This window comes from Akebia trifoliata, chromosome 6, assembly GCF_017979445.1.
Source record: "Akebia trifoliata isolate Shusen 1 chromosome 6, ASM1797944v1, whole genome shotgun sequence".
NCBI classification, from domain to species: Eukaryota; Viridiplantae; Streptophyta; class Magnoliopsida; order Ranunculales; family Lardizabalaceae; genus Akebia; species Akebia trifoliata.
The window spans coordinates 29,335,101-29,399,515 of record NC_141380.1 but is presented as its reverse complement, the minus strand read 5'-3'; the positions used below and the strand labels follow the sequence as shown (position 1 = coordinate 29,399,515).

Genomic DNA, 64,415 nt, shown 5'->3' with positions numbered 1-64,415 from the left:
TCTTGCTTATGTTGGTACTCCATAGTTGCAGCTTTAGATCAGAAGTAGACCAATGAAAAGGATAACATGATGATTCTATTATAAATAGAACCCCATTTAGTATGATCATAATTTGTCTCCTAATTGTGCTGTTTTATAAAGATGGTATAGAGGTTTGCTTTCCACCACTCTTGAGACAAAACTAAAGCACCTATAGACCTTAAAAGAATATTTTTTCTTGGACCAATGTTAGGTATCATGTGCATCACCCCTCTCATGATCATATCTCTCTCTCTTTATATATGCCTGTGGTGTTCTGTTAGTTATTTGAATTTTTTGTTGATGTTAATGTTAATTGTTTTCCAGACATGGGTTTTGTTTGATCCAAGTGTATACTACGTAGAGGGACAGATTGAACATTGATTTGGAGCCCTTCACCTAAGAATTCACCACGTCTTATGGCTATTGTGATTGATGTATTTCAGTAGTTGGAAACTATGTGCTGTGAAGCCATCTTAGTGTGATATCAAGAACCATTATTAGTTTCTTCTTCATCGTCTATTTTCTCTCTTCATCTCATTTTCTTTATCTTTTATTGTAGATCAAATACCCTGAACCTTTTCTTTATTTTCTATTGGAAGTTTATTACTGTTGAGTTGGTTGAATGTTCTAAATTAGAACAAACCTAAAATAAATAAAAGGTCGGCTCTCCTACATCACAAATCCACCTCACATTTACCCTCTCTCCATAAAAACTTCATGTCTACAACTGATAACAACAAAAGGAACGGAAAAAAAAAACATTCAAAAGCTCAATAATTTAGAAGGTGAAAGCATTACCTTCGAATACCCCTTCAGGATAATTTCATTACTGAGTGGAATCCGGTGTTGATCCTCTGGTTCATCATCCAAATCCTCATCAAAATCTGACTCCTCCAAATTCGAAGGCGGTGGCCGAGGAAGACCAATCATCAATCCATCATCCTCCCTATCTTCATCCGACGAATTCGAAGGCAGTGGCCAAGGAGGTCCAATTATCAAAAAAACATTTATTAGTTCAACAAAATGTATGTAAAAAAGTCTAAAGTGGAGAAACTAAATTAATCCTTCTTATTCCAAAAACCCAATAGAATGGCTAGTTGTGCATAAAAAATTGTAACACGAGTAGGTTTAGCATGTTAGCAGTGGCTTCCAGGTCACCCCCATTTGCAGCGTAAACATCAGCAAGGGACTGCTCTGATAGACCAGGAAACATGGCCACGAGATGTGCCAGCTCTACTTCAGATTCTTCATCCAAGTTTAGCTTTTCTATTATGTCAACTGAAGAAAGTGACTTTGAATCATGCGAACCAGGAATTGCCTGGCCCTTCACTGTCCAATCCTTAGAAATGAGTCCTCCTTCAGTGTGATGGATGCTAAAACTACGAACAGCTTCTCCTGCCTCTGGGAACTGGTTTTGTGTAGCTTTCCTATGGTTCTCGAATGAAGGTCTGGTCAAGGCAGTCTTATCTCCAGTTTTAGAATCTCGGCAAGTTATCTTGGAAGCTTCGATTTTATTCTCTATTCCTTGTTTGAAGAGCGGTCCGTAGGATGTTGCGTTTGGATTCAAATATGACTTTCCTCTCTCCATGTCTCAGTTTATGCAAGAAATCTGTCTATCTAAACACAACCAAAAAGCCCATGAACAGTTAAATTAGAATTGAGAACTCTAGGCCTTCTACTTGGATTTTTTATTTAAACATGATGCTAATTTTAAACTAGAGAAGATTAAAAATGAAAATAAAAAAGGAAGCCAAGGTAATCCTTAAAATAGATAAGATGAAAAAATATTGTCCCTTTTTAATGGGATTTTCACCAATCCTTCTTGGGAGAACACTCAGATTTCTGATTCTCACTTGCAGCAATTGATCGATGCGTTGCTGAAGTAGAGTTCTTGAAAAAAAAAATGAGTGCTTCTTTGTTGGCTATAGAGATGTAAGGATGAAAGGCGGAGGCCATGACAGAGTTGTTGCTCGTTCGGGTAGGTACACCAAAGAGAGAGAAGGAGAGAGAGACTTTGAAATTGAGAGGAGTGGTTTTAAGTAGTTTGGGTGATTTCAAGCAGTGTATCTTTTTTTAATAAAGAATTTCTTGAATCATGAATAGGCAACTGATACAAAAATTACTGAAGTAGTTGTACAAGTCAAACAGCAACTTAATCATGATCATACCATGATGAAGTTTCTAGTATTTTGACCATCAGCTCTGAAGTAGTTGAATTTGCTAATTATTATCCACTGGTGGCAAAGTAGTGGCCTTCTTGGAAGTAACATTATCTGCAACCTGTCCAAGATTCTGAGCAGTTGGCATGGAGGACTTTGGAGCCTAACTACTCTAAGAACAGATAGCCCAGTGAACTTTGTCCTCCTCTGTTGCTGACTCCATAGCCCATTCTGTCTAAGCTCTTTTTTTTTAGACAGGAAAACCCAAACCCTGCACACAGTGCCCAAAGAAAAAGGTCATTTAGGCCAGACTTACTTATATTAATGCCTATTGTAGAGATAAGTAGCAGTAGTTAGAATGACCACATCCTAACTGGCTTTAACTTCATTAAGAATCTCTTTACCTATTTGGAAAAAACTTCACATTCCATTTTCCCAACCTTTACAAGCCTTCTTTGGTAACGTGATCTTTTTGTACTTATTTTTCGGTTCAATGAATGGTTGATATGCACTCAAGCTACTCACTACAAAACACCTTAGGTAGTTTGGGTGGGCAATTAATGCAAAAAAGAGTGTGACCAGCCAATGCATCCTTTCTTTTCACATTGGGCAATATAAGGGTGAAGTTATGCATCGTCCCAATGAAAGCATGCCACGTCCTCTTGGGAAGGCCTTGGCTTCATGATAATGATGTCACCTATCAGGGCAAAGCCAACACCTATTTTTTCATGCATAATGGTGTCAAAGTGACCCTACACCCTTCATATGCCAAGCCCAAGGCTGCCTAACCAGCCAAAGAGAAAAGAACATTCTTATTTTTACCAACTTTAGTGAAGACATAAAGGAAACAGGCTAAGTGTTCGTGGTGGTAATGCAACCTTCCAACTGAAGCCCTCCTACTCAAGCTCCTCATCAAGTACAACCTCTCCTTCAAGAATTTTCTTGTGCGGAATTGTCAAACATTGCCTCACATGAGAAAGTGCTCATTGCAAGTCTCCCAAATCTGGCCCATTATTGGATGAGTCTGAAATAACATGACATATTGAAAGAAGAAGTTGAAGACTTACTTTCCAAGGGTCTCATTCAATCAAGCCTTAGTCCATGCAAGGTTCTGGCGATGTTAGTACCTAAGAAGGATGGTCCACGGAGAATATGTATTGATAGCCGAGCAGTGAACAAGATTACTACAAAATATCATTTTTAGACTCCAATGCTTGATGACAAGCTAACAATCTCAATCATCTTCTCCTAAATCGACTTGATAAGTGGCTACCATCAGATACGAATTGGTCACAAAGATAAATAGAAAACAACATTCAAGACCAAGGATGGCTTGTGCGAATGGTTAGTTATGTTGCTTGGTTTATCAAACACCCCTAACACTTTTATGTGCCCCCATAAACTAAGTGCTACAACCTTTCATTGGTAAGTTGGATGTGGTCTATTTTGATGAAATCTTAATCTACTCCAAATCTGATTTAGAGCACCATATGCATCTATGGACTGTTTTTTAAGCTCTCAAAGCCAACTCTCTTTACATCAACTTGAAGAAGTGGCACTTCTTCACATTCTGCGGTATTTTTTTGAGTTATATAGTCTCCAAAGAGGACATACAAGTAGATGAAACTGAAATTGGAGTCACAACCGATTGATCTACCAAAAAATCAGCCTTCAAACCTTGAAGTTTTCATGGGTTAGAATCCTTCTATAGGCGTTTCATCAAGGACTTTAGTTCCATCGCAGCCCATTCATGGAAGGACATGAATAACATTTTATATATCGAAGTGAAGAATATGGAAATAAAATTACCTGAGTAAGCAATTGAAGTCCATTAATAGGAGATTTCCGGTTAGATAGAAAATATTGATTGAGAACATCTCGTAATAGTTCAACAGTAGTAGTAGCCAAGTTAGCTCAGATTCAAAATTGACACCTTCCAATAATTTAGAAAATAAGCTTCCAGATTCACTCATTGATTCATTTTGAAGCATTCTATGAAGTTCAAAAAGCCCATTTCAATATTCAATCAGAATAATGTGAAGTTCTTTTCCCTTAAATGGTGAACTGACAAGGAACATCTCGTAACAGTTCAGCAGTAGCAGTAATAGCCAAGTCAGCTTCAGATTTAAAATTGATACCTTCCAATAATTTAGTAAATAAACTTCTAGATTCACTCATTGATTCATTTTGAAGCATTTTATGAAGTTCAAGAAGCCCATTTCTATATTCAGTCAGAATAATATGAGTTTTTTTTCCCTCAGATGGTGAATAGACCAGATTAGCCAAAGAACTATCTAAATCAAATTCTTTTTTAAATTGTCTGAGTTCCTCCGCAGTGTTGCCATATACCACCAAAGTAAGGCTACACTAGCTACCCCTTAAAATCTAAAAGTCACATATATATCCAAAAGCTAGATCTGAGATGTTTAACAAATCAAAGTAAGGCTACGCTAGCTACCCCTTAGGGACTTCATTTTACAAAACTCGAGAGTACTTAATCAGATATTAATGGCATATGATGAACCAAGTTCTGCTTGCCTACCAATAAATGCACACCATTTTACAAAAACAATTACAAACTAAAACATTTGTACTTGAGAAAAGCAGAGAAGTTACCAAATATAAACACAATCTTCTTAACTATCCAAAGAAAATGAAAAGCATTGATTTTTCTGAAGTACTACAATGGGATGTGAAGTTTTTTGTTTGTGACAATGATACAAAATATGTAAGACATGAGGTAGAGGATTTCTAAAAATTTACATACCCCATTATGCCTTGATGAATCTTCCTGGGCATAACTAAGGAAAGAAAAACACAAAATATAATTTAAAGAGAACAATTGCTAGATGTAATATGTATGATTTCATCTTCATCTTTCAGTCTAAAACCTGGGTACAATTTCATGCAAGCAAGTATGTTTCCAATTGTATTTGAAGCCAAATATAAAAACCTCAAGGCATAAAACTCCGTAAAGGAAAAAAAAACAAGTACATGACAAATATACATGACCATTCATTCATCACATTTGCTACTAAGATTGAACATAAGAACAAAAAATGATTAGTATCCTCCAAGAACTTCACCCATAAGCTAAATTAAATAGACTACACAAATTTTAAAAAAAAAGTCGCCTAGATAATCAAAATTTTAGGCTCTCCGGTATGCATTGTAAGATATGAGTTTTTCCATAAGCCTTGTGGTGCTCAAACTAGAGTCATTTTTTTTTCTTTTTTTGATGCGACAAGGTGTTCACAACCTCTTTGAAAGTGGGACTAATCCCTACGGATATACCATGCCACCACAACAGGCGTATCGAGTAAAATCGCAAGTGAGGAGACTCAGTGTCACGACCGTGGGGAGCAAACGCGAGCCGCTCAACCACTGCTCCACCACGCGGGTGGTTCCTTTTTATTTTATGGAGTAAAATCTTGAGTGGGGAGAATCAATGTAACAACCCCGGGGTGCAAACCCAAGCCGCTCAACCACTGCTTCACCACTCGGGTGGTTCTTTTTTATTTTATTGTGGGTGGGGAGACTCAATTTCACGACCCTGGGGAGCAAACCCAGGTCACTCAACCATTGCTCCACCACTCGGGTGATTCCTTTTTATTTTATCACGGGTTGGGAGTACCCCATAGAGATTATCTACCAGATATCGAGATAAATTCTCACAAGTTACTTATTCATTGAAAAGGCCCATGAAGAGTACATTCCAGCAAATTTTTCTCGGTATAGAACAGTTCGCTCAGTTGAAACAAATGGTAAAACTAATGAGCAGTTTTTATGCCCAAGAACTCTAAAAAATGTAAGAGATAAAAAGAAGAGACGAACCATACCCCATTAAACGTCAATATAGACATATATCATAGATCAAAATGGAATTTATAGCTATGTAATGAATAACATGAGAAAACAATAAATGGAGAAAGTAGAACACACCTGAACTAACATCTAATGCATGCATGCCTGGCTGCAAATTCTTCTCCAACAGTTCAAGGCACATGGCTACTCTCTTCGACATATTATTCCGTACTGCTGCAAATATGCCACCAGTTTTTTGTTCTGGTCAATTCCACCTCTAGTCCAGATTCACTATTAAATTCTCATAAAACAACTTCACAATAGTATAATAAGCTACAACAATTTCAGCAAAACATATGGGTTCCACAATGATCTCTTAACAACTCAATAGAATCAAATTCAACCAACCTCAGCAACAGCTGGAGCCATTACCAATATAATAATAAAAAAACAGCTGGATCCATTGAGCGTAGACACCATGCGATACAATCCTTGTTCAAGTTTAACATTCTAAGAATGTACCCCTTAGGAAAGTATGTGTTGGGTGTTCTCTTGTGTTTCTATACACCTAAATTAAGACAACTTCGGTTACATTAAGGGAATTTAAGCTAGATATGTGACATCATGTTGAGACAAATTTAATCACTTGACTTAATAGTTCATTATTACCACAATTTAACAGCCCAAGATTTTTTTTTTTTTTTTAAATACTAGGGGCTCGCATAAACTGCAACATTACCTTTGATAATATGAAAGAATGAATGTTACTCCATATGTATGCTGCCCAATGCCAAATATATTATTATAAATATAAAAAGAAAAACGAACTAATATAGAAGGATCTTCGGTGCTCTATCAACAGCACCTTTGAGCAGGACTTAAAGCTTCAATTGAAAAAACAATACTACCCCGCAGCACCATGTTGAATATTGGGAAACTTCCATGGGGCTTGACACATCCTTTACACAGAGATGAAGGCACAAACCGAGTAAATAATAACTACATATAACTTTTAATATACTTTGCCTACATCAGACTATAAAGGAAAAACCTTCAATGAAGCCACACAATCCACATAGGAACACCATGACATCAGGATCCCTCATAGAGGCAAATATCAAATGATGCAAAATAAAATAACCCAATATTAATAAATAAATCCAATACTACATTCCCTCGAGAGTCCAATCTAGCAAAGAAGCCTAGCTAACAATGCCTGGCAGAACACCTAGGTTGTTTCTACGAGTGTATGCCCTTCAGCCTCTTATTAAGTTAGTAAATAGAGATAATAGTAGAAGGGATTTTATATATATATATATATATATATTATATATATATATATATATATATATATGCTGAGGCCACATAGAATATTTCAACCAAATGATAGAAAACATGTATATGTGACGAGTGTGCTGAAAAGCATAAATTCTATGGTCGATATGTAGGATTAACCAAGTACTTCAAGGTTGAGGTAGTAACCATGAATATCATGGTCTACTAAACGTGTGAATTAAAATATTAAATTGTTCATATATATATATCTAAAAAATGTATAATTAAATGAATCTAAACCAGTTTTGTATGTACGTTCCTAGACGAGTCTTTACTTTTTTTATTTTTTTTTCCTTTTTATGAAACAAATTGTGTTTATCCTATATGTATATATGTACCATATATACACACCATGATGGCATGCTTCCCAGAAAAATGTCAAATAAGTTTAACACAAGAAAGACATTCAAACAATTGATAGCATGATCAAACAACGTTCTGTGGAGCAAAGTATTAGTTCCAAGTTCAGAACCACCTCATATTTGTAAGACAAGAAAATGTACATTATAAACAATAAACTAAAGTGGATTACAAGATGCTTTCACCAGATTATATATTTAAATAGTTAAAAACATATAAGAAAAAAAAACTAATTGACAAGATTCACAGGTGGTTTCACAAGAGTACAATTCTAATTTTCTAAGCAGTCCATCTTCCATTAGTCTTGCAAGGAAGCCCGAAGTTAAGGGGATTATAATATCAGTTTGAAAACTTGTTGTATTTCTAATTTTCACCAAATAATTGAGTTATTTCAAAGGAGTTCTTAATATCAGTGATGAAGAACTTGAGTGGAAAATATACCTGGCGCACAAGAAGTACTGTGGGAATAACAAATGTCAAAACTGTTGCTCCCAACTTTCCATAGTAAAGCCCCACACAGCATCACAAAAAAGGCCGGCAACACCTCCTAAACACAAGAAAAAAAGAATGAAGTTACAAATACAAGCAAAACTACAAAACAAAATGCCTTATACAATGAAAGGAACAAAAATCCGAACCACAAACACAATCCCTTTTGTTAAAATAAACAAATCCAATTGTCAAAATAAAACATGTATCGTAAGGATAAATCACACTCGATTGTTGGATTTTGAGTTTTAACTGTTGGGATTGCGTATTTGTTTCTGACGAAAATGATGGTGATGATAAAATTATATATAGAAGGTCAGGTTCGGGAGCCAAAGAAAGTTACCTCACAATAATACGCTCCCATCAATAATGTATCTTCTATGATTTCACCATCTAAAATGCAAGTTTGGAGATCCATCCTACATATTGAATATCAAGTGATCTTGGAAACAAATTAGCAAAAAAAAAATGTGATCCAAAAATGTCTAAAATGGGACACAAAATAGTTACAAATTAATAGAAAGAACCTAAGTAACGAGGATTCATACCTTTTGTTGGTGAACACACCGAGCATGACAACGTTGAGCAACAAGAAAATAGAGAAATCCAGGGAAAGTTGAGCAACAAGCAAGCACTCAAGCCAATCAAAAGAAGATTAGAGAAAATCAAAGAAACTTTGTTAGATCTTTGTTGTAAGCACAGCCCAAGCAAAATTTTACCCAGTCCTTGTTGTAAGCATGGCCTAGGAAAAATTTGTTGGAATTATTTTATTATTTATTTATTTTCATTATCAAAATTATTTTGTGGCCTTTTCACATATACAAATTTTATATAAATACTGGATTGTAATTTGTTCAAAATATTAAGGATATAATTGGAAACCATGCTAGTGGTCTGACATTGATTACCAGCATCAAATATGATGGGTTAGTGAACATCCTATCAAAACTTAAGTGGTATTCACCTAATACTAGAATTCTACAATGGGTAGAAAATCTAGTATCCTCTTTTATAAATAGGTGGTCGTCCCCCCCTCTCTACACACAGATTATTCTATTATTGAGATAGAAGGTTCCTATCACCAAAGTGTAAGCAGAGTTGGGGTAGTGCACCTATTCTTCACAGATCAAAATCAAAGTGTTCTTCACGGATTATTGAAAAACGAATCCAGGTATTTTACAATTATTGTTTGTTCGATTCAATTATTTTATTTTTGTTCAAGATCAAATCCTAGATCCATGTCTATTACGTTTGTAGAATTTATTTTTCCAACAAAATTTACTTGGTCCTTGTTATAAGCATGGCCCAATGAAAAACTTTTAAGGTCCTCCATGTAAGTATCAACCTAAAATGTCATTAGAAAAAACAAGGAGAGAAAGATCTGGCATGGGGGCAATGCCAAATCAAAAAATGCGAATGGAATATAAGCATTAGCAAAAGGTGCAGTGAAAGTAGAGCATTTAAGCAAAGGAGTTCCTCTCTGGTGGCAAATCATATTTAATTGTGCATAACTTTGATAATTGCCAGACGAAACACCATTTGAATGCTGGCTTGTGATCTGTAAAATGACATTATTGATCATTTTATCTGTGATTCTTTTAGATAGTTCAAATGGAACTAGATGTCTAGACAAGATGAAGGTAGGCCCGAATTGGATTGTTGGCTTGGATTGTTTACTTTTTCAAACTCAGATGTGGCCCAAATAATTTTGTTGCTAACCATGACTATAAGTCATGATAATCAATCACCATTAAACGTCCAAGCTAGTATATTGAGAACACAAAAAGCAATATAGCAAAATCCATTTTCCTTAACCATGGTTCCATAATCTAAAACCATTAACAGGTAAATTCAATTGGAGTCGGAACGTAGAGTAGGAATATTTTGGAGGAGGCTTGAATCATGTCCATCTATTTGGGATCTATATTGCGAGTACTTTTTTTCCTGTCAAAACCATCTTGAGCAATATACAACGCAAGTTATCTAAACTATTCATGATCATCATCATCATGGTTATCATCATCGTCATGATCATGATCACTTGATGTTCTTCATAAACATCATCATGGGCATTATCTGTCATTATCCTCATGATTGAAATTGCAGGCTTTATACCAGTCCTATAGGAGGGTGAATAGGAAAAATTAAAATTTTCTTTTAAAATGCCAAATTCTCTAGGTAGGTCAAATGACAAATTCAAGTCACCAAGAGCTACTTACCGAAACACCAAGGCAATCAAGGTCTAAAGATTAAGCTAAGTGATAGGCAACCCTTAGAAGATGAAACTTAAAGCATGACGATCGTGGAATGGAATTCAAGATATGGCATACATGGAATGAGACATTTGATTTATAGTGGTTTGGCAAATTGCCTACATCCACTTTACTCTAGGTTATTGGTGTTCAATCCAAAAAAGGTTTTAGGTTCACTTCAAACCTTACACGAAATTTTTTCCTAAGCTAAACTCCAAAACCTTCTTGACTTGAGAAAGGCAACATCTCACTCAACGAGTTGAGGTTTGTACTTAGGAAACTTAGAACCTTGACACTTGACAAGAGTCCTAGATTCAAACAAGTACTTGGCTTTTGACAAGGCCAAACCAAGAAAGTGTTCTCCCTCTCTTTGGGATACTCCTTCTCCAACCAAAGCAACCAAAACAACAAGAGAATCAAGGAAAGCAAAGAGAAAGAGGTGATTGTGATCCCATCTTATGAAGCATCAATGAAGAAAAAGTGGAAAGAAGGGTTGAATCCATTAATTTACAGAAGAAATAAGAAATGAAAGTAAATTACTCACCAAAATATAGCTTAGGCTATCTTAAAAAAAATATAGTAAAATCCAATAAGAGAAGCTCAAACTACACTTTGACATAATTTTCACTTTGTTTTTCTTCCAAAAAAGTTCTCTCTGAATATCTACAGAACTCCCCCTATTTATAGACTAATAGGGGAGTTTGCTACAAAAAGAAAAATGAAGTTACAAAAATATCCTAATAAAACATAGAAAAATTCTCTACCATTCGTTGTTTAAGCAAATGGTTGCTTTAAAAGCCGTTTCTTGTCTTATTTCTTCTAAATTCCTTCCATTGTGTGTTTTCTTCTTCAATTCTCTTGCTTGTACTACTCTTTTTGACTAAATTTTTGTCTATTTTAGACACCAAATGATTTGAGTCCTTGGTACCATACAACTTATACAAAATTGGTTCCCACTTGCACTTGGCACAATTACTTCAAAATCTTTGTCTTAAGCAATCTTGGTCAATAAATCAAACTCCTAACAAAATCTTGTTTGTCAAGAAACTTGACATGATAAATCTCCACTAAAACGTATAGCATAAAATGGGTTTGACATGACCTAAAATCTGAGTGATCCAAAATCCCAATTTAGAAGGTTTGGAACCTTCGAGTAGATCCAAACTTAAAAAAATGGATTGAATATGGTTTGATGTGCCTTGATCCGAGTTGAACGGTGTAAAGTACATAACAAGTACATAATACCACAAATCACAAGTAACTTAACTAAAATAGGCTAGTTTTTTAAAATTTTGAGTTTATGCATTCTTAAATACTTAAACAACACTTTTTATGAAAACTAACAATCACAATCCTAAGATTTTATTTGTTAACATATGAATTTATGCTTCACACAATTATAAAAAAGTTAGCAATTATCATGGGTGGATATGTCGATTTATTTACAAATGCACACACAATTTTTTCAAATTTTATTTCTTTTTACAGGCAACATTTATATTTTAATTTGTTACTAGATATTAATAAAATGACAAAAGAAAACTTGTATATATTGTAAGTTGTCTTCCATTTGTGTTGTATATTTTATAGTGCATAGCTCTGTTTTGTTTGCAACGTTTGTGAATTATTTTAGAAAAGTGTGAAATACAAAAATAATTTTCTTTACCTACAAAAAAACACTTTCCATTTAAAATAGTTGTTGCAAACCAAACAAAGCCTCTTTCAATCATTCATTCTCACATAACAACTCTCTCATAAATGACAATCCACACAAATGATATGCAACATTTAAATACCCTTAATGAATATAGATCATTCAATCACCATAATAAATATAGTGGACAAAGGCAAAAAAGACAGTAAAGCAAACAGTGAATGTTTTAGAGTCCATGAATAATTGAGACAGTCATTTTTACTAGTCATCCATTAAAAAAATATTCAACATTGGTTATCATTGGGTGAAATGGTGAACTGAACTATCCTAGAGAAGGTTTAGATTTTAGGCCAATATGCAAGCTAGATCACTATGGAAACTAAATGCAATCCAATGAACGATCAATCCTAGCTAGTATCTAGGGTAGATGCACTTTTTTTTCTTTTTCCTTTTTTTAAAGTGGGACTAATCCTTACAGATACACCCTACTACCACAAACAGGCATATCGAGTAAAATCACGGGTAGGGAGACTCAATCTCACGATTCTAGGGAGCAAACCTAGGTCCCTCAACCACTGCTCCACCACTCGGGTGGTTCCTTTTTATTTTATAGAGTAAAACTTCAAGTAGGGAGACTCAATTTCACGACTCTGAGGAGCAAACCCAGGTCGTTTAACCACTGCTCCATCACTCGGGTGATTCTTTTTTATTTTATCGAGTTAAATCACGAGTGGGGAAACTCAATCTCACGACTCTGGGGAGCAAACCCAAGTCGCTTAACCACTACTCCATCACTAGGGTGATTCTTTTTTATTTTATCGAGTTAAATCACAAGTAGGGAAACTCAATCTCACGAATCTGGGGAGCAAACCCAGGTCGCTCAACCACTGCTCCACTACTCGAGTGATTCTTTCTTATTTTATCAAGAAAAATCACGGGTGGGGAGATCAATGTCACGACTCTAGGGAGTATACCCATGTCGCTCAACCACTGCTCCACCACTTGGGTGATTCTTTTTTATTTATCACGTTAAATCACAGGGGGGAGACTCAATCTCACGACTCTGGGGAGTATACCCAAGTCGCTCAACCATTGCTCCACCACTCGCATGGTTTCTTTTTCTTACCCCCCCCCCTCATGATTTTGCAATAAAAATTTCGGAGGATGTGCTTTTTTAGCCCTTATGTTTTCACACTTTTGAACTTCAGGGTATCATCATTTTTCAACCCAGAGTTTACTATTAGGCAGCATTTTCCATTGGCACATACCAATGACAGCTTTCACACTAATGTATTACTTTTTTTTCTTTTCTTTTGGGCTTCTTTCCTTTTTCACTTTTTTTTCTCATCCTCTTTTTTAAGATTTTGCATTGAAATTTTTGGGGGATAAGCTTTTTCAGATGACTTTCACACTAACCCCTAAGAAAATAACTAAGGAAGTTCAGTCCAAGGATACATAGAGGGTCACATAGTGATAAAACCTGCAACATGGCCACAATCTAATCCTTACTAGCAATAGACAGGGGTGCACTGTGATCATCAAAGACAAACCTGTTGAATCACGTTTTAATTGAAGACTAGTAAAAAGGCTATCAATAGAGATTCAAAGAGATCTAACTCATACTATAGGCTCAACCATAGTGAAAAAAATCGAGGTTTGGAAATAATTTAGCAAGATAAAGTTTCGAAAAAACACGGCAAAAGTTGGTAAAGGCGTGAAAACATCGGATAAATTAAAAAGTAAAAAATAATTCTTTTTTTTTTTAAATGTACAACAAGATATGCATTTTGTATATTAAATATTTAATGAAAATGTAATACGTCAAAATGCTAAAAAAAAATAATATGACTTTTCAAAAAATCATCGATTAAATCGATTAATCCTAATTTTTTGAAAACTCATATTTTTTCAAAAACTTCGTGATTTTTGTCATTATGGGCTCAACTGCTCTAGATTCTTAGAATATAATTTGGATCAAGAGATGATCAATACATATAGGGATACTAGTAACTTACATAAATAAATAAAAAACTAATTTTTTTTATTGTTATAAAAAGAGTCTAGAAAACTATATTTCAAAAATTGTAGGTAAACAAAGAGTATGTATGATGAGAGAGCCATATGACGAATAAAATGAAAAAAATAATAATAATAATAACAATAGAAAATTGGAAAGGAATACTACAATATATAAAAGACGATGTGAAGAGTACCTCGCTAGTACTAAAAACCAATTATAATGAGCCAATGAATTGAAATTTTTTAAGTTTTAATTTGTAAATTGTATTTTTAAGTATATACAATTGAATATGCTAAATTTGTTGCACAAATCATGATTTTTTGTGTGAGTATTATTCGAATGATGATAATTAAGTTTAAACATTTCACAAGTGGGCTTATGTATGTGTTATATATTTACTATTGTACATATGGTCCCCTTCACTTTGAAAGTTAAAAGTTTTTAAGAAAAGTGTGAAATAGGTAAACAATTAAATTGTGAACCTACAAAAAAAAAAAACACTTTCCATTAAACACTAGTTGTTGTGCATGTGTTGTATATTATGTAATATATGGCTACATTCGGTTTGCAATATGTAGATTTCTTTAAGAACAGTGTGAAATAGAAAAACAATTTCGTTGTTCGCCCAAAAAAACAAAAACAAAAACAAAAAAACACTTTCCATGCAACCTAGATGTTACAAAGCATAAAATCACAATCACCCTCGCTCTCTTTTCTGATATTGAAAGTTGTCCATCGTAGCATAAGAAGGATTTTTACCTTCATCTACCATAGCTTCGACATGTTTCATTATCAATAACAGAAATGTTACATATTCTACAAATATAATGTGCATAAGAGTCACAATGGGCAAAAGAGGCCTTTACTTAATATATCACCTAATATCCTAGAGAAGCAAGTTAGTCAATTACTTAATATCCCACCTTCCATTTCTTCGTTATATTATTGTAATTAGTTCAAACAAATTACTAGTAGAACCCCACGCTTATCCCCAAATCACATTAATCAGGCCTTAGGCTAAAAACCTTCAATTCCAAACATCATTTCCCTAACCATTAAAAGTTTCCAAATTTAATACTACCTTTATACTCAAAAATTCAAGACGCACCTTATTTGTGTCTAATTTTTCATAATTTAGGTCTTGAACCAAATATAATCATAATGGTACCCTTTATCTTGACAACTATTTGTTTCCCAACATCAAATCCTAATCCTAGTGTCCATTAATTCAAGAAAAAGTGTTAATATGCTTGACCTTCATTTGTTTAAATTTTCCTACTCTCTTGAATTTTGGTCTTCTAGTACAAGAAGGTTTCATTGGAACCTTGACTTTTATCTCCAAAACAACATATTTGTCGTCTGCAACACTGACCTTAACAATCTAGGTCATGCGTAACAATGATCACCTACAATTATTGGGACAGACCAATCTCACACAAACAAAGCTCCCAAGACGAGAATTTATTCACACCATATCCTAAATACCATCAATATATAGAACAACCATAGTCACGCTTCACGTCGAAGATTAACCATATGTGTAGAAGTCCCTATAAATATTATTTTGAACATATTTATACATATTTCTTCTAAAATATAATCTTGTTATTCTTTGGCATAAATCTTAAACAAAAACAATAGAGATCATGTATTCCTCGATTAGGAGTTATTGCAGTAGTCAATTTGGAACCACTCTAATTTCAATTGGAAACTAAATAATGCTTTCATAATAGCAACAAATTGAATCAGAAACCTTGTCCCCTTACAATCTCTATCATTTCCAATAAAAACAAGTTAAGGATATACTTTCACTTTGAGCACCACAATTTAATCTTACCCTTATAGATTATAACCATACTCACTCCAAGTAACATAGGCCACAGAAATCTACTTACTCGAGACACCACAAATGATCTCATCATCATCAATGCAAGGATTACAATAGTATTCATTTAATTTATACAATCTAAACCATCAAGACACCACAATTTGATCTCATTCCATAATATCACTATCATCACATCAAGACATAGATAACAACCATAACTTATTCCATTTATCACAGAAATCCTTCTTCTAAAAGGCCACATGAAATTATTATTCACTATGCACAAAAATATTTCACTAAATTTTAATCCCAACAATCCTTTGGAATAATATTTTGACAAACAATATCGGTTGCATCATCCCACTTCAGCGAGATTTATTTAACTAGCAACTCGGAATCATTCCATTTCCAATCCTAGATCTCAATAATAGATTTATAAGAACATTAAACAAACAGAATCTGAAATATTTAGCCCTAAGGGTTGTCATCATGTTCATCAAATAACACTTAATTAGAACTATCAAAATATCACAATCGAATCTCGTTCTATGTACCTCACTATGTAATCTTCACTACCCATCAAAGTACAAATCAAAGATAACAATCTCACTACATATAATCCTTTCTTTAAAAGGTCCACAAAAAGTACTCTTCATCATAGTTAAAATATCTCTAGAAATCAACTCGTTTTAATCCTTTTGTCATATCAATGATAGATTAGGGTAAAGAAATGATAAAATTGCTATTACCAAAATCATAGTTACTTTTATATGAACATTAATGACTCAACATAGTAGGAACGAAATCGTTGGCCTCAAAAGTTTTCACATCATGTTCAATAAAAGATCACCCTTAAGATCATAGGACTTTTAAAAATATCAAAAACATATGAATCAATCAAAACACCTCAATATGATCTACGCCAATATCCCAACCCGATCTCACGTATCCCACCCCATAATCTCACTTTCATCAATGCATTGATCAAAAACTATAGCATGCTCCATGTAACAAATTAATCATCTATTTCAGAAGACCACATGATAATCTCAACACCTCTTCATCCTAGATTACGAATTAACTGAATAGTGAACCCAATCAAAGCTATAGGGACTTCCATAAAAAATATCAAACATGACAAACTTTGTAGAGATTAAATTCTAGGTGTGGAGTATCTTTATTTTGTTATGATTAAATTATCCCCTATGGGAGCAATAGAGCATTACCCAAAGGCTTTCTAGTAGATAGAGGTGTATAACTAACTTGACCTACACGCAAATCTAATGAACCCACTCAACAACATAGGTGACAAAAAGTACAGAGATGCATTATCCTTCGCTAAAACTCCTTAAGATGCTCAATTGAGTTGTATTAAAGGACCCCTATTAGGCTAGGCATCAAGGTCTTTCCTCAATCCTCTACTCAAGCTCATGCACTAAAGCAGTTGGATATAAATATTCAATAGAATAGATTTTTCATTATTTAACATTGTGAAAGTATTTGGCTATACCGTTGAACTACTTGCCGGAAACCCAGCACAAAGCGGCCAGGGAAAGTTGGCTTTGGATGTCTAATCTGAACACAACTCGTCTAACTCAAGGTTGGTTATCTCAGCCTAGCCGATTCAGTTCACAACTGGATATAACAGAAGTCTGCCCCTGTTTGTTGTTGTTGATTCTAAACGAACCAAACGCCATTTGGGTAGGTAGTAATCCCCTAAGAAGCTTAGATAGAGTGGTGTTGGGCATGAATCTTAATGCCACATAAGCTCGTTGTCACCAGTATAAAGATAACAAACCAAAATCTCACTCCATGTATTGTTACAAATGAATCCTATAATAAAGGGTCAAATTAAAGTTACTATTCAACATATTGTAAATAATTTTCCAAAATCTACTCACATAAATCTATTGGCAAAAGTTTTTTAACGAAAACAATATCAATCCCATCTATTGCAATAAGAGATTTATTGAAATGGTAAACTCGGAACAAATATGCAAGATAGGATAGGTTATGATACTAACCATCAGATCGATCTTGAACTGATACTGTTGAAATCCTGAGAAAATGATAAGGGAGAAGGGGAAAACATTCCTTTCTAATGCTCTCGGGACTTCCTCCTTGGTCCAAATCATATCTCCATGGAACTTCTGATGCCTCTGTCAAGGGCTTTGAATCCAACTCAGTATTTCCCTCTGGCTTTGCCCATATGATTCCACCAATTTGGGTGAAGAAATTTCCATCTTTGCAGGATGCCCTAATATCTGTGTCTTTCAAATTGACTTCCCCAAAATCATCAATTTTTTGTGCGATCCTCTTCCATTGTTGGAGGCTTGGAGCCCGATCATCAAAACTTTCTGCAACACAATGTTCAACCCCAACGCTGAGACACAACGATTGGGGGAAAAAAGCAGGACCCTTCACGATTGACACACAATGTAGAGAGAGAGAGACAGAGAGACAACGTTCTGTCACAAAATATTCAACTCCAACGCCCAGCCACAACGATTGGGGGAGAAGAGAGGGACCCTTCACGATTCGCACACAACGTTAAGAGAGAGAGACAATGTTCTGCAACACAATGTTCAACTCCAACACCCAGACACAACGATTGGGGGAGAAGAGAGAGACCCTCCACAATTCGCACACAATTGAGAGAGAGAGAGAGAGAACGTTCTCCTGGGGTGGGTGGGAGTATAGTTTTGTAGAATGTTGGGCGGGATTTCAAATTCCAAATCGGACAGCTCTATATTTGACGCTGTTAATTAACGTTCCTTAGTAACTAAAATCTTACCAACGTCCTTTAATTCAAATGAATTACCCAATAAAAGTGCTTTCCTTACAAATTTAGTAAGATTTAAAATCATATTAAGGGTCATTTTTGGCTCAAATCAATCACCATATTGACAATTCAGCAAAACAGCCTAGATTTCAATATCAAAAAATTATTTTTTTGGTGGCTTGATCCAAGGTTTTGAAAATTGACAGCTACCGAACTCACAAATTTAAAATTGAAATTCAATAGTGAAAAATAAATTCTCTTAAAAAAAAAATCAAAGCCCATAGAATTTTGACCTCTGCAACCTTGTAGCATCGGATCATTATTTTTGGATGCCATGAGGAGAGATCGATCACCCTTAGTAAGATTTCAAATCTTACTAAGTTAGTAAAGCTGGTCTTACTTATACCAAATTGACAATCCAACATCATATCCATCGAAAAATTCATTTAGTTTGGGCTTGATTCAAGGTTTTAAAATCCCACCAAACTCTAAAATTTAACAATGAAAAATAATATCAAATTTCTTTTTTTTAAAGTTCATAGAATTACCACCTCAACGTCTTTGTGGCGTTAGATACCATTTTCAAGATTTCTTATTACATACCTTGCATCGAAGCTTATATTTGCAATGTCAAAATTTACAAACCTAATGAACAAAAAGTCAGCAAATGATTGTCATCAGATAAAATAATAATCATATAATAAAGTAACCTGAAGATGGTATCATATCTAAATCATTCAAAAAATTTTAATTTACGAGGTGAGAGGAGTAACAATGCCAATATATAGTCACCAAGTTCTCCAAAAAAAATTCATTTTATGAGTGACAAGTCTCAAGTATTCCTTGCATTCATGCAGTCTACATGATAAATCCACACAAATTAAGATGGTACAAGTACAAAATTATTTTTTATCCCATATATATTGTTGTTTGAATTTTTTATTTTTGAAATTATCTCATCTATATGTACATTTTCCTTTTTTTAGTTACTGTAGTAAATATCACTCGATGATATACTATAAGAAGACATACGCAGGGCATATTAAGCCAATTGCTCCTAGCTGTGTTGAATGGTCAGATGTATGTATTGGACTTTTTCTATTTTAATCATGTGTAGTTAAAAATTTAAATATATATTGGGATTGCATTTACAGCCTTCATTTAAGGTACTTCCATCTCCATTAAGGTCACAAAGCCAACCAAAGATATCTAGGAAGAGGGATGAAGATGAAGAAGTCCATGAACAAAAAAGTTCTCAAAACAACAATGCTTCTTTGGTTGCACATAAAGCTCTTGGTTTTGTGATTTGGTAAGTTGGCACGGTTTTGAATGGTATGCTATGTTTGTGGATAGCATCATTCTATGTTTATACGGGAGGTATACCAACCTTTGTTTAGAATATTAGAGTATTCTTTTGACTTAATGAAAAACTGGAACGGTTAACAACTTTTTAATGTGGGGTATTTTTTATAATTTATTTGTTTACACAATGTCACATGTGAACATTCTTTATAATCTGGATTATCTTTATTTCACTCATGTCTAACGTGAGTGTGAGCTTAAAGTCAAGAAGCACGTATGGCACTATGTGAATTTGTGAAAAACCTTTAAAGGTGTTTATGAAAAGAAATATTCTATTTGAAAAAAAAGGGAAATTACTTAAAGGACCCTCGCAAAAGAGTTTATTTCTAAATAGTCCCTACGTTTTGCATGTTAGCTCGACAAGATATTTAGTAAACTTTTTCTTTCTTAATGGTCCCTCTTGCTGTCGAGTTCATAATTTTTACTGTCGAACTCGACATTTTTTTATTTAGTGTCGAGTTCACATTTTTTATTGTCGAACTTACCACTATTTATTGTCGAGTTCACCAATTTTTATTTGTTGTCGAATTCGATGCTTTTTAAATTACCGTTGAGTTCACTGGTTTTTTAAGTAAAAAGTGGTGAACTCGTCACTCGTAAAACCCATCCATTATCAATTTACAAGTTTTTCCGACCAAAATACATGGAAAAATTGGCTAAAAGCTTGAGATAACAACTTGTTTAAATGATTTCAACCCAAAAGAACCATTATTGATCGATTTTCATCTAAAAACTAAGAGAGAAAAAAAGTGAAAAAACCTTAGTGGTTGTTTGATACAGCTTTTAAACGTTGATTTTACTGCGTATGCGTTGAGAATCTGAGTTTTCCTCCCAAATCACTGTTTGATTGAAAAAATCGCGTTAAAAATTTGCATTTTTAAAAGCAAATCAAAGAAGCTACTGAAATACGCATTTTTTTTTTTTTTTTTTTGCGTTTACGGGAGACGCAATCACCGAAAAATGGTCGAAAGAAAAAGATAGAAATGCCCTTCTCTTCTTCTCCTCTGTCTACAGAACGCACAGATCTCTCTCTCTCTCTCGCACAATCGCACAGACTTTAGACAACTTCATTTCACTGGTTCGATCCGATCCGATCTGCTGGGCTTCAATATTTCTGCACTACTGCTAAAGATTCTTTGATTGTTGCAAGGTCTCGATTTGTTTCAATGCCACGACTGCTACACTCGATAGCTTCGTTTGGTGTATAAACTCTATCCCTCATTTCTCACTAAGTAAAGGTTCCACGGCTTCATCTCACCCTCCATTGTCTTTCTCTCTTCGCCTTCACTGTCAAAGAATCCTTTTATAGTATGAGTGCTACTATTTTACTGAATTCTCCAACGTGAATTACTATTGAATTTCTTTCCATTTCAATTTGGTTTGTTTCCCTTTTTTTTCCTTTTTCTTCTCTTCTCTTTTCTTTCTTTTTTGTTTCCCTTTTTTGTAATCAATAGAAAGAAAGAGAATGTGGAGGACGTGAGAGAGAGATTTTTTCTCCTTTTTTCTTTGTTTAGAATTTTCCTTTTGTTGGAGTGTGAGGTAATCTTAAGGATCTTCTTAGGTTATAAAAGATTTGAGAATTCTCGTGGGATCTCCATGTACAGCACGTATGGGTGGGTTGCAAGGACTTTGTTTTGGAATTTTTATTATTTTATTTTCATTTGTTATTTTTTCCAATTTGACTTGTGAGCTAGGCCGACTAAGAATCCTTATTGACTTAGAAAGACTCTATTGACACCCCAAATTTTACTTATGACATGCCAATATTTAAAAAGTAAAGAATTGCTTATATTGAATTGACAAGTTACAAGTAAAAGTTGGTATGTCAATATCAATTCTTTTGAGCAATTTTTGTTAAAACTTAATTATTTTCTATGGTTTGATTTTCAATCTTGCTTTGATCGGTCAATTGATTTTTTTAATTTTAATTTGGTTTTCTAAAAGTCAAGGTCTCTATGTACAAGTTGGACATCAAAGGGGTGTTTTGGTCATTTTGCGATTTTTCATAAATTTCTCCGTTTTCATCAATTTGGATCCCGTTAGACTCGAAATCATATTCTGAGTGCAATGGAGGTACTTTCGAGACTTTTTGGATGTCCAAAATTCATGAGGGGTATTTTTGTCATTTTATCGATTTTTGTCTATTTTGGTGAATTTTGGCGTGAAGTTTCTTTCGGTCCTAATGTGATTATTTCTTAGTCTCAAGGTCGCATTTTCCTAGCATAGTGAGGTCTCTAAGTTATCCAAATGTGTAGCGAACCTAAGCGTACGTGCTTGCTAAGTCACGAGTATGATGTAGCGATCCTAAGCGTACGTAATTCTATGTCGCGTGGCTAAGAGAAATAAGATAATAGAATTAGAAGATAGAGAATATTGGAAAGAAGTTTCTCATAAGCTTTCGAATTCTTTAAGCTCATCGTTAGGAATTCACAGTAACCGAGTAACAGATCACCAAGTCAGGCGTATGCAAAAATGGGGTGTCTACACGATGTCCTACATCGGAAAAAGGATACCTCATGAAAATCAATTTTTCAGAAAGGTTGCCGATCTCAGAAAGAAAATCTGAAAACATAAAGACGTAGCTAACGTCTAGACAGACAATTGGATAAGCATTTAAAAAACATAAAAATAAAAATAAATAAAAATAAAAAATTTATGAGAACGAGTGCTTGCGTAGAGTATCCCATTGTTTGTTGTTTTCTAGAAAGAAGGTAAATACGTGTAAAAAATCAATGGAAACGTAGATATTTTTTATACGAATGAATGGATGTAAGTTACGATTAAATACCACAGATGAATGATGAAAGATGACCATTTGAATGCATCAATGTTTTGCTTAAGAAAAGGGATACCTTCACGAAATTCACATTTTTTTTTTAAGTTGTCGATCTCAGAAAAAGAAAATCTGATAACATAGCGACATAGCTAACATCTCTACAGACAAGGAAATGAGATACGAGCGTTTAAAAAATGTAATTTTTTTTTTAGTTTTCGATGAGAATGGGTTCTCACGGGAAGTATTGCGTATTTTCCATTCGGACGAGTACACATAAGTTATGATTACATTCCATTGACGAGTAATGAGATATGACCATTTAAATGCATTGATATCTTGTCTCGAAAAAGGGATATCTTTGGAGAAATCACATTTTTCAAGAAGGTTGTCTGTCTTAAGAAGAAAATTTGAGAACGTGGAAACGTAGCTAACGCCCATACGAACGAGTGGATATATGCTATGAATCGGTTGGATGAATGCTATGAATCGGTTGCTATGTCTTAAGAAGAAAATTCGGGAACATGGAAATGTACCTAACGCCCGTATGAACGAGTAGATATATACTATGAATCGGTTGGATGAATGTGAAAAGAGATATGAGTATTTAAAAAAACATTTTTTTTTCGAGTTTTTCAATAGATTGGGTACTCGCAGGGAGTATCACATTGTTTGTTGTTTTCTTGAAGGAAGTTAAATCTGTATCAAAAATCTTTCTTCTTGGGAAACGTAGTTATTTTCAATACGGGAGTATCCTCGTATCTCCTTGACTATTCATTCAATCGATTCATAGCGTATATCCACCCATTTGTACAGACGTTAAATATGTACATTCATCCATATTCATTAACAAAACCCCTATATCATCACAATAGAAACTCTCTCATTTTTTTTCTTTTCTTTTCCTTAGATTCTTTTGTTTTTTATATGAATTTTTTTTTAATAGTAAAAAACTAGTAATATTATTTGAATGAGTATTATAATATTTTATTATGTTGAGATTGTAATTTGAGGTAATCCTTAGTAATAAATAAAAAAATAGGTGAATGGTTAAGAATAAGTAAAAGTTGAGGTGCCAATAGAAATTCTCTCATTTTTTTTTCTTTTTTTTTTGCTTAGATTCTTTTGTTTTTTATATGAATTTTATTTTAATAGTAAAAACTAGTAAAATTATTTGAATGAGTGTTATAATATTTTATTATGTTGAGATTGTAATTTGAGGCAAACCTTAGTAATTAATGAAGAAAATAGGTGAATGATTGATAATAAGTAAAAGTTGGGGTACCAATAGAGACTCTCTCATTTTTTTTCTTTTCTTTTGCTTAGATTCTTTTATTTTTTTTATATGAACCTTTTTTTAATAGTAAAAAACTAGTAAAATTATTTAAATAAGTGTTGTAATATTTTATTATGTTGAGATTGTAATTTGAGGTAATCCTTAATAATAAATAAAGAAAATAGGTGAATGGTTGAGAATAAGTAAATGTTGGGGTGCCAATAGAAACTCTCTCATTTTTTTTCTTTTCTTTTACTTATATTCTTTTATTTTTTATATGAACATTTTTTTAATAGTAAAAAACTAGTAAATTATTTCAATGCGTGTTATAATATTTTATTATGTTGAGATTGTAATTTAAGACAAACCTTGGTAATAAATAAAGAAAATAAGTAAATGGTTGAGAATAAGTAAAAGTTGGGGTGCCAATAGAAATTCTGTCATTTTTTTTCTTTTCTTTTGCTTAGATTCTTTTTTTTTTATATGAACATTTTTTAATAGTAAAAAACTAATAAAATTATTTGAATGAGTATTATAATATTTTATTATGTTGAGATTGTAATTTGAGGTAACCCTTAGTAATAAATGAAGAAACTAAGTGAATGGTTGAGAATAAGTAAAAGTTGGGGTGCCAATAAAAACTCTCACTATTTTTCCTTAGATTATTTTATTTTAGGTTTAAGATTTTATATGAATCTTTTATGTTTAATTGTAAAAAACTATTGAAATTATTTGAATGTATGCTATAATATTTTATTATGTTGAGATTATAATTAGAGACAAACCTTAGTAATAAATAAAGGACTTGATACTTAAATAATACTATTGAGTTACAATAGTTTTTTAATTAGAGTGCTTGGTGACATGTCTACAAGTAAGTTGAACAAGACCTTAGTCAAGTTGATGAATAAACAAATTTGTGTGTGGATTAATTTATTACCTTTTTTTTATTTTTTTTTTAATTTAAATTTTGCTTTTGTAGTTTTTTTTATCTAGATAATGTCTAATCAACCATTAGTAAAGGCATATTGGGATTTAGCAATACATAAAATTTGGGTGGAATGTTATGTTGAAGTAGTTCAAAAGTATGGTAAACGAGGAGGGGTCTAACCTCAAAAGGACATGATTATTTTATAACATCTTTGAAGAAAAATCAAAAAAATATTACACCAAAGTTCAAATGTACACAAAATGTTTTGGCTATTTGTTTATTTGACATACAATTCACTTTTATTTTTGCTGGATGGGAAGGTCCGCCTCGGAACACAACACTCCCCTCTCTCCACTCCGGCATCCGCTTACTTTCTCTATATACGCGTTCTACTCAATATAAGACACATACTACAACATATATAATTTACTACGACTTGTAATATGTATTTTTCCTTATTTTTATTTCAGAGAAAAAGATTTGATTTAAATAAATCTAGAACATTAACCCATATGATGATAATGCCCACCAATGTACACTTGGAGAGGTTTTATTACCGCACCAACTTTCTTATGTAGCAACCCAATCAACATAAATGCATTGAGTGTTGTGTGCAGATAGTAATTATACATTTCTAATCCCCACATAACCATGTGGTTTATTTAATCATGTATGTAATGTTCTCGTTCTTTGATATTATTTTTAGTGATAGCATATAAAGATAGACTATCTATTTTCAGTATTTATGCAACTTTCTTTTAAGAACTTTTGAAGTTTAATTGATCTTGGAGATGTAAGTTGAAATGAAATGCATCCTAATTCATTTGATTTGTTTTAAATTGTCAGATATCGAGACAAAAAGTAACAGAACCAAAAGAAACAGAGTCAAAAATTGATTCCGCAAAATAGACACCATATCTTCATAAGATTTGGGTTGATATCTGCGTGGAATTGGTTAAAAAGGGAAAAAGACTTGATACTTCATTGAATGTATTAAGGTATTCATCTCTAATGAAACAATCCAGATAATGACGTGGCTCAGTTACACTAAAAAGCAACATAAGAATCATTAGGATAAAAGTAAAGCTATGTGAGCTAGATGGATTAAGCTAAAAGCATGTAGTGGTGTGGAGGTAATTTTTTATTAGATTATCAAATAGGAAAGTCACATTTACTTATTCAAACATATTGAACAGGTTTATTTATTTTGTAGAAAAATAAAATTGATGCACAATTGCGTTATGAGGGACTGGAACATGTTGAAGAGTTTGACATACTATTTGGAAGAACCTGTGCTAGTAGAGAATATATTGTAAGCTCTTCTAATCCTGGTGCCCATCCATCCACTAGGTCATATAGAGTTGGAGAGCATGAGCTTCAGAATGATAATGATGATGATGGTGGTGATAATGATGATTTTGCATTTTTTCAAGGAACGCAAGTACCAGAATCCCAACCATTAGGTCCCCAGCCACCTGTTGATATTTTTCCTGATATTGATGGTGATGGTATCCCTACATTTACTACACCATCACGTATGAGATCTGGAGATTTCTAATCTCATTTCAAATAACAAAAAATGACGAATGCAACTATGTTGGGACAACAGATTGAGCGTTTGATCGAAGTAGTTTCATCGAGGACGAGCGCGAGTAGTACACCATCTCCACCACCACCTACACAACCTGGTAGCATTAAAGAGTATATTGATTTGTTAGACGCAATAACAGAAATTATCCCTAATAGTGATCGTTATTGATTTGCACTAAAATTATTTAGTATGAAGAAGGAGTACAGGCAAATTTGGTGCATGTTGCGAATCAATGAACTTCATATTGAGTGGTTGGATGGCGAGATAGAGGATGCTCAAATTAATCGTTCTAAGTAGTATTTGTGTGATTTTTTTTATATGTATGTTTATTGCCATCTTTCATTAATGGTTATGACTATATCCCACCATTATGATAGTATGTTATTGACAATGTATGTTTATTTTTTATATTTTATATGAATTGGGTAATATGCCCGTTATGTAGTGAATGTTAAACATGTCTATTGTGTTATCTATGTTATTTGAGTGTTATGATTTGGATTTATATAATTTGTAGTTGTGTATTTATACAGATTTATGGATTCTGATGATGATATTTCCACATACGATGATATGTCCAGTAACGATGAAGTTCATGATGTGACTACCGTAGATGATGATTTATCATTAGATATTTTTATAACAGGTGATGTTGTTGTAATACAACAATACGCTGACACCTTTATTTATAGGGAACCACATAGGAATTCTGATTATACTGGAGCAGATTATGTGCGTCACATCATTGATGGACAAAGTAACACATGCAATGATTTATTTACGATGGAACGACATGTTTTCCTAAATTTGTGCGACATTTTAAAAAGGAGGGATTTGTTAAGAGACGAAAAGATCTCAGTTCAAGAGCAAATTGCAATGTTTATTTATACCGTGGGTCACAATGAAAGGCATAGGGTACTGATGGTCAGTTTTAAGCATTCATTAGATACCATTAACAAATATTTTCACATAGTTCTAAGAGGCTTAATTGAAATTTCAAAGTTTTTTATTATTCCTCCTAATCTCAATGAAGTCTCGATGCATATACGAACCAATAAAATATATTGGCTATATTTCAAGGTATTTTCTCAGTGATTTTTCTTTATTTACCATTATTTTTAATAACATAAAATATCGTTATTTATATGAAATATGTAAATATAAAGACTGTGTTGAGGCGATTAATGGGACACACATTAGCGCACATATCTCATTCGTGCATCAAAATAGATTTTGAGGACACAAAGGCATAGCACAAAATGTTATGGCTACTTATATTTTTGATATGACATTTATACATGTCGTAGCTGGATGGGAGGGATCAGCTAATGATTCTCGCGTGTTCCTCGACACTGTTACAAAATCATCGTTACAATGTAATTTCCACATCTTCGTTCTTAATAGATTTTTTTTTTCAAGACAAATATTATTTGGTCGACTCTAGATATCCATTGATAGAAGGCTACATTGCACCTTATCAGGGTGTAACATATCATTTACAAGATTTTAGAAAAGAGTCAAGGCTAAGAACAGATAATGAATTTTTTAACTATATGCATTCTTCACTTAGAAATATTATCGAACGATGTTTTTGAGTTTTAAAGGCAAAATGGTCAATTTTGAAGCAAATGCCACGTTACAAATTCGAAATACAATGAGATATTACATTGGCTTACATGACACTCCATAACTTCATAAGGAAGCATGCAATTGCAGATGAAGAATTCTTATGTTTTAAAGAAAAATAAATTGTAGAAGATGAAGGGGTGCACGTAAACATGATAATAATGGTGAGCCTATAAATCGTCGATTTCGTATTACCATGGAAAAGACAAGGACTAGAATAACTAATGCATTATATGTTATTTATAATAGAGCTTAAGAACTTCTTAATGAAAATTATATTTTTCTTTTTGTATGACATTGTAATACTTTTTATTTGATAAAATGTGATTTGTGTATCGAATGTTATGTGGATGTTGGAATGTATATGGGATGTTATATGGATGTTGGATTGTGTGTGATATTATGTGAATATTGGATTGTGTATTATGCAGGTATTTTCTTTTTTAGGAAAATTTCATATGTCTATTTTTAAGAGGAGATGTTGTCGAAATTTCAATAGAATTATATATATAGTGTAATTATATATTTATTAAGGCATTCTGGTCATTTTTTATTACAATGTTAATAGCAACATTTCTCTTTCAACAATGATGAAGTATAATGGTTTAAAACATGTTAATATACGTATTATGTGTTTTTTTTAATGTTAATATGTATGAGATATTACGTGGCTGATAGATTATATATTATTTTTAAGAGGAGATGCTACCGAAATTTCGATAGAATTATAAACTTTATAAATTTATTTAAATTAAAAATAATTTTATATATATATATATATATATATATATATATATATATGTGTGTGTGTGTGTGTGTGTGTGTGTGTGTGTAATTATATATTTATTAAGGTATTCTGATAATTTTTATGCATTTTGGGTGTATTATCAATATTAAATGTATTTTAGTCATTTTACCAGAATCCAACAACAAAAAATTGTCGAACGAACAGGTTTTTCTAGCTTCTATGCTTCTGTAACGAACAAACCTCTGCTAGATGTAGCTTTTCAGGTTCTAGGCTTCTACTTCTTTTAAAAACTAACTTCTGAAACAGGAATTGACTTCTGTAAAAAATAGTCCCTAAGTAATCTTTTCAAAATTTAAGCCATGCGATCCATTGTGGCTAGTGAATTAGTCAACTCAGTAAACCAACGGATAGGATGACCGGATTGGACCCAGTCCAGACACGCATAGGCAACAGCTAGTACGGATTCAAGAAAGTCTCGAAGCAAGTCGTGAAAATCGCAATGGTTATTGCCTATCGGTTCCCCTACACACTATATAAGACAGTTACGGACCTATACAGACTTCAAATACAAAGGAGAGAGAGAGAGAGATGATTCCGTGGTTTGCCCTAAAAGTAATCTTTATTCTTCTTTCCGTGGTTTCGGGCGATCAGCTTAGCTCCAAATTGTGCGAGAATTTAGGGTTTACAGGTCTCGCTCTCTGCTCCGACTGCAACACATTCGCAGAATATGTCAAGAATGAAGGTATCAATTACATCTCTCTCTCTCATGAATTACACTCTGTACGAATGAAGATCTGTGCTGTATATTTTAAGGATTCATGTAATATACATATGATTGAATTTTTAAATATTGATTATATGCCTGTCTATTTATGCCCAATTCAGTGTTTTTAACTCCAAACATCTATGATTTCTGCAAAATTTAAGAGAAATTGAAAAGTCTTATTATGTGAAAATTTCATATTTCAGCTTTTTTGGATGGATTTTATTACCACTTTTTCTGTTTATGATTATAGCGTCTAACAATTAATTGCGTAGATCAATCCCACTTATCCAAAAAGAACAATTAATTGCAAAGATCAATCCCACTTATCCAAAAAGAAGAAGATCAAATCATTTAAATTGTTCCAGTGGAATGATTAGATTTCAGCTTATCCTTAAAACAACCTTCTAATCATAAAAAGTAAGATTACAAAATGGTTGCTGACGTTGAATAATTCCTTGTATGGTAACAAAGAGAAATTAACATTCTGCTTGGATGCCCTTATTAATGTGGGCATCCCCTTCATTCATGCTTATTAAAGAGTCTTGACAAATAAAAGGGGGGAAAGAAAAAGAGAGAAAGAAAAACTTGTCATGTTTTAAGTAATTCTGATGGTGCGCATGTGATAGAATTTTATTTTTTAGATCAGTAGGCCTATTTTTAATGAGATCAATAACTCGATGATGGTGGGAATTGAATCAAGGTCTATGGCATCATCACCCGTAGACTTTACCGACCAAGCTAGCTGGCACCTTCAAAATATGTTGCTAACTATTATTTTCTATCATTACAAGATTGACATCTATGCTCTAGACTTGGTGATTGTCTCATTGCATGAGAAGCCTAGTGGCTTTATATATCATAAGTTCATGATGCAAAAAAGTTCTAGCCAACTTTGAGCATTTCGATGGGAAATATATTGTTTTCGATAGAAATACATTATTTGACATATATGCTCTAGACTTGGTGATTGTTGCATTGCATGAGAAGCCTAGTGGCTTTATATATCATTAGTTCATGATGCAAAAAATTATAGCCAACTTTGAGCATTTCTATGGGAAATATATTGTTTTCGATATAAATACATTATTTGACATCTATGCTCTAGACTTGGTGATTGTTGCATTTCATGAGAAGCCTAGTGGCTTTATATATCATAAGTTCATGATGCAAAAAAGTTAAGCCAACTTTGAGCATATCTATGGGAAATATATTGTTTTCGATAGAAATACATTATGACAGTTACAAGTGGATAATCATTTTGCTCAATTCAATAGATTAGTTTAGGAGGAACAAAATGAATAGTGGCACCTTTTTTTTTTTTTTTTTTTTTGTCTCAACAAAAAGTGCACCCACATGATGGTAAACTATCCCTTGACCTACTTGTGGAAACCTTTGGTTCTTCTCTAATAATTATGAGATTGTGTATCATTTCATAGGTGACTAACCACATGCTCGTACTTTATCCAATCTCATTGAATAAAAAAAAATGAGATCATGTGATTGTATTGTTTTTTAGATTAGCCATCTCCTAAAGTCACATATTCGATAGGACTTCCATTAGTACCACACAAATCTCATGGAAATTTGATGATGGGTGCAATATTAACTAGCACTAAATTTAACCATGATCTATAAGAGCTTAGTTGATTTTTGCTTCTATTTGGAAATTTTGAAATTTATCCTACTGCTATGATATATGATTCTATCTGGAAATTCTGAAAATTGTCCTAATGCTACGATATACTTCTTATTTATACTTCATGATTTGCAAACAAGTGAATTGGGGTCCAACTTAAGATGGATAGTCAATGCCTTTTATAGTTTTGGGGGGCAAATTGACACACTAGGAAATTAGCGTAAGGAGGTTTGTAATTATGTTATTATCTTGCAAGGGTTGAAACTTGAACATCAAAAGCTTGAAATTGTGGTCTTGTAGGAATTCAACCTTGAGATCGTTGTTGTTTATGAACTTTGGGGTTTGAAGAATAAAGGGTGGAATTGTTTTCATGCCTTGGGTACTGCAAGAAGGAATTTGAATTACATCAAGTGGATGATGTCTTGATAGGTGCTTTTTCGATTTCCATCTTATGTTTGAAGGTGGGAGAAGCTTTTACATAGGTCTTTTTAGGGATTTATGGGCCAAACCCCATTAGTGAAATGGGTCAATTCTAGGAGGAGCTCAAGTCCACTAGATCATATTGTGATTGCTCGTGGTGTTTGGGCGGTGATGTAGATAGGCTTGCCGATAGTTATCTTAATGCCTATGATGGAGTTAAGATGCATCGAAGAAAGAAATTAGCAACATAAAGAGTCCTAAGAGAAGTTGGACTAGGTCTTGTGGACTGGTCAAAGCTTAGGTCGAGTTGACTTGTCCAAACAGAGTTGACTCGATCAATGCTATTGATTTCTTTCTTCGATGCATCCTAACTCGATCATAGGCGTTGAGATAAGTGTCGACAAGCCTATCTACATCAGTTTTGCTTGACATAGAAATTCTTCATTACTCTTAGTTTCTGGGATTCCACTCAAGAACTAGATTTTTAATATTAACTTTAAGATTGTGTGTTCTACCCTACATCAGGCAGTGATTTTAATATGATCCATTTTCCTTTTTAGAAAAAAGGGGATCTAGAATGTAGGCGTGCATGAGGAAGTTTTCCGGTTTTTTTAGCCTTAATGGTTCAATGGGTATTCCTATGAGTTGTAATGTTTTTACTTGGTCTAATCATCAGGAGAACCTATCTTAAATTGGTCCATGGTCTTAGTATAATATTTAGGGGGAGTTTAGTAATTTTATTTTATCTTTTATTTAAGTTTATTAGGGTTTGAAAATTATGAGAGAAAGTTACGAAAATTAGGTATTTTAGTTTTATTAGGACTCTTTGTTGATTTTCCTTATTTATAGATTGTATTAAGGTTTTATTTATGGAGAATGAATGAAATAAAAAAGAAGTTTTTGTTTTCTTTTGAATGTTGAATTCAGCATGGTTGATGCCATGGAAATCATTAGGGTGATTCCAAGATAAATATCATTTTTTTTTCAAAAGAAAACAGAAACTTCTTGTTTATTCCATTCATTCTCTATATATAAACCCTAATACAATCTATTAGTAAGGAAAATCAACCAAGAGTCCTAATAAAGCTAAAATACCTAATTTTCATAATTTTCTCTCCTAATTTTCAAACCCTAATAAATTTAAATAAAAGATAAACTAAAATTACTAAACTCCCCCTAAATATTATACTAAGACCATGGGCCAAGATGAAAATAAGCCGAAAAAACATAAAAATAAAATAATCCCTTCAACGGGATTTGCTAATGTGTGTCGCCTTAACCTAAGCTCTAATACCATACCAATTTGATGCAAGACGATGAGGGGAGATAAGAAAATAGAATTTGATTTTGGAAAAATAGGGTATTTGGGTATAAGGTAGACTTGGTTTAGGATTGAGTAAGGATTTAAAATTGGGTTAGGATAGGAGAGATAAGAAAATAGAATTTGATTTTGGAAAAATAGGGGATTTAGGAAAATCTGGTTGGGAATTGGGTTAAGGATTTGGTTAAAGATTAAGAAAAAAGATAGAGGGTTAAGAATTGAAGAAAGATGGTATTAGAAGTCAAAACTACATTTTGGAAGTCATTCAAGGCATTGTATAGTGATATTATGAAGAGAACCTGATTTCAACAAGTTTCGTTGAGATCTTACAAAATGCTGAAGATAAGAGATTTTGTGGATATTATGATGGAGATTTCGTTGTTCAGTTTTGTCTAGGAAAGTTCATCAATAGTGCCAACTGTAAGGTGGTTCCTTTAGAGGAATGTCATATCGTGCTGGGATGCGGTTGGATCTCACATGAACGGGTTACTTTTGATGTGAAGCAGGGTATTCTACATATTGCTTTGTACAAACGATATATACTCAAGATATCGCCGTGGAAGTCAACACTTACGATACCATCAGTCCAAGAGCAAGTTGAAAAGTGGAAGATACGTCAAAAGAGTGTAAAGAAGATCTTTTGGAGATAACATCTACAATTTTTGTTCATGATGCAGTTGTTCAATCACTAGCTCAAACTGACTTAATCATCTCAAATGAGTACTCTAAAGATTTTACCAAGATAAAATATCGTAATTTGAAGTTAATGGTTCAATACAACATCAAGACATGAGGACAAATCTTCGCCAAAAGGGATGAACCACAAATTTCCATTATCATTTTAAAGCACTTTAAAACTCGAGGACGACTTTTCTCAAACTAGAGAAGAATAATGTGGAACACAAATTGAGTCAACAGTCAAGGATTTTAACGAAAATCTATAATTATTTAGGTTTTCACTTAATTATCGTTGAGATTATTTTAGATTATTATTATTATTATTTTTTGAGTTATTTTAGGACTTTAATTTTTATGTTTTTTAGGCTTATTTTCATGTTTTATTGGACCATGGTCTTAGTATAATATTTAGGGGGAGTTTAGTAATTTTAGTTTATATTTTATTTAAATTTATTAAGATTTGAAAATTAAGAGAGAGAAAGTTACAAAAATTAGGTATTTTAGTTTTATTAGGATTCTTGGTTGATTTTCCTTATTTATAGATTGTATTAGAGTTTATTTATAGAGAATGAATGGAATACAAGAAGTTTTTGTTTTCTTTTGAATGTTGGTGCATTCAACATGGTTGATGTCATGGAAATCATTGGTGGTGATTCTAAGGTAAATATCATTTTTTTCTTCTTTTCTTTAATCTTATTTTTTTTATCATCAATTTTTTTTTTTTTTTTGTAAGAAATCAAGAACCCTTTAATCATTTCAAGAACCCAACCCATAAAGTTTGTTTTCTTGATTTTTTTTTCAAGAAATCTTGAATCCTTGATTTTTGATTTATTGAAGTCTTGGATTCTTGAATCTTGATTCTTGAAACCCCTTTCTTGATTCTTGATTCTTGATTCTTGGAACCTACAAATCCCATTTTATTTTACCCTTAATCCTTTTCCACTTTTTTTAACCCTTACTTCATTAATCTCCTAAACTAAATCTACCATATACCTAAATCCCCTATTTTCCAAAAATCAAATTCCATTTTCTTATTTCTCTTATCCTAACCCAAATCGTAAACCCAATCTCAAATCCTTACTCAATCCTAAACCAAATCCACCCTATACCCAAATACCCTAAATCCCCTATTTTTCCAAAATCAAATTTTATTTTCTTATCTCCCCTCATCGTCCTGCATCATAGATCCTTAAGAGGCAATCAAACCCAACAACCTCTGAAGCCAAGGTGTCAAGTAGCATTATTCTCCGACTTGATGCATTGCTTTCTTATTTTGATTCCACGTTTCGTGCCATTTTCCATGTCTCTAGTTTAACTTGTTTCAACCATTGATATGCTTCGAAGTTTCATGGTTGAAAAATAGAATGAATTCTTTTTGGACCAAATAGTGTCTTAAATGTCTCAATGCATGTATGGTGGCATACAGTTTACATCATACATAGAATATCATCTCCTTATATCATTCAACTTCTCATTAAAAGTTAAGAGATTTTCCTTCTTGACTTAACATGACTCTAATTCCCACATTTGAGGAATCATTATCGACTTCAAGCAAATAATCAAAATTCGGCAAAATAAGCATATGAGCTGCCAACATCTTGTCTTTCACCAAGTTGAAATAATTTACATCATGCACATAATATTGTCTCCTTATCTCATTCAACTTCTCACTAAAAAGGCAAGAAGTTTTCCTTCATGACTCTCATTCCAACATGTGAGGCGTCACAATCAACTTCAGACCCTTAATCAAAATTCGACAAAGCAAGCATATTAACTTCTAATATTTTTTCTTTCATTTATTTGAAACTTTTATCCGCCCCCTTAGTTCAGTGGAGGGACATTTTCTTCAAGCAATCGGTGATTGGTGAGATCAACAAGCTAAGGTTTTGAATGAACCACCCAATGTGTGCTCCCCAGGGTTGTGAGATCAAGTCTGCCCACCCGCGGATTTACTCGATATGCCTATTTGTGGTGGTAGGGTGTATATTTATGAATTAGTCCCACTTCCAAAGGGGGTGAGGACACCTTGTCTTAGAACAAAAGTTTGAATGAATTGTCTATATAATATAGCCGACCCATTAAAACTCTAAACCTCACTAATACTCTTAAGAACCAACCAATTTACAATTGGTTTCACTTTGCTTTCCTCAATCTTAATCCCTTCTAAAATAACCTTATAGCCCAAAAAAATAAAGCTATCTTCACATTAAGCTTCTCCATTTGTAAGGCCTTTATAACCTCATAAAGGTGCTCTAAGTGGCCTTTGTCAATAGCATTGTAGATGAGAATGTCATCAAAGTAAATCACCACAGATTAGGGATCAATAATGCTAGTATGACACAAGGCCCATGCTTTCTTTTATTGGGCCTTTCAATAATTCTTTTACTTTCCTATGCCTTTTCATATTCTATTGGCTTATACGATAGTGGGTTTGGTTCAACAAACTTGAACTCGAAATATGATCAATGTGGTGTTGGATGTCCCTCATAATATCCACAAACTCAAACATCTCAAGATTATAACTCATTTGGGATTAGATTAGCTTTCACAAATTCACACATTTAAGGATTATAACTTATTTGGGATTAGATTAGCTTTTATCGCTTCTTTAAGAACCAACGTATAGACCACCTAGCTTTCCATATTGTCATCCATAAACTCACCAAGTGAGAAAATTGCTGTCCTTTTGTCTAGAAGACTTTATTGCAAATTCCTTTCATTGGATCAAGAGTCACCTTCACCCCATCTTTCCAAAATGTGTAGGTGTCATGTTCCCCCATCATGTTTACACTTTTTATTGTATTGTCATGGTCACAACAATACAAGTGATACACATCCATGAGTGGTCACTTCACACCATATTTCATCTTTATAGGAATTTCCAATAGTTATAGAAACCAAGCGTCAGTTGCAGACATTTGCCTCATTGCTCTTTTTGAGCCATGAGATATGAGGCTTGTCCACAATCTATTGTGAAATCAAATGTTCAACACTCCCACCATTCGTGATGACATTGCAACCTTCCTACCACATGTGCATCATGTACAGAGGATGCTAGTATGTAACCAATCATCTTCGGGACACTCAAGGATTAGTCAAAACCTTGCGAATTACAAAACTTAGCTTCATGTGATCTAGTAGTTTCATCAAGATGTATGGGTTTCTGCATCATACATAGGCTCATCATTAAAATCTGTTTTCTCATCTGTCTCATCACTTTCTTCATTTTAAGTGACGGTTCTCGACTCAACACTTTGGACAGTCATGCGATCTATGTTCGGCTTCTCTACATTTGGAGTAGTTAGATGGTCATTCCAAATTTTATGTGTCTTTGATTTAAAGAGGCACAACATTACAATTACCCTTCTTCATTATAGAGTTGAATTCCACCCAATATATGATTATGTCAATTCGACTTCAACGGTTCATTGGGACATTTCCTTGAACACTTGATACTCCCTTTCCATGCAACTTGTATGAATTCTTCTTTACCATAGTTTTCCTAACAATTCAATTGGGCTTCAACTTTAAGGGCCAATTTGTAGGTATTTGCTACCTTCCTAATATTTTGCAATGCTAATTTATCTTGGATTGGTAAGCGGAGTCCATTAACATAACAGGCAACCAAATCCTTTTAACTTTCATTCAAGCTACACTTCGTAGAGAGTTGCTAAAATAACTGTGTGTGTTCATTTGTACTTTTATTTCCTTGTAGATTTTGAAACCTTCGAAATGAAGTTTGTGCATAATCTACTATGAGGAATTTAGCTTTGATTTTGTTATGTCTGTGAGGTAAACTTTTGTTTTCTCCATTGAATCCTTTTTTAACTTTCACCTTTACATGCGTTCTTGATTGTTTTTAAGATTGAAGAACTTCTCCAAGGGAACTTACCCAATTAGGAAACTCATCACGTAGAGCATGGTTGTAGAAAGATTTTTCATCACCTTTGGAAGCATCATTATCATCACTTTGCTCACAAATACCATGTTGATTCAATCGACAAGTTAATCTTCAACTTGCCTACTCAATGTCTTAGTTTTTCGTCTCCTTGTCGATTTCTTTTCAAAATATCTCTACCTACTTGCTCTCAGCTCGATGCCATGAGAACCCACCGAAATCATGGATTCAACTATGACTCTGGTATAAAATAAAGCAAACAAAAATATCAAAGTAAAAAAACACAACAACAAAAAAAAATGAAAGTAAAGATGGTTAGAGAGGTTACTGGAGTAAAGGGTAATTGGGTATACACATCCAAACCCCAGTGGTTCCATCTAGAAATTGAATCTCTTGGACTTTAGGTTTTAGAAGGGGTTTTAGTAATTGGGATGTTCAGTAGATGAGAAGTCTTATCAATTGTATCTCTTAGATTACCATTGAGTTCTCGACAAAATACAAACGAGATTACAAAATTGGCAAAGGTAAGATGTTTTTTGTAAGTTCTTTCTATAAATTCATTGTTTCTAACCCAATCTTGTCCTTCCTATAACTGCAATTTGGGGTCCAGAAGTGGCATCAAAGATGGCTTCCTTCATTTGGTTGACGATCTTTGGAAAATTCTTAGGGTGGATCATATTTTATGGAAAAGGGAATTCCATAAATTTTTTTTTAATCAGATGGAGAGTCAGTTAGTCATTTGCTAATTCATTATTTATTTGCTAGAGGTTTGGGCTAATTTTTTTTTTGTTTTATAGAATCTCGCGGTGTCTTCCTCAGTCTATCTTAGGCCTTTTTCGGAGTTGGCAGCACAATGTATTCTCCCATAATTACCATTTGCCATTTGCAATAGGGGTGCAACTCGGTTTGGTTCGTGTCTAAATTGGAACCGAACCAACATAGGTAGGTTCTACTAAATAAGAACTAGAACCGAACCGAAATGCCAATAGAACCGAAGCAACCCAAACCAAACTAAGGTCGGTTTGGTTCGGTTCCATGGGTTACCAATATCCTATAAACTTAGGTTTTTTTGCTAGGTTCCCATAAACTTAGTTGGAAACAACACATTTTAAAAATAATAAATAAATAATAAACATAAAAACTCTTATAATAAATCATTAATCTATTCATTAAAAAAATAGTAATTTATCCATGAGTAAAAAATTATTCTATGTCCTAAACAAGCCCTAAACCGAGACCCAATCGGTTCTCCATTTTCTAAACCCAGCACTGAACCACAACTTGTTACAAACCGAACCAAACCAGTCCAAAGCTATCGGTTTGGTTCAGTTCTCGGTTTGAACCGGACCAAGCTGCAACCCTAATTTGTAGGGGTATTTGGTTGGAAGAAAATAGTAGGGTTTCAAATGAAAAAAACACTCCATGCAAAAAAAAAAAACTCTAATCTCGATTACCGAGCTCTTATTTTTGTGGAGATAATTATTTATAGATTTTAGAGGATTTTTGTTTGAGTATATGTTGTTGAAGTGGGATCTAACATGTTTAACTTGAGTTGGCTTGTTTTGTTGTTGCTTTGATTCATTTTTGTTTTTGTTTTTGTAATTTTCTTTCTTCTTTTTTGGTTGGTTGTATGGGCTACTTGGTCCCCCTCCCCCCCCCAACTTTTTTCCTTTACCTATAAAAAAAACCACAGTGATTCATGATCACCATTTTTACATCATTGCATCGTATCATTTGGTGCTTGAATAGTCCATATGCTGCTTTTTTTACTTTTGTATATATATAGAAATGCTAACATCCAAGACCTCAAGGAGATGTTAGCATTCTCCACAACTTTGGATCTTCCAAAATATCCTTAGCATTGTCTTTTAGTGCAAAAAAATGTATCAATCCATAAAAACCAAAATACCCTTACTTTTATATACTAAAAGACAAAATGATACAGGCATTTGGGGAAATTCGAAGTAATGGAGAATGTTAATGTCTTTATGAGGTCTTGGACGATAGCATATCCAGTCTTGGTGCATTTATGTAAATTAAAAAATTACACAACTAGAATCACTACAAAATGATACAGGCATTTGGGGAAATTCAAAGTAATGGAGAATGTTAATGTCTTTATGAGGTCTTGGACGATAGCATATCCAGTCTTGGTGCATTTATGTAAATTAAAAAATTACACAACAACTAGAATCACTACAAAATGATACAGGCATTTGGGGAAATTCGAAGTAATGGAGAATGTTAATGTCTTTATGAGGTCTTGGACGATAGCATATCCAGTCTTGGTGCATTTATGTAAATTAAAAAATTACACAACAACTAGAATCACTACAAACCTAAACCAATGTGGAAGGAGATAGTGAAAGAAAATATGAACACTCTTTCAATAACAAAATACGTGATTCTAGGCAGGGTGGAATGTAGGAAAAAGGATTTTTTTAGCCAACCCCGAGTATTTTTGGATAAGTATTTGAGGATGATGATGATTAACTAACATGGCTACTAACCATGCTTACTCCTTTTTTTTTTTTTTTTAATTATTTACTTTTGGCTGCAGAACTAGTATCGGATTGTAGGAAATGTTGCACTGAAGATTCTGATGATTCCATGAGCAAGGTATGGATGACCCCATCTAGATGAAATTTCTTGTTAATCCTTACAAGTCAAAAAATGGCCTTTTTAGTATTTTATTTTTTGATCTTACCAATATTTACAAATTTTACTGTTAGTATTTTTCATGTTCCTTTTTTTTCTTCCTATACTAGATGAACCGTATAATCTAGGCATAGAAAGATCCATTACAAATGTAGCTTAAAACTTAACCGATAAGCCCTGCCCATTAAATTAACTTTATTGTAGTATGTATATTTATTATAATGTGAAGGTGCCAACTTGCTTAGTTGGTTAAAGTGAATCTGTGAGTGTTGATACCATGACCTGAGTTCAAAACCCGCCTTCACCTACTAATGACAGACCACTTATCTCGCTTGCCTAGGAAAAAATTATAATATAAAATTTTCTTTTAATCAGCTATTATGCAAATTATTATCAATACATTGTCTCTAAAGAAAAAATTCATGCCTCAATGGAGAAATCGAGGAGCAGAGTTCTTCAACTGTAGTTGAAGACTTTTGCTTTAAGAACTTGTTGGCTAAATAATTGCCATGATTAGAGATCAAAGAGTATGGAAGGAAAGAGAACCGATGGGGCTTTTGTTGGAGGAAGAGGCTTCATGGTTGAGCAAGGAGTTGGCCTTAGTGGGTAACTATGAAACTTGTATTGGAGCAAAATTTGCTAGGAAGGGGATAATCTTCTTGGTGATGGGTGAGCAGAATCGTAATGGGAGATTCCTAAAGCTTCAACAAGTCTTAGTGAAAACTAGGTCGAAGACATTAATTTTCCCAGAAGGAAAAGGGAGGAATTGATGGATGGTTGTAAGCCTAGGGCTAAAGGTTATTACAGAATTAGAGGAAAAAAATGAAGGGATTTGAGAAGGGGATGTTGAATTTTAGGGAAGAAAGACATTGGAAGATGTTGTAAAGAGAGGGGGACATGGAGACTAATCAAAAGAACAGTCAAGTTGAGAAGGGAAGGAGGGATCCTATTAAAGCAAAAAAACCAGTATGAAAACATCCTCAAAGAAGCCGAAAGGGTTTCAAGAGATGGAGGTGGGCTGCAATGTGAAACTAAATTAGTGGAGATGAAGTGGGAGGAGCTGTTGAAGATTTTCTGCCACCATTGAAGGTCTCTTCCAATCTTAAGTTGCTCTTCTGGGGCCAATTGAGAAGAATTCTCTTACTGGATAGCAGGGAGGAGGTGAAGACCATTTGTGATCTTCAAGAGGTGTTGGTAGGACAAATTGTGTTAGTGTCAAACCCTGGTTCATAAAAATCAATAGATTGGAGCCTAGTTAGAGTTCAGCAGGGATTTGGATCCAAATTTTGGGGTCACCTTTCCATCTTTGGGTGGATTTTGTCTTCAAAAACATAAGGAACCAGTTGGGAGGTGTCACGCCCCAAATCCGATTATTGTCAACTTGGCAATGTGATTGGGGGATACTTGACCCTGCTCCAAACCCGAAACTTGAACATAAACCTCAATACTATGCGAGGGAGAGATCCGCTAACACCTAAAGCTTATTGGTCTAGATACCACGCCCTAGGACTCCTGTGATTCCCAAGGTATGGGTCAAGAGTTGAGGTAACTCAAGGACCTTTCTACCCAAAGAAATTATTATTCTACAAGCTAATAATTTATAACACAAGAATTTTATCTAAAGCATAGGTGATACTATCATATATAGATGTTCAGCAGCATAACATATCATCGCGATAACAAAATAGTAGTACATAAGGTTTAGCAAACGTAAGAAACCAAGTAAGTCCTGAGAACAATATACATAAATAAACAAAAAAACATCCCAACATCTAACAAAAGACTTACAATCGGGGAAAGCAGATCATAGCAATGGTAAACCGACAGCTCCTCAAGGCATGAACTCTGAATTAAGGTTTGACTCGTAGTACGGCTCTGGTTACAGCTCCTCCTCAACATACTCCTCCACCAAGGTGTCCTCTATAGGAAAATCTGAAAGGTGGAAAAAAAATAGTATGAGCGACAAAATCGTCCAGCACGTACCGACTAACCCTAAGCTAGTCACCCAAGGGTGAGAAAACAATCTAGTTTGTAAGTTTTGTCTTTACAATACGATGTGTGAAATGAATTTTTATTTATGAAAACTATGATGCATAAATCGAGAATTATATCAATTGTGTTTAAATGCATCTACTATATGGCATCTATTAATAGAAGAAAGCAAGTAGTCTCATGATAGTCGCATAGTTAAAGTATTTCAATGATAATTAATTGATTTTAGTTTAGTTATAGTTATATAATGACACAATAAATATGCATACAACATCACATTACAATACATGAGGTGAGGAGTATCTCTAGCGGGTCCATGCTTGCAACTGATCTTCCAACCAAAATCGACCTGCCCAGTCGACAGAGTTCTACTATGTACTATGTACTGGCGTACAATAAAACCGAAGTCCCATTGATTTACCGATAAGGGATCCTAACATTTTTGGCCTTTTAACACGGGTTGAATGTCTTCACTTGTCCTGATTTTCTGGTCTAGCATGGTAACCGTTGGCTTGCATGGAGAGCGTGGAGTCATTCGCAATATGCCATCTTTTCCGGCCTAGGTTGTCATTTGACAATAGGGTCAATGACCCAACTAAACCTAATGGCAGTTAGCCATCGACGACTACAATTTAGGATGGATCTATGTCTAAACCAGGTGTAAACCTCGCGTCTAATGTGTTGAATAACTCTTATTTTATTAGTTTTACAGATTTTTTTTTGTCCTTTTTAGTCTTTTCACTTATTAGACCATGTAATCCTCTTAAAGCCTAATTAGGGCTTAGAAATAAAACACTTTTACAGTTCTCTTATTTTTAACTTGGTATCAGAGCCAGGTTCCATCTCCTCTCCTTCCTCTTTGCTACAACCTCATCGCACAACCCCTCTCATAAATCTACCTCACAACCTCTCGGTTCAGTGTAAATAATCACCCCTACGGGGGTTGTTTTTTATTCCATCCCTAATGCGATAGGTCGTTAAAACTCATTGAAACCTTACGACAACAGCAGGGTTGTTGTTCTTAGGCCAACTGATGGCTCTAAAGGCTTTCGACAACAAGTTCTAGATTCGTTTGGAACTAATAAACACAGTAGAGTTGCTGTTTGGAACCCATGAACACAGCAGTGTTGCTGTTTGGAGTCATCGACCACAACAAGGCCATCATTTGAGGTCTACGATCACAGCAGGGCTGCTGTTTGGACTCAACTACAACAGCAAAGATGCTGTTTGAACCAAACAACAACAGCAGAGGTGTTGTTTGGGCTCAACGACAACAGCAGAGGGCTGTTTTGGACTCAACGACAACAGCAGAGGTGTTGTTTGAACCAAACGACAACAGCAGAGGTGTTGTTTGGGCTCAACGACAACAGCAGAGGTGTTGTTTGTATTCAACGACAACAGCAGAGGTATTGTTTGTATTCAACGACAACAGCAGAGGTGCTGTTTGAACCCAACGAAAAAAGCAGAGGGCTGTTTGGACTCAACGAAAACAGCAGACAACAACAGAAAGCTGTTTGGACTCAACGAAAACAATAGAAGAACTGTTTGGATTTGTTTGGAAACTCGTCTACAACTTGCGATCAACATAGAGGTTGTTTTGCAGCCTGTACTCACAGCAAAGGTGTTGTTTTGAATTTACTCAGTGACTTTGAAGCCTGTACTCACAGCAAGGGTGTTGTTTGGATCTGTTTAGAGGCTCGTCTAAGGCCTGCGATCAGCACAGGGTGCTTCTTTGATCTGTTTGGAGGGCTACGATCAACACAAAGGCTGTTTGGAGCCTATACTCACAGCAAGGGTGTGGTTGAGAGTCATCCCCTTGTCCTCTTTGAACTCTCTTCAAACCAAAGTACATAGATTATTTATTTATTTATTTTAATGGTTTTTGAGACGTCCTCTTCCTCTATCACCGGTAATAGTAATGGCTCGAGTGGTCTTTCTTCTCAATCAACTGACTTTCCAAGAATTCAGATTACCACCGTGAAATTAGATGGTCCTAATTATCTTCTTTGGGCATGATCGGTTGAAATGTTCATTGGTGAAAAATGAAAGATCGGTTACCTCACGTGAGCGGACAAACAACCTGCACAGACCGACACTTCTTACTCCCACTGGTTTGCTAATGATTCTATGGTCCGGTCTTGGCTGGTTACATCTATGCAACCACACATTGTGGTTGAGTTTATGTTCTCCTCGACCGCAAAACAGATATGGGACTCTGCAAAGAGCATTTACTAGCAACGTCAAAACAACGTCCAGATCTTTAACTTAGAGCATGAGATTTCTCATCTTTCGCAATGTGATTCTTCAGTTACCACCTATATATCACAATTACGTGCTAGGTGGGAAGAGTTGACCTTCTATTCCTCGTCTTACGCCTGGAAGGATCCGTTTGATGAGACATTATATGCGTCGATTCTGGATAAGAATTGAGTTTTTCAGTTTTTAGCCGGTCTACGAGAGGAGTTTGAGTATGCGAGAGTTCACTTATTGGGTATGGATCCATTTCCGTCTCTACAGACTGCGTATTCTTATGTCTTGGCTAATGAAAGTCGTCGCGCAGCTGTCTTACCTCATTCTTCGGGAGACCACTCTACTATGTTTGCTCGCCTACCTTCTTCACAGCCTCCTACTGGGTCTCTGCCTACCCGTCAACGACATATGTGTGATCATTGTGGGAAGTTGGGTCACGTGAAGGCTCGTCGTTATGCACTTCATGGTCGTCCTAATCAGCAACGTTAACAGTCTCAACAATCTTCAACTCATTTAGTCTCTCAATCGACTACTGATCCAGCACCTCCTTCAGCTATTACATCTTCATCGGATTCGGTATCTTTATCTCAGGCTGAGCTTGACAAGTTCAGAAAATTCTTCAATCAGATGGAAACTTCATCTTAGCCGGTCTTTACTTTCGCTCACTCAGGTACTTTTGCATCTGCACACAGTGTTTCCACCATTTCTTCACCATGGATCATTGATTCCGATGCCTTCGATAACATGACCGGTACGTCCTCTTTTTTCAAAACCTATAGTGTTTGTTCTAGTCATCGCAAGGTTCGCCTGGTTGATAGTTCTTTGTCTTTTATAACTGGTCAAGGTTATTTTCCTGTTACATCTTCTTTATCCTTAACTAACACACTGCATGTTCCTCAGCTCACTACTAATCTTATATCTGTTAGTAGCATTACAAAAAATTTGAATTGCAGTGTAATTTTGTATCCCTCTCATTGTGTCTTTCAAGATCTGGAGTCGAAGAGGACGATTGGCACTAGACATGAAGTGAATAGTTTGTATCTCTTAGACGTATCTTGTTTACCTAGCACCCATTCTGCTTCCCAGATTAGTAGTAGTAGTCAGTCTAATAAGGCTTTTGTAATGCGTTGGCACTTACGCTTAGGCCATATTTCTTTTGGATATTTGAAACACATATTCCCTACTTTATTTAATAATAGCAATTTGCTTAATTTTTCTTGTGAAACTTGCTAATTAGTTAAACATGTGCGTTCTTCTTATCCTATTAATATGAATACTACTGCACCTGCTATGTTTGACCTAATCCATTCTGATGTGTGGGGTCCTTCCCCTGTCACATCAACTTTTGGCTTTCGTTATTTTGTCTTGCTCATCGATGACCACAGTTGCACCACTTGGGTCTATCTTATGAAACACAAGAGTGAAGTTTTTGGGATTTTCAAGCAATTTCTTGCTATGGTTCGTACCCAGTTTGGTCGTACCATCAAAGCTTTACGTTCTGATCATGGTACTGAGTACACCTACAGTGAGGTCTTGAAACTTTGTTTAGAGTCTGGCATTGAGCATCAAATGTCCAATGTTAAGACTCCCAGCAGAATAGTAGATCAGAAAGAAAATATCGTCATATTCTAGAGTTAGTCCGTGCCCTCTCTATTGGCATGAACGTGCCTCGATCCTATTGGGCCGATGCAGTTCTTACTGCAGTTTACCTTATTAATCGGACCCCCTCTTAGGTTCTTCAGTTTGCCACGCCTATCTTTCAGCTTTACCTATATTGTCCCTTACTTCCACTTCCTCCGCGTGTATTTGGGTGTGTTTGCTTTGTTCAAATTATTGACCAAACTCGTACAAAACTTGATCCTAAGGCTGTCAAATGTATCTTTTTGGGTTATTCCTCTACCTAAAAATGATACCGTTGTTACCACCCCCCTTTTCAACGACGTTTCATCTCTTGGGATGTTTCCTTTTTTGAGCATACCCTCTACTACAATGGGTCCGTTGGCATTCAATCTGAGTGGTTTCCTCTAGATTCACCTGATAATCCCTCTCTTATTTTTCTTCATCTTCCCATACCTGTTCCTCCTTCTCCATCCCCTGTCCATTCATCACCTCCTCCTCTGCAGGTTTATTCTCGCCATCCTCGCAATACTGCCATCCCTCCTATGCCAAACCAGCTCGTCTCCTCGCCTCCAGCTCCGCCTTCTGTCTCCTGTGATGATCGACCTATTGCCACTTGTAAGGGTAAGCGCACTTGTACTCATCCCATTTCTAATTATATATCTGATTATACCCTCTCACCCTCCTATCGGAGTTTTCTTGTGTCTGTTTCCGCTGTTTCTCCTCCTACTACTGTTGCAGATGTTATTACCCATCTTGAGTGGCGAGCAGGTATGATTGATGAGTTGAATACTCTTGAAAAGACTCAGACTTGGGAACTCGTACCTCTTCCACCTGGTAGGAAGGCTGTGGGATGTTGTTGGGTTTTCACTCTAAAACACAATCCGGATGGCTCTATTGCTCGTTATAAGGCCCGGTTGGTGGCCAAGGGTTATGCTCAGACTTATGGGATTGATTATCAAGAGACATTTGCCCCCATTGCCAAGATGACCACCATTTGTGTTCTTTTTTCTGTTGCCGCTATTAGAGGGTGGCCTCTTTTTCAGTTAGATGTCAAGAATGCATTTCTCAATGGTGATCTTCAGGAAGAAGTCTATATAGTCTAACCTCATGGGTATCTCACATCTGCTTCTCCTACCCATGTCTGTCGTCTTCGTCGTTTTCTTTATGGCTTGAAGCAGTCTCCTCGTGCATGGTCTGAACGTTTTACTAAGGTCATGCATTAGTTTGGTTTCCACCAGAGTTCTGCTGATCACACTCTTTTCTTGCGTCACTCCCAGGGCAAAACTGTCGCTCTGATTGTTTATGTAGACGATATTGTTCTTACTGAAGATGATGATGTTGGCATTGCCGAGGTTAAAACTTACTTAGGACGTCAATTTGAGATTAAGGATCTTGGTCATCTTCGTTATTTTCTAGGTATTGAGGTTGCGAGGTCTCAATTTGGTATATTTATTTGTCAGCGTAAATATGTTCTTGATTTACTCAGTGCCTCTGGTCAGCTTGGTTCTCGTCCTGCTGATACTCTTATTGAGCAGAATCACAGGTTGGCTGATTCTGAGGAGGAGTGTTTAGAGGATATTGGTCAGTATCAGCGTCTTGTGGGAAAACTGATCTACTTGTCTATGACTTGTCCTGATATTGCCTATGTTGTTAGTGTTGTAAGTCAATTTATGCACTCGCCTCGAACATCTCATCTTACTGCTGTCTATCGTATTCTTAGATACCTTAAAGGATGTTCTGGTCGAGGTATCCTATTCAGTAATCATGGTCATCTTCGCATTAAGGCATGGACAGATGCAGATTATGTTGGCTCCGTAACTGATAGACAATTTACTTCTGGGTATTTGTACTAAGGTTGGTGATAACTTGGTCACTTGGTGCAGTAAGAAGTAGGATGTGATTTCTCGCTCTAGTGCTGAGTCAGAATACCGAGCTATGGCACTTGGAGTGTGTGAGTTGTTGTGGCTCAAGATCTTACTAGCTGATTTATGTATTCTAGTGACATCACCTTTTTTACTATATTGTGACAATAAGTCAGCTATTAACATAGCGGCAAATCTGGTTCTGCATGACAGAACGAAGCATATTGAAGTTGATCGACATTTTATTAGAGAGAAGCTTGTTTCGGAACAGATTTGTACTCCCTTTGTTCCTACATCTCAGCAACTTGCTGATATTCTTACTAAAGGTGTCAGCAAAGCTGCCTTTGAAGGTGTCTTGTCCAAGTTGGGCGTTACTGACATCCACGCACCAACTTGAGGGGGAGTGTTGAATAACTCTTATTTTATTAGTTTTACAGATTTTTTTTATCCTTTTAGTCTTTTCACTTATTAGACCATGTAATCCTCTTAAAGCCTAACTAGGGCTTAGTAATAAAACACTTTTACAGTTCTCTTATTTTTTAACTTAATGCCTATCAAGCGTATGTGCAATCTCCAATCCTTCTAGCTACTGACTTCAACTTCAACCTTTTTACAACCAAAATCAAGATTTATCGGAAAAAGATATAACCAATACTTCCCAAACTTCGTTGGTAGTGGCTATCTTCAAGGTGTCCCGTACCACCAGGGGGCGAGTCAAATCCATCAATATCTTAGGTAATTCCTCGTTTTCGGAAAAGCCAAGGGATTACTTGCAAGGAAGTTTTACAGTCCTTTTCCGGCTCACCAATTGTACTAAAATAATATAAGTATGTGTTTTATTTGCAAAAAATTCCAAAGAAATCGGTAAGATGTTAAACCATCAGTATAATAATTGTTTTAATTCCAGTTTGTTAAAAAGAAAATCAAAACAGGAAAATTAAACATTATAACTCGTTCCATAGATACCCATAAATTGCCTGTTAATTCTAATGTCGTGTTTCATCTCGATGTACTCATTGAATAATCCATCCATAACCAAAAACAATGTATCATCCATATCCAAAATTGATCGTCCACTATATCACTCCTAAACTACACCACTAGATATCCATGTGACGAGTACACATCACAATCATCATCTATACATACTTAGTAAATGCACATACTTATAGCATAGATAACTTTGAAAATAGAATAGGTTTCTTTGTTTCCAAAACAGAAATATTTGATAAGAAAATGAGATATTTTTAAGTTACTAAACATGATATCTCATAGTAAACATAAGAGGTTTTTAAGTTATAAATTATAAAGTTCTTATGGTAAATAGGAAACATTATTACGATTTTCAAAACAAAACCTTTCATGAGTGAGATAAATGATTTAGATTATAAATATGTTACAAAACATAAATTTTCTTGATAAAAATGAGGTATTTGTATGATGTTGAACAGAAATATTTGAGACCTTTCTAGGTAATAAAACATAACTATTTCATGGTTAAATGATATATATTTATATAGCAAAACAGAATATTGAGAACTTCGTAAAACATACACATTTCATGGCAACAATGATATACTTCCATATCATAAAACAGAAATTTTACATAACAATTGTGAGAAGTAGGTTGTAAGATTTCTAATGATGTTCTTTCTTTGAATAGTTATGTGCCTAGTGTCTAACAAGATAGTGAAAACACTCCATAATTTAGAAGTATATAAACATTTAAGGATGAAACTTTCTTCTCTAACGATTCATATCAAATAACCAAGTCATGTATAATTAAGTCAAGAAAATGATTCTACATATGGCAAGTGAAATATAAAACCCATTATTTTTTCCTCCTATGTCAAACAAGTTGAATGAAGTAGATTTTGTAAACTATTAATTTTAAAATCAACAATACAATTATTTTAGAAAATATGCCGCGTGGCATACCTAGGGTGAAAAGGTACATACCTTCTCAAACTGCAAGTACAACTCGCAAAAATCCCATTCCTCAATCTCAGTTCCGTGCTCCGGTTCCACTACCTTGAGTTCTTTTTGGGTTGAAATACAAAAAAACTTCATTAAGTACGAATGTTTATAGTTCATATTCTAGCTGAAGTTTCCTCTACTAATATATCTTACCTAAAGTTGTATGTGTTCATTTTAAAGAATGCTTGAAGGTGGACTCTCCTAGAAGAGTTAAGGTTATAGTTTCTAAGTGAAGGGAGAACCTAATAAGGAAGAATGGTGTAAGAAGAAGAATTAGTTAAAGGAACAATGAAAAAGATAGAAGAATATGTAGTAGTGGGAAACCACTTACCTTAATAAGTATTAAATGAAGGCTTTTTCTCAAATACCAAGCTAAGTGACATAAGAAGGTTACTGGTTTTTCTCTTCAAGAATCCTTTAGAACTTCTTAATGGTGTTTAGAGCAAAGCTTAAGAAGAGGCACATACACTTATGAAGATTTGTGGAGGTAATTGAGGGGGGTGAGAGGTTTTTAGAGATGCTTAGGCAATGGAAAATGCGTGAAAAGAATAAAGATAGAGATTTACCTAATTTTTATATAATGGAGAGAACTATAAATTGAGGTGGCAATATGGAGCTATCTGGACTAAGTAAAGGGCGTCTAGTTGAAAAAAAGTGGTTGCATAGGATCATATAGATTGGGCTGAGACTTAATTATGGGTGGAGATAAACTAACTAGGGTTAAGTTAGTTAACTAAGATTAGTTACAATTTCACCCTAGTTAAGGGGTGGTTGGGGTTGATTAAAGTTTTAAGCAACCATGGTCAAGTTAAGTTCTAACTAAGAGTAATGCATGGGGGCGAACTAGACACTTGTCTCTCTCGTAGCTAAAGACATGGTGTCTTTGAGTGAAAATCTGATGTAACAGCTATGGTGAGGTGGATAGAAATGAAAGGGTTCAATTTTTTAAGTGACAAGTGTGATTGGATGCATGGTAGGTGGGTTGGACACATGGCAATCAAATCTTACATGCAGGACCATATGTAATAATTTGCAATAATGATGTTGATGATGTAAGCTATTAATTTGAGGTGACAAGGGACAAATTTTTTTTATTGTATGCTACATGTAGTAACATACAAAGTTACCCCCGATGGACGAGATTTTGGATCGCTCTTCCGAGCTCTTTTTGAACCCGATTTTGGTGATTCAATAGTCAATTCTCATCTATTCGACGAGATCTACGCAATGGTTTCAATCAAGAATCGTCTTACAAGTAGTTACGCAAATCTCAAGGCCATGCCTCGAGGTCTGATTTACACAATCTAATAGTCTATCTTGCTTGATTTCTGTATCTCTTTTTATTGGTCATACCCGATCAAATCTGATTGTTGCATGAATCTCGAGGTATTTCCTTGAGATTCATTTCAATTTCGATCTAAGAAATCTTATAATCCATCCCAAGTAGTTGTTTTTAGGGGTAATCATTGGTGATGTTTGTTCACATGGTTAATTCCCTGGTTAACATTTAATCCTTATCTAATCCTAATGCGTGTCTCAAAAAATTATTGAAAGGCATAGTTATGATTGTATAATCATTCCTTTTGAGATTAATAGTTGTATAACCAATAAAGTAACATGAAACAATTAAATTACAAGTTCTTTGTTCGCTTGTCTCGATCGACGAGTCTCAACATGTGTTTCAAGAAAATTCTTGATAACTAAAATCAAGAATCTAATAGTGATCCAACCTATCTAGATGAATGTCGTTTGGGGTTATCACAAGAGGCCTTTTGAAGGTTGACTTTAAAATGAGATGGTGGGAGGACTTTTATTCCACAAGATTAAAGATGTGGTTCCATCGCAAGAGGCCTACAGATTCTCTACAGAGGATTGCAAACAGGAGAAGTTGAAGTTTAGAGTGGTTACTACTTACTTGAAGCCCAGAAGAGAGGTGGAGAATTCCTTTTGAAGGATGAAGGTTTGGGGGAAGCTTCGAGTAAAAGGGTTGGGGTGGAAGAGGATATTAGTTGGAGTGCTGGTGTGGCGAAGAAGCCTTTGTAGTGATTGGAGAAGACGATTCTTGGCTGTATCAATAGAGTCTTACTACTGGCTTTCTCAACCCCCAAAAAAGGTAACGTCTACAAGAAAATTCCATGTTTTTCAAAATTCAAAAGATCAGCACGTGGGAGCTATCCAGAGAATTTCAGGGTCGTAAATCGTCATGTCTCTAGAATCCAACAAACCAACATGTGGCTCTTCTCTTGGACCAGACGATAAAAAATCTAAGTATAGGAAGTGCCTTTGTATGTACAAAGTAGTTGGTCGCCACATCATTACCAAAGCTGAGTTTGAGTTAGAGCCATATGAGTTTCCATGCGAGTCACAAGTCGTTTCTTCTGAGTCACCTCGCAGAAATGTGTCTTGGGCTTATGATGAGTTGGGCTTGGATGATTCACTGAAGGGCTCTATGCAACAAAGGCAATTCCCGTTCAATACTACCTATGAGACTCAACTTAATAGTGACCAAAACCCACACTTTGGCCCAACAGAGGGGAAGGGGTTTCAATTTGGAGTTTGTTGGGGAGGCCCATAAGATTAGTTCTTCTGTAGTATTGAAAGATCGGGCCAGGGTAAGGGAGCCTTGAACAAGACTCTTGTGGTTCAAGGCCTATTAGTTATGCTAAGCCCAAGTCCAAGACCTCCCCGGCAAGAGGGTTGTTTAAAAGGCAGTTCAGGGTTTACCTTGTGGAGAAGAGTTATTATCATTAAGTTTGGTGTAGGGGTTTGAAAGGGTATATCCAAGATCTATGGTTTGTTCAATGAATGAATCCGTTATGACAATCAGTCTGGATCTTTTGCGAGATTTTAGGAGAACCTTCAGGCAGACTGGTAGTTGGGTTCTCCTTTATCTATGCCATTTTAGAACTTAGTTGCCAGGAGAGCTTGGAAGCAAATCTATATTGGTAGATGTAAGTGGGAGTGGCATGGTGGGTAGAAGATTCTTTGCCACTAGATTCATTGTGAAAGAAGCTCTATTCAGAGGTTCCAGGAAATGAGGACAGATCTTGAAATAGATAGTCTTGTATCTATGGCTAGGAAATACATAGTTTTGCATATTTGCTTGCTAAGCTGAGTAATAACTTCAGCTGGGGGCTTTTAGAGGACATGGTAATGGAGGCCAAGAGAGAGGTGTTTTCTCGGTTTAGTTTTTCGTATCACTCAACACCTCTTCTGATTCCTCAGGTTTCTAGTTAAGCTTCTGTGGAGATCCAAGGTGGCCTTTTTTTTTTTTTTTTTTGGGTGTGTGGTGGTGGGGGTGGTTGGGGGGGCTAACAGTTTAACCAGAACAAATTAACAATAGAAACAAAGAAAAGAAGATTCCATTACTGAAACCTTACTTGAATAATGCTCTCACTGCAATCAAACCAATTCAAAACCTCAAAGAAGGAACCCAAAAAAAACCCTAATTTCCCACGCAACTTCACACCCTTATCTGTTCTTGACCTTAAAACACAACAATTACACTAAGATCCAAGGGACAAAAACCCTCTAAAGTTTAAACCATTGTTTAAATTGTTTCCTCATACAAGAACTTTGATTTTTTTTTTCCCTCATAAAAGAAGTTTGATATGGGTTCAACTTATAGATTCTTCTTTCCCTGGATGAAAGGATCTCTTTCTTCATTACTTTGTCCAGAATCACTTGATGTGACTGACTTCTGTGTTCAAATGTAGATTACTTATTCTGGTGCAGTATTAGAGGTGTGCATGAGGAAACTTGTATTCTATCCTGAAGTAGTTGGCTTCATTGAGGAAGAGAAGGATCAATTCCCATTGCTCAAAGTTCAATATGTTTTCAATTCTCCACCAAAGCTTGTTATGTTGGATAATGATGGTCAATACAAGGACACCATAAGGTCAGTATTTTCTTTTATATTTATTTATTAGCGTTTTTGGTGAAATCTATTTGAACTGATGGTTTAGACAGAATTGAAAGGAGGAACAAGATTTGTTCAGTTGACCCTAAGATTTTAGGATAAGGCTTTGATCATACGAGTAACTGGTAATTTGCCTCCTTTAAATGGCAAATCTAAGAAATTAGGTCTCATTCTGGTGACTATATAAATACAACCCATCAGTGGCATGGCTGCACACACAAAACGCACGCACACAAGTGAAAAAAGTGGGTGACATAGCTTTACACGGTACACTACTTGCAGGATCAATTTTCATTTGATGGCCAAGAAATCCTGCATTGCAAAACGTACTGATTAGATGGTTTTCACCATCTATTTCCAAATTTTTATTTTAATATCAGCACCCACTCCTCACCTTAAGTGTGGTGGCATTTTCCATCAATTGAAAGTTCATACATCTTCTCAACATATATATTTTGTAGTGTACCGATTTGCATATTTATTGCAGTATGTTGTTTTCATTGCAGAATTGACAACTGGAAACGTGAACACATACGGCAGTTCCTAGGAGAGAAGGTCAAGCCTACTTTGTCAGCAATCTGAGATACAGGAATTTGATCTTCAGTATCGTAGTTTTTTACTTAAAACTAAAGACGTCAAATATGTTCCTGAATTGGAGAATTGAGAAGGAAATAAATGTCATTCCCAAGAAAAGCTTAAAATGCTGTTGTTGTTTAAGACTCATGTCAGGATGATGTGGTTAAAGTGGCTAGCATGTTAGCGAACTGATTCTCAAAAAAAAAAAAAGAATATATATTTGGTTGATAGTGGAAATCAATCATTTTTTTTTGGCTGATCCCTTGTTTGGAGGCTTTTATGATTTTTTTAGGAATTTGTGACCATGTCCTAGACTGTAATGCTTTGATTCCAGAAACTAAATTAGATGAATCCAGCTTTTTCAAGCAAAAATACAGTAGTAAAGAATTGGCGAAGTCACATGGAACTGAGACCATAATCAGAGACTAGGGCTGGCAATGGATCAGATTGGTACCGGACCAATACCAAATCAATGCCAATCTGTTTTTTTTTATATTATATAATCCAAGATTGGATCAATAAATTGTTGAACCAAACCTGGTCTCATTCAATGTTCACTAAATCTGATCCAGATCGGATCAAGGTAAATGCTTTTACAGTTTAAAGCACTCGTATTCTGTTTAGATGGCTATCATAGATATTCATGAAGCATCTTATTAGGTGTTAAGAACCCTAACACTCGTTCTTGTTTTAACTAGGTTCAAAAAAACTGCTCTTATCCATAATATTCTTCATTGTAAAGTGAGTCTTCCAGTAAGATTCATCTCTTCAATTACTTGCTTGACACTCAACCAAAAAAATTACATCTGCTTACATGATTAGTGACTGATGTGAATGAGGGGCCCACACTAAAGCTTCTGGACAATAGAGCCGGAAACAAAGGTGGCCAACAGTGAATGACAGAAAATGCCGTAAAAATGTGCATAACCACCTGAGATTGCACATTTTATTAGTGTAGAATCACCAGATCTTTTTTCTGACCCAAAAGAGGAGGATGACAATTCCAATCACAATGGCAACAGGGGCCCACTTCCGAATCAAAGCCTGCAATCAGGGACGTACGACCAGATAATCAGCAATTAATAGCAATATGCTGCATGTATTCTCACTTTGTGATTATGAGATTGAAAAACTAGGGCCTTGTATAAAAGCCTACGTATATATAGGGTGAAATTCTGGTGAACCATGAAAAATGACACGGAAAAAAAACATGTGACCCCAACCGTTTAAATACAAAATCCAACGTTTGAGATTTATTATCGTGATAAGTATCCCCGAGATGTGTGTTATCAAGAAACACGTGACCCCAACCGTTTAAATACAAAATCCAACGTTTGAGATTTATCATCGCAATAAGTATCCCTGAGATGTGTGTTATCGGGATACCTATAAATCTCAATTGTTAAAACGGTTGGGATCATATGTATGTATGCATGTCGAGATAAGTACCCCTGAGATGTGTGTTTTCGGGATACCTACAAATCTCAGCTATTGGATCTTTTGTTTAAACAGTTGGGATCATGTATTTTCTCATAAGTCATTCTTCACAATGTGCGTTCGCAGCTGCGATCATATGTATGTGGGTGGGTGAATGTTTTTTCAAAAGTATTCTTGAAAAAGTATTTATTGCACAAGGACAGTTGAGATTTATGATGTCTACAAAAATATCCTTTTACAAATACTAAATATCCTCACTTCTTTTTTACTGAAAGACAAAACTATGGGCATTTTTGAAAAGAAAAAAGAAAAAAAACTAAGATCGTCAAGAATGCTCACATCCCCACGAGGTGGACGTTTCCATAGGTATGAGTGTGAAAGCCAGGTTTTGATTCCAGGTATGTGGTATTACCACACAAAACTTACAGCCTCACTGAGGTACCACTTTCAGAAACCTAGAATATTTCCTTGAACAGAAAACTCAACTGTACAGATGAGCTGGGTCTCAATTCTAACAATTTGTATCAGAGTAGGGTACTGGCTTATAGATAGAATTCATCATATTTTGATACCATGACAACTAGCATCTGAGCTCTTGAGAGGTCAGAACTTCGGGAGGATTACACTAGCTTAGTTGTTGCTATATGTTCCCAAATGAAATCCTATATCAAAGCAAAATCACTTTGTTTTTCTAAATCATTATGAAACAAAAAATCTAACATCCGCACCATATTTTGCTAGCGAGAACAAATATAATAGTTCTCCACAATACAGTGAATATAAATAAAGCTGACCTGTCGATTTAGATCCTTTGCCTTATCAGCATAGATGCGAGATTCAGAGGTCAACCGGCTTGACATTTGACTGACCTCTACAAAATTGAAACCAATATAACTGTTATCACTGAATCAAGTATTGAAGTATACATAGAACAAGTATTTGAAAAAAGGAAAGAAATTAAAGTATCATATCCTCTAAAGAGACTAGGTTACATAAGCCATGAAACAGATGTCAGAGGGTAAAATCAATTACATCTCATGATAAGGTTCTGAAGTCAGAAGTTGAATGCTAATTTGACTACCATCATGCTCAAGTTCACCATATTACACTCTCTAGGAAATAGCTTTTCCAAATTCACCCCCCTTGGAAACTCACTAATCAACATAGTCATTAATCAGCATATAGAATTTGTTGATCTCATATTCTAACAATTTCAGCAAGTGACAGTTGTTCAACCAATTCAGCCAATGATTTATTTGTAATATATTTTTTCCATCCATGGTTTATTTGTTATTATGGGTTATTTAGGGAGTTTTAGTTAATTACTTATTACTTATGTTTTATTTTAATCTTAGCCACCAGTATGTAAATGGTTGAAACCAGTTCCAACGATTGAGAACGGATATAAATATATATATGCATACATATTTCTTTGTTTAGTTTATTTTAGGAGATTGATGAATAAGGAAAAAAAACAAGAGAACTTCTGAGTAGTGTTGTAAATGCAACCGAGATGATACTCCCTTCATCGACAGGGTGGTCTACACCACCAATTCCATCACTATGAAGAATTGCTAAAAGAGCTTGTGGGTGTCATGCCCTAAACCATTGGTGTAGACCACATTTAAAAGATATTGTTAACCAAGGAGAAAATGGTTAAGGTTCCACACAAACCTGATGATGACATCATGAAGTCATACAGAGTTTACCAGAGGAGGAGACCATTAGCACTTTGGATGGATAATTTTTTGTTGCATTAGTGTCTACTCTAGTTAGTTTGGTGTTTAGTAGAGTTATGTGTTGTTTTACTAGTACTGAACTTTTTTTATATTTAGTAGGCTTTATTTAAGTATTTGTTATTTTATTAATGTGAGGGCCATTGGGGCGGAGCCATGATTTTATGCCAGTGGGGGCTAAGTGCTAATGATGGTTGACTGATAATCTTGATTTCCTTCTATGACAGTTTTGGGCTCATCATCGTAAATGCGGTCGGCCAACGTGTAATCATGATGGTTGTAGGCATTAATAGAGATGTCTAGGGTTTTCTAAAACTTCATCCTTACGAAGTTGACTAAATATCGTAATCCACTCCTAGTTAAACTAGAATTGAGCAAAAAAATTTAGATCATCTTATCTAATGAAATGGTTAAATCAACCTTTCAATATTTTCAAAAGATATCATAATTTCCAACTACACAAATCTACAAACCCATGCAAAACACTTATTCATGTAGAAATCTTAAGCACTACACATTACAATAGTGTGGGTAGTGATATATGTTTTACTTATTTCTTATTGATTAAAATAAGCAAGAACATGAAACTTGATAATATAAGTGGAAAAGAATGTGAGAGACTGAGAACACCCTCTGCAATTAATCCAAAAATAAAAAGAGAAAATAGAGAAGAATGTAAGAGATTGGGTATATAAATGGAAGGTGGCGGTGGCATCATTGAATTCAATTGTTGATCAATGTTATCGGCTTGTGGAATGATTTCGATTGAAATATTCTAAACATTTGATGTTCTGAGGTCAATATTTTGTACTGATATCAGTCAAAATTGTACGGAAGTGTAGAGAATTTTTAACCATGGTACCATCCATTGTCCAAACCATTTGATAAGTGTCATTTGTAACACAAAAATCAAGCTACTAGTAACCAAGTTAATCATACAGCTTAAAAAATTTCCTATATACTTGAAAATTCACATAATCAAACTACCCCAATTAATAAAATGACTTATTTCTCAACTCTCCGTTCCAAGGTCATCTAATTGGAAACTTCTTGCATTATGGGTCCAATGAACTATTAATTTGCAATGTGCATGTATGATGATGATGATGACAATGAAAGGACTTCATCAATAGCTGGGAAAATCATTTTCTAAACGTAATGCCATCTAAGAAACCAGATGAGTAATGTTTTTTTATTCTATTAATAGATATGAAGGAGAATGCTTGGTATACTTTACCTCTTTCCCAAATACTTGAACTAATATGGATCTTAAAATGTTGGTTTTGAAGTTGTGCCTTAATTTATTGGAGTGGTCAATAAACTCATTTGGAACCTTACCACATGGAACACGAGAGGAATTGCAAAAGTAGTGATACTTAAATTATTAACTACATATCAAAAAATAGTTGTATAATAAGAGTGGATAGGAATGTAGAATCTTTTATTGTATTTGGTGAATGTATGTGTTTCCGTCCAACGTAGTATAAATTCCAATACATGTTTAGTCACGAAACCATAGATTTTTAATTGAACCTTAAAATATGACAAACATTGGTCATTTAAATACCACTCAACATATATGAAGGTGGACTAGCTAGAAATTGGGTGCTTAATAGTAATTGCTGTAACTTTTTTTTTCTTAAATATTCTTTTTATAGCTCCAGCTTTAAAGATGTTATATATGTTATTTAAGGTCTATAGCAGCAGAAAAATCCGCCTCTATAGGCGTATTTTAGTTTTTTACAAAACCGAGCATCAAAATCTGTGGAAGGAAGTGTAGGTAGTGGTTTCGGTCCATAAAGAGGCGGAAATTTCCGCCACTATAGACCTTATTTGTTATATTAAATGGTACTTCAATTTTTTCAAAAACTTCAGTGGGGGCTACAGCCCCCACTGGGCCCTATGTGGCTCCGTCCCTGGTCATCACTATAATTAAATGTGCCACTTCTTTTTATTATTTTAAACATGTTTTAGGTTCAATAATGGTATTTTGGTCCTTTTATGTTATTTTAATTAGATTGGGGTTTGAGTTAGTATAGGATTGGGATTTAAGTAATTATAGGATTAGGATTTGAGATATTATAAAAAGAACTTTTTGCTGTAAAATTTATTTAATGATAGACGTTATGAATAAAGAAAAGAGATTTTCTCAATTTTCTCCAGATTTGGATCATGGTGTGAGACCATTCTTGGTGCAAGACTAGGGTATCATCTAGTCTCTCTATCAACATCTTTCAACACAGGTAAGGGTGCTTCTTTTCTTTTCTTTTTTTGTTTTCATTGATTTATACTCATCAATCTGCCCATATACTATTTGCCAGACCTTTTTTTGTCCCAAGAAACTAACCGGGCTTTGTGAAACCAAAATGTTAACCCCAGATCATCCCTAATCCAACTTTGTTCGATTTTTACCCTAGTGAAAGTGATTTCAGCAATAACAACCATTACCAAAAACCTTGTCCAGCCCTCCTAAACCTTTCAAAACCGACCACAACATCTTTCTAAGATGTACATCTTTAAGCACCCAACTTTGGAAAAGATCTAAAAGGGACGTCAGGAAACACTAAGAGATTCTGAATAACAACAAGAATTGGGCCCATACCTCTTGCAAAAGGACAATGAATGAGATAATATTTATCAATTCACAGCTCGATCCAAAATACAAAAACTAGCAGATTGCACACCCCTTTTCATTAAATTGTCCATAGTAAGGATTTTATCAAGGACGGCTGACCAGATAAAGAAAGAAACCTTTGATGAAACTTTAGGACCCCAAATGGCAATGTCAGGAAAGGAACTTGAACAACTAGGGATCAAAGAGCGATAAAAGGATTTGACCGAAAATTTCATATCCTTGCCAGCCTCCCAAACATGAATGTCATCAGCAAAAGGGCCAATCTAACTTTGAGAAGACCCTTCATCAATTAATCGATTTCATTGTCCACCATTAGTACCATCCAACTCTTCCTACATTCTATGATCTGGGTCCCTAACTGATTTTCTCTCTACCCTTTCTGATTTTGAACCTTATAGATGAACGTCAATCAACATTCTACAAACTTTATTTTTTTACAAAACAAAATCGAGAAGGCTACCGACAGTGAAATAAATCAGTTTCCCAACCCTCATTGTCTGAAGAAACCAAGGGACCTTTGGAGGATGACTGAAGAAGCCATTATACTAACAGGTCATTACAGATGCAAGAAATCCGTGTTCCTTCTTGCAAGACATTGTACGGTTGGATAAATCCACTACAATGCGAAGCCATGTCCACTTCACAATACATTGGGAATTAAACCACGGGGGTTGGGAACTGGATTTCTCTGGCTTATTGCGAAAACAAGAACAGGAGAACAGCTAAGGAGGGACACATTAAACCTGGATCAAAGTTGTAGGGATTTTTATATGTTAGCAATAATCTCATTTATCATTGGAGGGTCGTTCTTTGCTGACAATCTCTCTCCAATTGAATCACAAGTATGATTCTAAATCCATTAAGTTATTTTTGATTTATATAAGTTTACTGTAGGAAAGAAATTATAATCCCAAGATCCAAGACTAAGGAAATTCTATAGATAAATCATAGTAATTTCCCTTCCCAACCCATGCATCCATGTCAAAAATGCACATCAGTCCACTTTAACAATCTTAATTTTTAATACAAACTTCTTGTCCACAAGTGAACAAATGAATTATCTAATTAAACAGAAATGTCAAGGTGAACCTACAGTAAATGACCCCTTGTAAGTTATATTAAAAAGGGAAAAAAAAAACAAAGGAAGATCAAAATGAACTTACGGTCCAACTTTTCACCAACACCAAGAACTTCTTGCACATTGCGTGTCATTATTTGGTGGACTTCATAAAGTTCATCATTCAACTTTGCAAGGTTCCGCTGAGTACGGGTATCCAAGTACAGTTTCTTTGTCTTTTGTATGAATGCATCTTTCAAATTTAATATCAGGACAAAAGTCACAAAAAAAAAAAAAAAATCCAACAGAAATCAAGAAGAAAAGAGCTAACATTGAGGAAATTTTAAAGTAAAGAAAAAATAACAAATTGCTCAAAAGACATACCAAATTTAATAAATGCGTAGGGTCTGGCAGCAGTTTCAATTTGACTCCCATTGCCTCTTTCAAATTCATTTTTGAGGTCCTCCAAGTATTGAAAAGCAAGTTTCTTTGGATAAGAACGATCACACATTGTTAAGTAACATACACGACCTTCAATGATATAGCTGTACCATTGAGTCAAGGTAACAATGCAATATGAATAATGTTGGACTTGATTAGGAAAAAACAAAACTAAAATATTAATCTAATAAGAAATATAAAATAAACTAGAGAAAGCCTCTATTTTGAAGAGTAGAAAACGAGAAATATTCAGTGTTCTCTGTCCTAGTAGTAGCAAGCTACACCATGTTTTTACCGTCATATACCACATAAGGACGGAAGTGTATTACAATGATACATACGCATGGAGGTGTGTATACGGGAGTGAATACATGCATGAGTGTGTGTGGAGGTGCGTAGACGTTGTGCGAGCGTGCATATATGTAGCTATTTTCATATGTTCTGAAGTAAAAAATAGATCACATGAGATAGATACCCCTACCCACTGATGCAGACTCATTAGAATCCATTCAGCTCATGGTATTTATCACGAACTAAATTCACAACTGGAATGCTAGTGCATAAATGATCTTTTGGCATAAGTCCCGAAACTACAGCTCCCACCCCTTCACATGTTTTATAATTTGAAGCCCGACCAATCAATTCAATTGCAAATGTGGTAATGTGACACCACGGAAGTTCACAAATATTCTAGACAAAAGCATAATATTTCAACTGTAAATGGAAACTTGATAAAGAAGATACATGTTTCCATAGTTCCCAAGCGTTCCATGTCGTGAAGCTGTCTAAATTTGACCTCCTCTGTTTTATAATTCGGTGCATTTATCACTTTGATTGTATGAAAATACCAATACAGATACTAATATAGGAAAGGACGGAAGACATCTCCATTAATGTAAAAGGAAAATAAGAGAAGTGATTATGTGGTATATAGAATAAGACAAAAGGATACTGGAAGACATAGGGACCAGTTTCAATTGACATTCTTGAAGACTCATTATGACCTTTTGACAGGTTCTTGAATAAAGCCTTCGCCTGCTGCTTGTAGAATTCAGCATCTTTTTGATCACGACCATCATCTAATCCTTCTGCTAACGGAAGTCCATCAGTAACACGAGCTATCATTGTCAGCTTCACCATCTTCACTCTACCACCTCTGAAGTAGACAAAATCAGCATTTTGTTTTTGTGTGTAAAAAGTTATCAGGTTGAGAGGACTACTACTGGACTGGCGATGAGACAAGTAATTCAATTATTGGATACAAGCAAGGTAAAATGGTAAATGAAGGAGTGGAATGTTCCTTCCATGTGTGGAATGTTCCTATAATAATAACCTCTAAATCATGATGGGCCTTTGAACCATTGATCTCCTTTTCCAATACAATTGAATTAGACCATTATTTTTATTCGCTACCACTCCCCCCAAACTCTATAAAAATAAAAATAAAAAACCCACAAATAGATACCTTTCTTGCTTCGATCTGTCTTGTCGTTCAGATCTTCTTCTCTTTTCTTTCTCCTAGGGTTTCTGGGAATTACGTTTGTTTCATCTTTGAAAGAGAGGAAATTTTGGGTGTTGCAATTTGCATTTGCATTTGTACAGAGAGAGAGAGAGACAGAGAGAATTAAATTCAAAGGAAATGTGTGCAGGAAGCACATCATCCTTAGATACACTCAACTTTTTTGGATATTTTAGATACCCTTGAATTTATGTTTAAATTTAAGATATCCCTATATTTTAAACTACTGACAAGCCCCGTTTGACCTTGTTGCCCCACTCCCTCATCTTCCTCCAATTTTTGCCCCCTCCCCCTCCAATTAACTATAAGTTTGCCCCCTACTAAAAGAAAATCTTAGCACTACCCCTGGATGTTACCAGGTGGTATCTGTTCGAACCTATGTTACCTAATTCGTAGATGAGTTCACTTTGAATTCGAGTTCGTGTTTGGGGTATTTAGTCATTTTTCATCAGTTTATTCATAAAGGCAATGGTCAAACGGGTTAACTATCAATTTGAAAATTAAGGGAAATATCTCAATTTTATCAACATGTGGAGGGGTGTAAAACGATTAAGATAAAATGATGCAAAATTCACTACACTTCACCAATGCTGAGTGAATCATACAGTGAATTTGTTCGGTTTGTGGTATAGATAAAATGTTTAAAAGATATATATAAATTATTAGAGAACGCTATCATTGAATACTTCATAGGGACGTCAGTATTATCTAACACTTTTTTTTTCAATAATATTTCTCCTCGTTTTATCTTTTAGGATATGTTTGATTGCACATGAAAAACAAGGCGAAAAATCAATTTCCATGGAAAATGACATTTTTCACATGTTTAATTGTATTTTTTCATGAAAATTAATTTTTCACCTCAATCAAAAAGTCCACTAAAACATGGATTTCACTTTCCCACCTATGTGGGTGGGAAAGTGAAATTTATCTAAATGTTTCATTCTCAAAATATCTTCTTCTTCTCCACCACCACACTCAACCTCACCATCGTCTCCACCTTCTC

At 34.8% G+C, this 64,415-nt stretch overlaps 3 protein-coding genes across 7 annotated transcripts; 1 reads left to right on the top strand and 2 right to left on the bottom strand.

Moving 5' to 3' along the window:
• Positions 1-20: 20 nt before the first annotated feature.
• On the bottom strand, positions 21-18,940 carry LOC147400707 (uncharacterized). 4 transcript variants are annotated; one of them, XR_015179511.1, is made up of 6 exons: positions 17,947-18,940; positions 8,512-8,587; positions 8,121-8,226; positions 6,123-6,218; positions 2,190-2,451; positions 21-1,638 (listed from the first exon to the last, which is right to left on the bottom strand). XR_015179511.1 is itself a non-coding variant. In XM_086446517.1 (5 exons), exons 2-5 carry the CDS (start codon positions 8,584-8,586, stop codon positions 2,348-2,350), a joined length of 381 nt encoding a protein of 126 aa, XP_086302643.1. In that variant the 5' UTR covers position 8,587; positions 17,947-18,940; the 3' UTR covers positions 1,910-2,347. The 4 variants fall into 4 exon arrangements, 3 of the variants coding, with proteins under 3 accessions (XP_086302643.1, XP_086302646.1, XP_086302645.1); XM_086446517.1 differs by lacking the exon at positions 21-1,638 and having other exon boundaries at positions 1,910-2,451; XM_086446520.1 differs by lacking the exon at positions 21-1,638 and having other exon boundaries at positions 1,910-2,451; positions 6,123-6,215.
• Positions 18,941-29,554: 10,614 nt separating this feature from the next.
• Positions 29,555-54,843, top strand: LOC147400706 (selenoprotein family protein). The gene is made up of 4 exons (XM_086446516.1): positions 29,555-29,753; positions 40,291-40,349; positions 53,806-53,987; positions 54,515-54,843. The coding sequence occupies exons 1-4, from the start codon at positions 29,600-29,602 to the stop codon at positions 54,588-54,590; spliced, it is 471 nt and encodes a 156-aa protein (XP_086302642.1). The 5' UTR covers positions 29,555-29,599; the 3' UTR covers positions 54,591-54,843.
• Positions 54,844-55,235: 392 nt separating this feature from the next.
• LOC147400705 (25.3 kDa vesicle transport protein SEC22-1-like) lies at positions 55,236-63,573 on the bottom strand. 2 transcript variants are annotated; one of them, XM_086446515.1, is made up of 6 exons: positions 63,356-63,573; positions 62,843-63,037; positions 61,834-61,994; positions 61,556-61,702; positions 56,816-56,892; positions 55,236-55,628 (listed from the first exon to the last, which is right to left on the bottom strand). In XM_086446515.1, the coding sequence occupies exons 2-6, from the start codon at positions 63,028-63,030 to the stop codon at positions 55,545-55,547; spliced, it is 657 nt and encodes a 218-aa protein (XP_086302641.1). In that variant the 5' UTR covers positions 63,031-63,037; positions 63,356-63,573; the 3' UTR covers positions 55,236-55,544. The 2 variants fall into 2 exon arrangements, with proteins under 2 accessions (XP_086302641.1, XP_086302640.1); XM_086446514.1 differs by having other exon boundaries at positions 55,238-55,628; positions 62,843-63,046; positions 63,356-63,571.
• Positions 63,574-64,415: the final 842 nt, after the last annotated feature.

Coding starts and splice junctions, on each gene's coding strand:
- LOC147400707 (XM_086446517.1), bottom strand. CDS start 8,586: ATGGATCTCCAAACTTGCATTTTAGATGGTGAAATCATAGAAGATACA. Junction 6,219..8,120: donor CAGTACTTCTTGTGCGCCAG/GTATATTTTCCA, acceptor GCATATTTGCAG/CAGTACGGAATAATATGTCG. Junction 2,452..6,122: donor TGCATTAGATGTTAGTTCAG/GTGTGTTCTACT, acceptor CACTGTGTGCAG/GGTTTGGGTTTTCCTGTCTA.
- LOC147400706 (XM_086446516.1), top strand. CDS start 29,600: ATGATTCCGTGGTTTGCCCTAAAAGTAATCTTTATTCTTCTTTCCGTG. Junction 29,754..40,290: donor AGAATATGTCAAGAATGAAG/GTATCAATTACA, acceptor TTTTGGCTGCAG/AACTAGTATCGGATTGTAGG. Junction 40,350..53,805: donor CTGATGATTCCATGAGCAAG/GTATGGATGACC, acceptor GTTCAAATGTAG/ATTACTTATTCTGGTGCAGT.
- LOC147400705 (XM_086446515.1), bottom strand. CDS start 63,030: ATGGTGAAGCTGACAATGATAGCTCGTGTTACTGATGGACTTCCGTTA. Junction 61,995..62,842: donor ACTGGTCCCTATGTCTTCCA/GTATCCTTTTGT, acceptor TCAATGGTACAG/CTATATCATTGAAGGTCGTG. Junction 55,629..56,815: donor CAAAGGATCTAAATCGACAG/GTCAGCTTTATT, acceptor CCCTGATTGCAG/GCTTTGATTCGGAAGTGGGC.